This window comes from Protopterus annectens, chromosome 7.part1, assembly GCF_019279795.1.
Source record: "Protopterus annectens isolate FY-2018-M chromosome 7.part1, PAN1.0, whole genome shotgun sequence".
NCBI classification, from domain to species: Eukaryota; Metazoa; Chordata; order Ceratodontiformes; family Protopteridae; genus Protopterus; species Protopterus annectens.
The window spans coordinates 74771593-74843681 of record NC_056740.1 but is presented as its reverse complement, the minus strand read 5'-3'; positions in this window follow the sequence as shown (position 1 = coordinate 74843681).

Sequence of the window (72089 nt, the reverse complement as noted above, 5' to 3'; positions counted from 1 at the left end):
GACCTGAGCTGGTCCACTTACAGCATCAATAGCATCTGAGTGGCAAATGTCTGATATAAGGTAGAGGCATATTCACTGAAGCTGGTGTAACACAACAATGGATGCAGTGATCAAATATGTAGGGGGGTTGAACAGTCTCCAAAATACTTGTAATGGAATATAGGATATGCAAATTGGTGTTAGCTATGATTTAGGGCAATATTCATAATCATTATTTTTAAACTTAGTTGGGAGATTTGCTGGATGTACATAAGCACAGCTCAGGGGTGATTCAGACACCAGCTGCAGTTAGGTGCAGCTATCTAAACCAGTCTGATAAAGTTGTATGCTAATGAAGGTATAATGAGAATGCAAATGAGATATATTTGAAAAAATATGCGATTATCTTATGAAAGTTAGAAGCCCTTCCAGACTTTGTGGGTTTTATAGTCACATTTTTATGCATATTTACAATATGTGCATAAGGGATATAAAAAGCAAAATCATGCATTTACCATCTACTTTGCAATCCATAGAGATGCTTGCTTTTTCTGCCAGCTCAACTATTTCTCATTCTGAGGTGCTCGTCCCAGCTGGGCAAAAAATCTGGTGCTCCCAGTGTTGTTGACTGGCCAAGAAGAAGGAGATACAGGCAAAGACTAACCTATCTAAACTTTGTTAATTAAGAAATCCTAGATAGAATTAGAGTGGGCATGAATATAGTACAGGCTTTGGTGAATTTGTATGGCCCACAGGCAGGGACTGGGGGTGCCATGGCCTTTCTGTACATGTGGATACCAAGGAATGTATAGCTGTCACCTTACTTGCCACAGTGAGCTTCCAGAGACAAACTAGGAACATGTTGGGTATCTCACAGGCTTCTGCCTTGAAGGTACTTCAGCAGTTCCTCAACTTACTCTTAGCACATGTGGATCAGTATATCTATTTACCAGTGTCACCTCAGGACTGATCCAGTACCATGTGTGCCTTCTATGGAATGGCACAATTTCCTGAGGTGCTTGGTGCAATAGACTGCATCCATGTTGCCATTAGGGCCCCATCTGGATTACAGAGGGGCTGGTACTGGCACAGGAAGGATTACCATTCCATCAGCTGTCAGGTAATGTATGATGCATGGGAGTGCATCACTAATCTGTCAGCCCAGCTTTCTGGCATTGCCAGTGATTCTCACATCTGGCACACAACTTCACTCTACAACCTTTTTCTGCATTGATGCATATCCCATGGTCACCTTGTTGGTATGTACACTTTAATATAACTAATCACAGGTATTTCAATATCTGTAGAGTGTTATAGCCACTATAGAATAATCATCCCCCACTCTTTCATGTTCCTTCCCTGTTTTGTTTTCCAGGTGATGCAGACTACACACTCAAGCCACAGCTAATGATACCAGTCCATAACCCCCAAGGAGATACTGAGGAGCACTTCAACACCGGTCTGTCCCTGACATAGATAATCACTGAGGAAGCATTTGGCCTGCTGAAAGTTTATCTCTCACTCTGGAGGTGCCCTTCAGTATGACTCTGCTATTGACTGCAGGATATTTACTGCTAGATGAATCCTGTACAACATAATTATGCATTGGTTTGGAGTGCAACTGCCACAGCTTATCACAGATAGTGGTAGTGTAGCTTTCTTTATCATTCCACCCACCAGTGATGATAGTGATAGTGGCCAGCTGACAGCAGTAACATGACAAACCCTCCTGCAGGCTTCTGCATGCTATATGGCTGGACGAGCAAAGTGATGGTGTCTAGTCCACAGCTATGCACCATGACATTCACTAAGTTACAATGAGAGAAAAAACAATTACACAGGTAACACCTGATGCACACAGTGTTATCTCTGAACTATGTTGTGGGGTGCATGCTTAACTTACTCTGTACATCAGAAATTGCTTATTTTTTAACAAGAGAGATGTTTCTTTTCACAACTACACCACTGGTCATCATTAGTACAGTGCTGAGGTGTCAGTGGCATAAGTGATGGCTACTCACTGGCAGGGACTGAGTGGTGAAAAACATGTGTTTTGACATGTATATGACTGTTTTTCTCTCTCTTTCTTTTTCTTTCTTTGGTATAATCTGCTTTGTGTTTTCCAGATTTGTGTTTGAAGTGCTGCAGTAGCCCTACTGGCTGACTACTGTTTTCCTGTTACTGATTTAAAAACTGCAAATTACATTTAGAAGGTATCATACATAATGTCCCCTAAGGACAATGTGGGAGATGTAGCCATAGATTGAGACCAAGTGCTAGCATGTGAGCTTGATGTTGAGTTGCTCCAATGATCTGATCTACTGAATGCACGAGAAAATCTTGCTATTAACCAAACAGTGCTGCTGGACCTAGATATCCGGGTGGCCTAATGGTTAAGGTGTTTGCCTTGCAAACACAAAGTGCAGGGTTTGAGTCTCACAAGGGATAATTGGCTAGGCTTAAAATGGCTCGCAAGGGCAGTTAGCTTAGTACTAATCTATGAACCTATGAACATTCACTGAGAGGTTCTACGACATATTGTGGAAGTCTGATGAGGCCTGGATGCTTTCTTCTTTATGGAGTCCACTTGAATGCCTGTAGCACTTCCTTGAGATGCCTGTGGTGTCTGTTCTAATCATCCACCAATCATGCAGACAGTTCCCTAGCTTTATCCATCTGTGTTCCTAATGTGTGTCTGGTAAGTCTTTATAAGTTCACAAGGAGGCTGATAGCGTTGCTCTGTGTGCAACTATACTGTACATCAGAAACATAGCTGGCTCATACAGTGCCTTGTGCTGGTACCATGAACCAGCACTGTACTGCATTAAGCCAATCAATACATTGCAGCAATTGCCTTATTACAAATCCATGCCTTCTCTTCAGCTCTTTAATTGAAAAGCAAAAAAAAAAGGATGATCATTCTACTGGCCTACCAATCAGATGGCCAGATGCACAACCCCCCCTCTTCTCTGGCCATTCAGGTCCTGTTTCAGTGCCCTGCCCTCCTCCATTTTATTAAAATAACAATACTAATAATAACCATTCCTATGTACTGGTGAAATATGTTCATAGGTTCATAGGCATATACTAGGCTAAAGACCACCAGGGCCTTTGTAAGCCTAGCCACTCAACCCAGTTGTGTTCCTATGTAACATAGGTATCTAGTTGGTCGAGTATTTAGTTAAGAGGTTGATAAAGGTTTAGTGGGGAGGGGGGAATGTTAGTTAGGGGAATATTTACTGTTGGACTCTGTCTAGCGAAGACAAAGGGGGGCCAGATCAGGAGTGAATTTTCAATTTCCCATTCAATGGTCAGGATTACATTTGAATTGGGTTAGGGATGGATGAGTTTATGTTCACGCATCGAATAGTAATTTCAGTGAATGTTAAACAGTGAATATTCAAATTACCGAACATACTTATCTTTGAATAATAATTCATCAAATGGCTATAGTTGGCCAACAACCAGGAAGTACAGTGATGTATAAGATAAGCTAAAGAAACCCTTTTATAAATTTACCCTATTCCCCACTGTAGCAGGATCTTGGAGTTGGTATATATAGTTAGAGGGGGTACAGGAGACACAGTCCCCCTCACTGGGGGGTGTGGTGGGAGGAGCCCCCCACCTTGGTTGATAAGGTGCTTTTATTACCGTTTGTAATGTTGGTCAGCTATGGCCATTTGATGAATTACTTTTCGAAGATAAGCGTGTTTGGTGATTTCAACATTTGCTGTTTAACATTCACTGATAAGCTATGCACTGAAATAGTTATTTGATGCATGAACATAGACCCGGGATGGACTCTGCTTCATATTTATATGAAGTCTATTCCAGAACATGGGGTTCACTTGAGACACATTTGTCTTGCTAGCATGTTCTATTTATTTTGCAAGCAAAGATGAAATCATTGGATCAAGTGTTTTTGGTGGTATTCATTTTGTGGATGTGAAAAGGCCCATCAGGGCTGGATCTAAAGATGCCTTATATTGCCTCTCATTAGCATGTAGGAGACTGAGTATAGAAACATAGCTTTAAGGTGATCTGTATAGGACAGTATGTAGTATGTTAATACTCTGAATTATCTTGGTGAGGAGCCTCTGTGGGCATTCCACTCTGTTGCATATGCACAGTCAGGTACATGATGAAAGGGGCATTGTACTCAATGATGGGTATGATAAGGGATGAGTAAAGTATTAGTATAAATTCCTTGGACCTGGATGCCATACCATTACCTATAAGTTGGGCAACATAGAATGATTTTCTTACTATCTTTGCTACATGTTGGTCAAAGGCTAGCTTACAGTCTACATATGTTCCCAGATCCTTAATATATGGCAGCAAATGGGGGAAAATCAGAAGTCAAAGTCAAAGTAAACTTTATTGTCATACAGATCAACACAGAGGAAAAAGTGTGTGGCACTGCACGAAATTTCAATACTCGGCCTCGTACCATAAGAATTATAGTTTACAGAAGGAATATTAATAATAATTTTAAAATACTGAAATAGAAACCAAAAATAAGATACTAAAAATAAACACAATAAAGTATAAAGTGTAAAGTGAGCTATGTAGATAACAATGACATATTGCACATAAATAATGTTTGTTTACCCATTTAGCAGGTTAGGCTATGGGTTTGTTGTTCAGCAGTCTGATAGAACGTGGGAAGAAGCTGTTATGGAATCTGGATGTCCTGCATCTAATGCTTCTGTAGCACTGCCTTGTTGGAAGGAGTTTGAACAGTCCATAGGCCAGATGATGTATATCCCTCAGCAGTTTTCAGACACTGCCATAGCATCTGTTTGAATATAGGTCCTGTAGGTACTGAAGGTTGGAGCCAATGATTGTGGCTTATTTAATGATCTTAACCAGTGCCTTCTGATCAGCTTGAGAGCAATTTCCATACCAAACAATGATGTTGTTTGTCAGTACGGTCTCAATTGTGGCTCTGTAGAAGGTAAGTAGGTCCTGTGGGGGGAGGTCTCCTAAGGAAGTGGAGATGTTGTTGGGCTCTCTTTATAAGGTAGGAAGTGTTTGTGGCCCAACTGAGGTCTTGCAAGATATGTATCCCTAGGAATTTGGTGCTATTAACTCTTGCCACTGTGGCACCACTGAAGAAGAAGACGAGAACTGAGATACAAGGGAAAATAGTGGACAGGTTAACGCTTCACGTATCTGGGAGGGTTGGGTGAGAAGAAGCAAAGTCTGAATGAGGAGGTCAAAGCCAGAAACAGAGGAGCTGTAGCTAACTAGCACATAGTGTCAGGTATAATATATAACAGAAGAATGCCAAAGAAGCTGAAAAGTAAGGTGTACAAAACAGTGGTGTGACCAGTACTACTGTATGGTACAGAATCCTGGGTGGAAAAGGCAGAGTTGAGGAAGATGGAGGTGATGGAGATGAAGTTCCTGAGATGGGTGGCAGGATTGTTACTCTGGGACAGATGAAGAAATGAGGACATAAGAGCAGAAGCCAAAGTAGATCAAATTGCAGAATAGGTCAAAGAGAACAGATTACGGTGGTTTGGATACATGTGTAGAAAAGCAAAAGATAATCTAGTGAAGAAGATTTGGGACAGACAGGAAGAAGGCAAGAGGAAATGAGGACATCCATTAAAGAGGTGGATGGATTGTGTGAGAGAAGACCTGTGACAGTCAGGCATAAGTGCTGAAGGCAGATGTGTGGCACTGAATAGAGAGATGGTGACAGTTGACACGACAACCTGACCCCATGTAGAAATGGGAAAAAAAGGGTTGATGATGATGATACTAATGAAGATCCCTAACTACTGGATCAACTCTTAGGGGTATCTTGTCAATGGAGTAATTAACCTGGGTAGACTTTCCCCAAAGGGCACTATAATGCACTTCTTGGCATTGAGTTTTAATCCATGGCTTTGGCACCAGTCATTTTCTGTGTTAGACCCTCTTTTTCATTGAAGGGAATGTATGATAGCTATCAAATTGCATCTGTCTACAAACCTGGTGAGCCAGAGGCCCTTAACATTAGCATTGACCTCTGAAAAGTAGATGCCATACAGAAACAGGGGGTATTCTGCTGGTGACCAGTCTCTTTGTGGAGGTGGTCTCATCATTCCTAACTTCTTGGATCCTATCTGTGAGCCAGCTGACAATCCAGCAAGTTATGTAGGGATTTATGCTTAGTTTGTTGAGTTTATCAAGAATACCTGTGTGGGGTCTTGTAATGAATGCCTTAGCCAGGTCTAGGTAGGTGGTATGCACCATTTCCCCCTCATCCATTGCCTTGGTGACCCTCTAAAAGACGTCTACCAGGTTAAGCAGGCATGACATTCCTTTCGCAAAACTAGCATGGATGGGTCTAATGTCTGTGGGTTGCCACTGTCTTTGTTAATCAATTCCATGATTATTCATTCCATGGCTTTGCATATTAGACTAGTCAAATTAGTGGATCTGTAGTTTCTGGTCAGTTGATGGTTCACCCTTAGGTTCATAGGTTCATAGGTTCGTACTAGGCTATCTGCCCTAGGGCATTTATAAGCCTAGCCAGAGTGTATGTGGCTTACACCACCCCTTAGGATGACAATACTACGCCCTTTTAGGGTTTAGTTTACTATGCCTCTATCTAGTAGTGACACAGAGATGACCCTCGGGGTAAACTTACGATCTCCCATCCACTCGTCAAGATTTCTCTTGAATAGAGTCAGTGAGGAGCTCTGCCTAACATGGACTGGGATTCTGTTCCAGAGTGTAGGGAGCCTCTGGGTTATGAATCTGTCCCTCCAGCACGTTCTGTTTATTTCTGTGTTGAGGTTTAAGTCACTTGATCTCGTGGCTCTGATGGATTTGGATTTTCTGAGGTGGAGCATGTCCATTAATTCAGGATTGGACATGGCCTTGTACGTCAGGCACAGATCACCTCTGAGTAGGCGGTATGCGACTGAATAGAGCTGGAGTTTTTTCAGTCGGGCAGCATATGACATATGTTTAAGACCCTTTATCCTCTTGGTGAGGAACTTTTGGGGTCTTTCCAACTGCTGCAGGTGTCTGGTAAGATACATCCCAATTGGGGCATTGTACTCAATCACTGGCCTGATAAGAGAAGAGTACAGGGGCACAATGACCTCTCTTGATCTAGATGTGAAACCCTTCTTGATAAGGTGGGCAATATAGAAGGTCTTCCTAACCACTTTGGCAATGTGAGTGTCAAATGAGAGGTTACTGTCAACCTGGGTCCCTAGGTCCCTGATTACCTCTTCCGTACTTAATGGATTACCGCCTATGTGGTAATTTGTCGGTACCTTGTTTTTCCCAAAGGGTATGACTATACATTTCTTGGCGTTCAGCTTAAGGCCATGGCTCTGGCACCAATTATCCATTTCTATGAGGCCTCTGAAGGATGTTTGTGTCCGCTGGAGTATCAATTATGGCGCCCAGTTTGCAGTCATCTGCGAACTTTATCAGCCACAATCCTCCTATGTTTGCTTGTACCACGGAAAAATAAATGCCGAACAAGAGGGGTCCCAGGACTGAGCCCTGTGGGACACCACTTGTGACTGGCTTAGAGTCTGACATAACTCCAGCAACTCTGACCCTGTGGGTTCTGTCCTTGAGCCAGTTTGCAACCCATCTTGTGACATATGGGTTTACATTTAAGCTGGTGAGTTTGTCTATGATGCCCGAGTGGGGTATTGTGTCAAAGGCTTTTGCAAGGTCAGGGTAGGCTGTGTGAACTGCCTTGCCCTCATCAATGACCTTAGTGACTGTTTCAAAGAAGTCAACCAAGTTCAAAAGGCAGGATCTGCCCTTGACAAAGCCAAATTGGGTAGGATCCAATGTCTGTAGGTCCCCAATGTCTTTGTTTATGAGTTCCATAATGATCCTCTCCATAGCTTTGCAGACCAGGCTCATCAAGCTTATGGGGTGGTAATTTCCAGGGTCCGTAGAAGCACCGCCTTTGTGAAGTGGGACCACTGTTGCGACCTCCACTCTTTGGGGCACGATCCTGTAGTAAGGCTAAGATTAAACAGCAGCCTTATGTGTGGGTTTAGTTCCTCTTGGAGTTCATGTAGCACACAGCCAGGGACACCATCCGGTCCCATTGATGCTGTGTTTTTAGCTTTAGAGAGGGCGGCTCTCATCTGGGCATCTGAGATGTTAGGGAGGCTACACTCTGCTGGGATAGTTATTTCTCCTTTTGGAGGGAGGAGGAGAATTTGCACTGAACCTGTCTGCCAGAATGTTGGCAATGTCAGTGGGTTCAGTGTATTTTGTGTCATTTTGGACTACCTCTGAGCATATCTGGGAGTTTCCACCCAGGTTTCTAACATAGCTAAAGAAGGCCTTGGGATTGTCTTTTGTGTCTTTTGCAATTTTTCTCTCAAAGTTGGCCTTGGATGATTTTATGAGTGATCGTAGTTTTTTGCTAGTACTGATCAGAGATGCCTTCCCTTTTAGGGATTTTGCTCTGTCATGTAGTAGCTTCCTCCTCCTGTTGTAAAGTTTGTTTATGGCTGGGGTCCACCAGACCGGGCGCCTGCCTTTGGGGGAATGGGTCTTGGTTTTATTTGGGATTGCATGATCCATGCATTCTTGAAGGTGCCCATAGAAGGCATTTGCAAAAGATTCAGCAATGTCGGTTGTGGTTTCCACTGGCCCAGGGGCCTTGAAAGATACCACTTCGGTCTTAAGAAGTGTGAAGTTTGCTTTTGAGAAATTCTTCACTGTGGTCTTTTGTGCAGTGGGTGGGGGCGGGATGTGGATTTCCAGTGAGATTAATTTACGGTCTGATCTTACCAAAGAGGGATGTACTTCCAGTGTGGAGCCTTTAGCCCCCATGTTTGTGATGATCAGGTCTAGTATATTGTCTCCTCTTGTGGGAATGGTGACTAGTTGTTCCATTGCATTTGAGTTTATGAATTCTAGGAACCTTTGGGCTAGGGTGTTGGGGCTTGAGTAATGTTCCCAGTCTATGTTTGGGTAGTTGAAGTCTCCCAAAATGATGGTATTTGGAGAGACATTCATACTCTCCAGTGTCTTCAGGAAGGCTGTGTGGGGTTCCTGAGTTTGAGAGGGTGGTCTGTAGCATGCTACAAACTGTAAGGCAGTTTTGCCTATGGTTAGTTGCACCTGGATAGTCTCGATGCTTGATTGCCACTAACCTGGAGGTGTGGGTATCTTGATGAAAATGGATACCCTCCTTTTGTGGTTCGGTCCAAGTTTTGGGGCTGGAAAGCATGATATGAGGCAAAACCTGATAGTGCTGGGGTGCTCTCAGGAGCCTTGAACCAGATTTCAGTCACTGCACAGACATCGATGTTCTCCATACTGAGGAGGGCTTGAGGGTGCATTTTGAGGTTTAGACTTCTGGCATTGAGCAGCATTACCCTTAGTTTTTCCACTTGTGTTTTCTAGGAGGTAGGTTTGTCATTTGAGCCTTGCCTAAAAAGGCACTATGGGGGTGGCAAGAGCCTTGGCCAATATCCGAAGCCCAGGGTGACAGGTGCAAGCCATCCCTTGGGCAGCGTGGCTTGTCAAGCATGTCATCCCAAGCAGACAGACACTGGATCCCCTTAGAATGACACCAGTAATTAAGCCAATTGTTAAAACTGATCATTTTGTCTTTGTACTGTGGCATCATTCTTGGTGAGGGTAAGATGCTGCTCAGGGTCAGAGTCATACCGGCCTGGGCTACATAATCAGAGAGCTCCTCTATGTCTCTTTTTATGTAGTCCAGGGAGGTACGTCTCAGGTCGTTCACACCGGCATGTACAATGACTGCGTCATATTTGTACTTGCTGTGGAGTGACCTGAGTGCTTGTGTTATGTGGCGGATTCTAGCTCCCGACAGGCAGCTTACTCTGACCCTCTCCTTGTTCAGTCTTGTGAGCGGGACGTCAGTGTGCCTGACTATGGAGTCACCTATTACAAGTGTGTCTGGCATGTTGTTTGGCCTTAAGGGCTGTGACTGTTTAGCACACTGACTTTGTGAACTATGTGTTGCGTGTGCTATGTCTTGAGGTGGTGGTTGCTTGGGTGTCTGCTTTGGAGGCCTCTGTTGTTTTGGTAGATTTTTAATCAGCGCCTCCGAGTATGTTTTTGTGTGTTTATGTGTTTGGTTTGCAGTTGTGGTAGTTCTATGTGAGACTGGGTTTGTGGTGTGCGTGGTCACCTTCTCCTCCTGACTGGTCTTGCCAGTACTGAATTGAGAGAGCTCAGCCTCCAGTTTGGCTATAGTTGCATCTCTCGCATATTTGTATTTGTTGGGAGGAGGAGAGGGTTGTCTGTGTACATGAGGCAATTGTAACATTGCCTCAAGATTCCCAGATTCACCAGTTGAACAGGAGAGGACGCCAGCAACTGACCCTTCGACATGCTAGAAATAGTGAAAAAGATTGCTGTGTAACTGAGTCAGAAAGGACCTATAGGGAAATGGGTACTCAACAGAATTTAGGTGAATTAAGTACTTTCGTTTGTTTAAGAGTGCTGTACCTGTATACAAAATGCTTTAGGAGCAAGTGCTGAGCTTTTCAGATAGAGTATAGGCTGTTTAGATTGCAAGTAGAACAGTTCTAAGGGAAAATTGAAGAGCAGACTTGGCGAGCCAGAAAAGTTTAACCTTGTTTAACCGGGCGCTATTATCGCACGACAAGAAAAGCCGCGCAAACGCTGGATTTTAAGCAGTGAACTACAAAAGAGCTAGGAATGGTCCCAAACAACCAATTACTAACAGCTTCTTGTGCTGAGGTCACTTCCCCCAAGGACAGGTAGGCTGCTCAAGGCTCCCCACTCCCACTGGTGAGCAAAGAAACTTCCTTCTATCCAAGTAAGGTAATGGACAACACAGGAACTACACCACAGCCAAGAATACAGCAATGCCTGTATACTGGTCTAAACTAGTCGAGAAAGGCGGGAAAACAAGGATTATTTTTTTGTTTTTTTTGTTTTTTTTGCAGAAATACCCAGAAAATGTAGAGACAGTGATAAATTAGTTACACAGCCTAGCATACTTTAGTGGGCAGCCTCCACAGTTCAATTAAACAAACAAACAAGCAAACTTTTGACTAAATTCGACTAAATGTAACTTTAAGTGCAGATTTTAAAATAAATGCAGTAATCAGTAAAAAACAGTTCAGGCTAGTTCAAAGTAAGCAGCAGAAGCTATTTTCAGTGAAAAAAAAGCAAAGATACTTAAATCCAGAAGGTAGTCACTTTTTCGAGTTCCTTGCTGCTAGGACCACTCTGTAAACCCACGTGGAGCTTGTCTGAGCAGTATAGCCAGAAAAAAATGCCCAGAGGCGAATTTTAAGCAGTGAACTACAAAAGAGCTAGGAATGGTCCCAAACAACCAATTACTAACAGCTTCTTGTGCTGAGGTCACTTCCCCCAAGGACAGGTAGGCTGCTCAAGGCTCTCCACTCCCACAGGTGAGCAAAGAAACTTCCTTCTGTCCAAGTAAGGTAATGGACAACACAGGAACTACACCACAGCCCAGAATACAGCAATGCCTGTATACTGGTCTAAACTAGTCGAGAAAGGAGGGAAAACAAGGATTATTTTTTTGTTTTTTTGTTTTTTTTTGCAGAAATACACAGAAAATGCAGAGACAGTGATAAATTAGTTACACAGGCTAGCACACTTTAGTGGGCAGCCTCCACAGTTCAATTAAACAAACAAACAAGCAAACTTTCAACTAAATTCGACTAAATGTAACTTTAAGTGCAGATTTTAAAATAAATGCAATAATCAGTAAAACAACAGTCCAGGCTAGTTCAAAGTAAGCAGCAGAAGCTATTTTCAGTGAAAAAAAAGCAAAGATACTTAAATCCAGACAGTAGTTGCTTTTTCGAGTTCCTTGTTGCTAGGACCACTCTGTAAACCCACGTGGAGCTTGTCTGAGCAGTATAGCCAGAAAAAATGCCCAGAGGCGGATTTTAAACAGTGAACTACAAAAGAGCTAGTAATGGTCCCAAACAACCAATTACTAACAGCTTCTTGTGCTGAGGTCACTTCCCCCAAGGACAGGTAGGCTGCTCAAGGCTCCCCACTCCCACTGGTGAGCAAAGAAACTTCCTTCTATCCAAGTAAGGTAATGGACAACACAGGAACTACACCACAGCCCAGAATACAGCAATGCCTGTATACTGGTCTAAACTAGTCGAGAAAGGCGGGAAAAGAAGGATTTTTTTTTTGTTTTTTTGTTTTTTTTTGCAGAAATACCCAGAAAATGCAGAGACAGTGATAAATTAGTTACACAGGCTAGCACACTTTAGTGGGCAGCCTCCACAGTTCAATTAAACAAACAATCAACCAAACTTTTCACTAAATTCGACTAAATGTAACTTTAACTGCAGATTTTAAAATAAATGCAGTAATCAGTAAAAACAGTTCAGGCTAGTTGAACGTAAGCAGCAGTTGCTAGCTGCAGTGAAAAAAAAGCAAAGATACTTAAATCCAGAAGGTAGTCACTTTTTCGAGCTTCTTGCTGCTAGGACCACTCTGTAAACCCACGAGGAGCTTGTCTGAGCAGTATAGCCAGAAAAAATGCCCAGAGGCGGATTATAAGCAGTGAACTACAAAAGAGCTAGGAATGGTCCCAAACAACCAATTACTACAGCTTCTTGTGCTCAGGTCACTTCCCCCAAGGACAGGTAGGCTGCTCAAGGCTCCCCACTCCCACTGGTGAGCAAAGAAACTTCCTTCTATCCAAGGAAGGTAATGGACAACACAGGAACTACACCACAGCCCGGAATACAGCAATGCCTGTATACTGGTCTAAACTAGTCGAGTAAGGCGGGAAAACAAGGATTATTTTTTTGTTTTTTTTGTTCTTTTTTTTTGCAGAAATACACAGAAAATGCAGAGACAGTGATAAATTAGTTGCACAGGCTAGCACACTTTAGTGGGCAGCCTCCACAGTTCAATTAAACAAACAAACAAGCAAACTTTCGACTAAATTTGACTAAATGTAATTTAAGTGCAGATTTTAAAATAAATGCAGTAATCAGTAAAAAAACAGTTCAGGCTAGTTCAAAGTAAGCAGCAGAAGCTATTTTCAGTGAAAAAAGCAAAGATACTTAAATCCAGAAGGTAGTCACTTTTTCGAGTTCCTTGCTGCTAGGACCACTCTGTAAACCCACGTGGAGCTTGTCTGAGCAGTATAGCCAGAAAAAACGCCCAGAGGCGGATTTTAAGCAGTGAACTACAAAAGAGCTAGGAATGGTCCCAAACAATCAATTACTAACAGCTTCTTGTGCTGAGGTCACTTCCCCCAAGGACAGGTAGGCTGCTCAAGGCTCCCCACTCCCACTGGTGAGCAAAGAAACTTCCTATTATTGAAGTAAGGTAATGGACAACACAGGAACTACACCACAGCCCAGAATACAGCAATGCCTGTATACTGGTCTAAACTAGTCAAGAAAGGCGGGAAAACAAGGATTATTTTTTTTGTTTTTTTTTGCAGAAATACACAGAAAATGCAGAGACAGTGATAAATTAGTCACAGGCTAGCACACTTTAGTGGGCAGCCTCCCCAGTTCAATTAAACAAACAAACAAGCAACTTTCAATTAAATTCGGCTAAATGTAACTTTAAGTGCAGATTTTAAAATAAATGCAGTAATCAGTAAAAAACAGTTCAGGCTAGTTCAAAGTAAGCACAGAAGCTATTTTCAGTGAAAAAGCAAAGATACTTAAATCCAGAAGGTAGTCGCTTTTTTGAGTTCCTTGCTGCTAGGACCACTCTGTAAACCCACGTGGAGCTTGTCTGAGCAGTATAGCCAGAAAAAAATGCCCAGAGGCGGATTTTAAGCAGTGAACTACAAAAGAGCTAGGAATGGTCCCAAACAACCAATTACTAACAGCTTCTTGTGCTGAGGTCACTTCCCCCAAGGACAGGTAGGCTGCTCAAGGCTCTCCACTCCCACTGATGAGCAAAGAAACTTCCTTCTATCCAAGTAAGGTAATGGACAACACAGGAACTACACCACAGCCCAGAATACAGCAATGCCTGTATACTGGTCTAAACTAGTCGAGAAAGGAGGGAAAACAAGGATTATTTTTTTTGTTTTTTTTTTTGCAGAAATACACAGAAAATGCAGAGACAGTGATAAATTAGTTACACAGGCTAGCACACTTTAGTGGGCAGCCTCCACAGTTCAATTAAACAAACAAACAAGCAAACTTTCGACTAAATTCGACTAAATGTAACTTTAAGTGCAGATTTTAAAATAAATGCAGTAATCAGTAAAAAAAACAGTTCAGGCTAGTTCAAAGTAAGCAGCAGAAGCTATTTTCAGTGAAAAAAAAAGCAGATACTTAAATCCAGAAGCAGTTCCTTGCTGCTAGGACCACTCTGTAAACCCACGTGGAGCTTGTCTGAGCAGTATAGCCAGAAAGAAATGCCCAGAGGTGGATTTTAAGCAGTGAACTACAAAAGAGCTAGGAATGGTCCCAAACAACCAATGACTAACAGCTTCTTGTGCTGAGGTCACTTCCCCCAAGGACAGGTAGGCTGCTCAAGGCTCCCCACTCCCACTGGTGAGCAAAGAAACTTCCTTCTATCCAAGTAAGGTAATGGACAACACAGGAACTACACCACAGCCCAGAATACAGCAATGCCTGTATACTGGTCTAAACTAGTCGAGAAAGGAAAAACAAGGATTATTTTTGTGTTTTTTTTTTGCAGAAATACACAGAAAATGCAGAGGCAGTGATAAATTAGTTACACAGGCTAGCACACTTTAGTGGGCAGCCTCCCCAGTTCAATTAAACAAACAAACAAGCAAACTTTCGACTAAATTCGACTAAATGTAACTTTAAGTGCAGATTTTAAAATAAATGCAGTAATCAGTAAAAAAAAACAGTTCAGGCTAGTTCAAAGTAAGCAGCAGAAGCTATTTTCAGTGAAAAAAAAGCAAAGATACTTAAATCCAGAAGGTAGTCACTTTTTCGGGTTTCTTGCTGCTAGGACCACTCTGTAAACCCACGTGGAGCTTGTCTGAGCAGTATAGCCAGAAAAAAATGCCCAGAGGCGGATTTTAAGCAGTGAACTACAAAAGAGCTAGGAATGGTCCCAAACAACCAATTACTAACAGCTTCTTGTGCTGAGGTCACTTCCCCCAAGGACAGGTAGGCTGCTCAAGGCTCTCCACTCCCACTGGTGAGCAAAGAAACTTCCTTCTATCCAAATAAGGTAATGGACAACACAGGAACTACACCACAGCCCAGAATACAGCAATGCCTGTATACTGGTCTAAACTAGTAGAAAGGCGGAAAACAAGGATTTTTTTTGTTTTTTTTTTTTTTTGCAGAAATACACAGAAAATGCAGAGACAGTGATAAATTAGTTACACAGGCTAGCACACTTTAGTGGGCAGCCTCCACAGTTCAATTAAACAAACAAACAAGCAAACTTTCGACTAAATTCGACTAAATGTAACTTTAAGTGCAGATTTTAAAATAAATGCAGTAATCAGTAAAAAAACAGTTCAGGCTAGTTCAAAGTAAGCAGCAGAAGCTATTTTCAGTGAAAAAAGCAAAGATACTTAAATCCAGAAGGTAGTCACTTTTTCGAGTTCCTTGCTGCTAGGACCACTCTGTAAACCCACGTGGAGCTTGTCTGAGCAGTATAGCCAGAAAAAAATGCCCAGAGGTGGATTTTAAGCACTGAACTACAAAAGAGCTAGGAATGGTCCCAAACAACCAGTTACTAACAGCTTCTTGTGCTGAGGTCACTTCCCCCAAGGACAGGTAGGCTGCTCAAGGCCCCCCACTCCCACTGGTGAGCAAAGAAACTTCCTTCTATCCAAGTAAGGTAATGGACAACACAGGAACTACACCACAGCCCAGAATACAGCAATGCCTGTATACTGGTCTAAACTAGTCGAGAAAGGCGGAAAACAAGGATTATTTTTTTGTTTTTGTTTTTTGCAGAAATACACAGAAAATGCAGAAACAGTGATAAATTAGTTACACAGGCTAGCACACTTTAGTGGGCAGCCTCCACAGTTCAATTAAACAAACAAACAAGCAAACTTTCGACTAAATTCGACTAAATGTAACTTTAAGTGCAGATTTTAAAATAAATGCAGTAATCAGTTAAAAAAACAGTTCAGGCTAGTTCATAGTAACCACCAGAAGCTATTTTCAGTGAAAAAAAAGCAAAGATACTTAAATCCACAAGGTAGTCGCTTTTTCGAGTTCCTTGCTGCTAGGACCACTCTGTAAACCCACGTGGAGCTTGTCTGAGCAGTATAGCCAGAAAAAAATGCCCAGAGGCGGATTTAAAGCAGTGAACTACAAAAGAGCTAGGAATGGTCCCAAACAACCAATTACTAACAGCTTCTTGTGCTGAGGTCACTTCCCCCAAGGACAGGTAGGCTGCTCAAGGCTCCCCACTCCCACTGGTGAGCAAAGAAACTTCCTTCTATCCAAGTAAGGTAATGGACAACACAGGAACTACACCACAGCCCAGAATACAGCAATGCCTGTATACTGGTCTAAACTAGTCGAGAAAGGTGGGAAAACAAGGATTATTTTTTTGTTTTTTTTTGCAGAAATACACAGAAAATGCAGAGACAGTGATAAATTAGTTACACAGGCTAGCACACTTTAGTGGGCAGCCTCCACAGTTCAATTAAACAAACAAACAAGCAAACTTTCGACTAAATGTAACTTTAAGTGCAGATTTTAAAATAAATGCAGTAATCTGTAAAAAAACAGTTCAGGCTTGTGGAGAGGGATAACTATTACAGTCTTCCATTCATGCAGTATGCATACCGCCAGTCTTCCATTCATGCGGTATGCAGCCTGTTTTGAGGCTGTAGTTGAAAAGTGACTCAAGTTTCAGGCCATTAAGGAGCCGACCCAGGATACTGTCTAGACTTTTCCTTATTCCTCATCTATACTCTGCAGTACTCTAACCATGTTAACCTGACTCTCAGTGGCAGTAGTTTAAGCTTGAACTATGTTATGAGAAATCTACCGCTAGGCAGCTAAGCTGGGTTACCCCCCCCTTACCACTCCCATTATGACCGCTCCCTATAAAACGTGCTACGGGAATCAAATCCAGCTTATATGAATATGAACACCTTGAACACATGTGAAACACAACATTGATATCACATTCAAAGAATATTAGTATTTAAAAAAAAATAAGAAATTAAAAACTGCATCATCTCTCCTGATATTACATTCCATGAAAGTTCCTATTTATTTTCTCAAAGGAATGGAACAAGAAAAAAATATAACTGTATGGCACTACATGTCCAGTTAGTAAACTAATCCTTTCCACAACTAACAATTCAATAGGAAGCAGCTGTATATGGGCTGGGGAGATTATATCTCACCCCAAAGGGTGTGGTTCTAACCATGTTGTCCGTTGCATCAGAATTCAACATTGCATTCTTGTATTGGCACTTTTGTAGGATGATTTGTTAAAACCCAGGGTTTAGTCCAAGTTGGTGTAGTAAGGAGAGCAAAGTTTCCCTCTAACTAATGTAGGAGTCATACCTGTGGAAGTTGGGTAGGCTATCAATAGCTCAGAATGAAAAACAAAGTGCATATTGGAGTTGGGATATCATCTGTCATCCCTGACAGGGATCTCCTGCTCTGGAGAGCAGGTGCAACACAGATATGACAACTTGCAGAAACAGAGGAGGGACCAGCTTTCAGAATTCCAGGAAAGAAAGCCAATGTTCTACAGTAAGTACTGCATTTCACTTCTTATTATAATACATAATATATGATATAAAGATTGCTTATCTATTTAATATCTTTTATTTTTTTTAATAAAGAAGTATGGAGTTCTAAACACATTCTAAGTACTTGACTACTTTGAAGTCTCGGCTGAGACTGATTACAGTTTGTGGTTGTTTTTTCCTGATTTTAAGACGTCTCAGCTAACAACTTTGATATACTTTGCAGGAGGAAAAGAATCTGGTGTTCATAATTACCCCTAAAATGACTCATGATATACAATGTGAAAAGGCAGCAGTTAAGATAAGCAGAATGTTGGATAAATACAATAGGGAAAATTGTCCCGAGACATTAAAGTTAACTTTTAATTGCATAAAGCATCGATAAGACCACATGCTGAACAATGTATTCAGTTCTGGTAGCCATAACAGAAGAGACATTTGTCTAGTAGAGTGCATGCAATACAGTGTAACCAGAATAGTACAGAGATAAAAGGGTTAGTATAACAAAATTTAATTAGACAGCTAGGGATGTGTGCATTACATTGCTAGGAAAGAAGGGGAGAAAAAGTAACATGAGTGGGCAGATGAAATGGGACAGTTCAAGAAAGACTTGAGGCAATAATAATGCTTGTAATGCAGTAGTGGTATGATATACTGTATTAATGGAGGCAATAATACAGTATATGTCAGTATAAGGGTTTCAAGGAAAGGAAAAGTGGGGTGACCGAGGGGCAACTGCTTATGGCTGAGATACAAACATGGAAGATTTTTATACCATCTTCTTTCACTGGTGTACTCACAAATTTGTAAACTCTCTGAATTAATGCCATTAATGTTTGATTCAGTGAATACAATTTCCAGTTGAATTCTTTATGCACATTAAAAGGAAGCCAGAATAAATAATTCTGAAAATAGTCATAACTGGACATCAATGTAGACTCACTCGTAAGTACTTTTGTATAGACCTGTGCTAAAGGCCTTTGTTTTACCTTTATTGTCTAATAAGATCTTGTATTGGTGCCATGAAGTGCCATGAAGATATTCCTAACTCCATTAATTAATATGTGTTTACATACTTTATCAAAGAACTGTAGGGCACTCATTTAACCCTGTAGCAGGCAGACACCTTGATCCTTGTCCTGCTGAACTCTGCTCCTCTTCATTGCATTTTGCTTAGGTAATCCTCATCTTTTTTCTGATAGCATTAACATCAATACTCCTTACAGACATTTGATATTATACATGCACACAGTTGCCAGGGGTCCAAATATTTTAGTTCATAACAGAAACAGAGAAAGTATTTTTAGTGAATCTTGATGCTAACTTTGAAAGGTGGTAAGATTATTTGCCCTACTCTGTTTGCTATTATCCCCTACTGCATCCTGTTTTTTTCTGGATTACCATTTAAAATGTCAAGAGTCGCAATGCAGGGTTACAAAATGTTGGGACCAAATGACAGAAAATCCTAACTTAACTTTATTAAGTCAGTCATTGCCATTTCTTAGAACATTCCCTTTTCTCTGAGATATGGCAGTCTTGAAGTTGGTATATATATATATATATATATATATATATATATATATATATATATATATATATATATATATACATACATGTTCCAATGCATGGTGTGCTTGTCCCTGCAAAAAATAAGTTTAAAGGAGGAGAGAGATGTTCAATATTCATTCTTCTCCTGTATTTTTAGTCTTTTTTGCACTCTTCCAGGTCTCGGCATTGCATGTTCTGGCAATTAAATATGGGGCATTTTTTTTAGTCTTCCTGGAAATAGGTATACATTTTCCAGTTAAATGTGTCACCTTTATAATTCGGGTTAAATTTGCAAGTCAAATTCTGACTATCAGAACTGCAATTCTTGAAATAGTAAGATTGCATGTGTGTAAAGGTGAAACCTGCACTAACTACAAGGTTGTGGTACCTTGGAATATCCCTCCCTTCACTGAGGTATAGTGATCTCAGAATAAGAATGCGTATGTTCTTTTTGGAAGATAGTATCCACTTGGACTTGATGGTTCTCCATGAGATACTTAAATGTTTGTATTATATACATGCTCAGCCTTTTATGAAACACTGTAGCCATTAAGTTCTAGACTCTCTTATATGACTTCTGTACATACTATGCAGCTTTTGTTTCCCCTCCTCTGAACTGCCTGTACGCTGTGATCTAATGAAAATGACATCTCCAGAACTGCAAACAGTAAATCGGTAAAACGTCTTAAAAACTGTCCATAATCAGCACAATCATAATGAGCGTGAAGACTTATACATTCATTCTGCAGATACAAATGGTAACTTTTGTTCAACTGTAAGTTTTATTGTGACACAACGATAACATTGTTGTAGAAAAAATCATCAGCTCCACAATAACTATTTTACCAGCTTTTGAGATGTTTTCCTGACTGCAGGATTACATTATTGTAATAATGGTGTTGGGAGGGAAGCTAATAGCAGTTAAGCAGCATTTTGTGGAGTTGTTTACTTTGTCTTTTCTCAGTATACTGTCATGCTAAAATTAATGTTTGTTATCACAATTCTGAACTAAAAAGCAAGGATTGCAGAGGAGACTCCCAGAAAGATATTTAACTAGTAAAGCATCACACTTTCATTTACCAAGAATAGCATCAAATGAAGTGAAATAACATATCATCTATCTGTTACCACAGCATATGAACTGAATTAGTCAAGATGTGTTTCACAGACATTGCATCAGCTGTGGTAACTAAACTTAGAAAGGAGAAAACATTTAGCACTTATGAAATTTCTTATGGACTTTGTGTGCAATGATGAAAAGCTTCTGTGAACAGAAGCAAAGTGGACTTATGCATTGCACTATTTTTTAAAGCAACACTACATTTAATCTCAGTATACACGGTTAGCACAGGGAACAAAATATAAAACAGTACTTGCTCTCAAGCATAGATTCCCATACACCATACAATCTTCTTGGCCTTTTTTCAAAGTCATTTTTTCTTAAAGCACTGTGTGAATGAAAGCACCAAATATCTATACTTTCTTCTCAGCTGTGTATAATTAAATACGGTATACTTTCTATCATATTTTACCTTGCCATCATACAGGTGTCTCCATTAACATAAAGGGACTGCTGCACCGAGATTACATGGTAATGCATTTATTTATTTATTTCCATTTTTTAAACTGGGATACTGCAGCTGAGCTCAGAGATCCCCTTTTCAGTGAAGTCCTGGAGTCTCAGGGAGAAAAGCAGCTGGCATTTAAACATACAATATTAACGCTGAAAGTAAATACCAAATGGACCAAAGGAAATTCTTCCACTCGTTTATTACAAAAAATGAACCAAAGTCATTCCATTCACTGGTTAAATTTAAAACAGATTAAAACAAAAAAAACAAAAGAAGCCACAGTAACGTAAAGCGCTTTTCGTTCGGGTGTTACCCGAACTTCCTCAGACAACTTAGTTAAAACTCAGTTCAGTTTTAAATACTTTTACTTACAATGAACCAATCAGAGTAGCAATTTAATTCGTTTACTCAGTGTAGCCTAATTTAAAAGGAAATTACTCGTAATTCCAAAAGTGGATGGTAGCTAGTAAATAAGTAAATAGATGGTGTGCTCCTGAACAATAGTAACTAGTACGCACACACTCACCTTGTTTAGTTTTTTCAAACTACATCAGCCTTGTACCTAAAACTGTTAATAATTAACCTAACTCCACAAAAAGTACTCTAGTGTCTTAATTATTGTTATTTATTTTAATTTTTTAATTTTTATTTTTTACTGTCAAGCAAGTCTACTTCCTCATGCACAATAGCCCTGTGTTTCCTTTTTGAAAATATTTCATATTTAATATTGAATATTAAGTATTTAATGTTCAAAATCAACTCTTGTTCTTCTTGTTCCATCTCACCTAAGAAGCACCAGCTACGGCAGAGAGGGAGACAGTTGGTTTACAAATGTCGGTGTATCCCAAATAGAATTAAATGTGTCAGCTAGTTACCAGCAAGTCTAGTTCATACCATGACCAGTGTACATCACTAGCAAACTCTAATGTGGCCTTACGATGGTGTGTGGATCTCTCCATGTCCGTCCTGTCATTTTCAGAAATCAACATGCTGGTAACTAGAAGGTACAAAGAAATGTGAATACGTCTCGTGAGGTTCCACTATACGATTCCAATGTCACATATGCTCTGTTTAATGTTGTAAAAACCAGACCAACTCCAAACCCCCCCCAAAAATGTATATAAATAATAAACCCTTAAGAAAAAATAACGCATTAGTTGTACATAATAAAGGTTATAACAAGTTCTATACATTTATAAGTGGTTGGTGTAATTCTAATTTAGTTTTAATTCCTGTTCAACCAACCCCACCAGGGGATACAAGCAGTCAAACTAGCTTAATATAAAGGGGTGAAAGAGGGGGAGGGGGAGGAAAAGAGGGGGGGGAGAAAGGGAAAAGAAAGGGGGAGGGAGGGAAAGAATGGTGATGTGTTGGTAAACAATGATGATTAAAAAAGTTTTTAAAAAAATTAACTATACATTTCTAATAATTATTAATTAAAATTATCTACTTAAATTCCTCAATTTTAATATACAAGAAATGGAGCAGGCTTCATTTAGTCCTGGTTCCGTACGTGCATCCAGTCTAAGTTGCCAATTAAGTTCACTCCTTTCCGATGTCAATTTGAGCAAGCTGTCCGGTACTCGAAATCCTCCCTTCGTGACTGGGTCTGTTTGTGAAATAATCTTAAACTTAAAAGAATGGCCTGTGTGCAGTTCACAGTGGCGGGCTAACGCATTGTTTAGATTTTTCCTAATAATAGCGTAATTGTGCTCATAGATACGGTCTTTCAACTTACGATCGGTCTTCCCGACGTAAAAAGATTTACATCCCTGGCATTCAGCCAAGTAGACCACACTCTTGGTGTCACAATTGTAAGTCCCTTTGATGCAAAAAGTTTCATTCCTTATTCTAAATTTATTCTCACAGTCAATATAAGCACATTGTTTACAAGACCCGCATTTTCGGGTACCCCCCATTGTTTTCTCTGTACTCCTGTAACCCTTTTCTAAAATCTGTTTCAAGTTGGAACCCCATTTAAAACTAATAATAGGGTTCTCCCCTATTTTAGCAAAAATGTCCTTGTTCAAAGACAAATAAAACCAAAGTTTTCTAATCACTTTCTGTATGTCATACGCTGCCGGGGTGTAAGTAAAGGTAAAAGCCAGTGGATAGTTGTTGCTGTTTTTAGTTTGTTTCACCTCAATACTCCCTCTCGCTGGACCATGTGATGTAAACCCTTTTGGTTCCTGGACAGTAAACATTATTTCAGTAGAACTCGGGTTCTCAATTCTCACTATAGATTGGTTCAGTATTGGTTTGTAAAAACCTGTTAAACGCTTCCTTGTTACTTCCTTCAGGATACTGCCTAGGAAATTCTCTGGGTAACCCCTATGCAAAAACATGTTGTGCAAGAGTTTACATTCTATTTCAAACTCATCCTCAGTAGTGGTCATTCTTGCGGCTCGCACAAACTGGCCCTTGACCACGGACTTTTTCTGATGTAAAGGGTGGTCACTGGTAAAATGTAAAAATGAGTTTGAAAATGTGTTTTTCCTATAGATCCTAGCAGTGTATCTCCTGTTCGGGACATCCTTATATAAGTCAATATCCAAAAAATTGATCCTATATTCCTGAAAATTCTGAGTAAACCTAAGGAAGGTAGTTGATTGGTTTAAAAAGGTCACTAGTTCGTCTGCCATAAGTTTTCCACCTTCCAACATTATAAAAATGTCGTCCAAAAACCTCTTGTAGACTCTCACCGCCCCAAACAGCACGTTAGGGAACACAAAATTGGTTTCCTGATAGGCCATCACCATATTGGCAAAACTAGCCCCTACCGGGGAGCCCATAGCCACTCCGATTTTTTGAATAAAGAGCTTGTTGTTAAATTGTAAATAGTTGTTTTGCAAGGTGATGTCCAACAGTTGCTCAATTAAAAGGACTTCGTCCTCAGGGGCCCCTTTTAACCTCATAAACTCCACCACCCATTCTACCCCCCGTCTGGTGTGGTATACTTGAATACAAGTCACAGACGTCTACTGTGAAAAAGTTACTTTCCTCGTTAAATAGTACAAGATTAATTTCTTCCAAAAAGGACCACGAGTCTTTACAAATTTGCTTTTCACCTCCCAAGTACTTCTTCAAAATTGTGTCTGCTACCTTTGCACAAGGAAAGGTGATGGACTGTCTCCCATCCACCAATGCTCTAAACGGGGGGTCCAACAAGTTCTTATGAATCTTAGGTATTCTAAATAGTTGGGGAATTCTTGGGGCCAGCATGGTTAGATAATGATTTGTCTGACTATCTGTTAGCCCATTTATAAATAAATCACCTAAGAACATCTTAATCCTATTGTGTGCACTATTCATTTGGTTAATACTCACTTCCTCGTAGGTGTCCTTCTCCAACAATGATTGTATCCTATTTGTGTAGTCATCCCTATACCCACTAAGCCCCCTCCTTTGTCTGGCTTCATTGTTCTAATCGGAAGTTTGCAAAAGGCTCTCAAAAGTTGCCTCTCATGGTGTGTCATGTTACCCTCCTTCCTTAGTTGATTGTAATTTTGAATTACTGACCTAAGTTCATGTTCACATAAAAACTCAAATAACCCTATATAGTAGGGTGTACTGGTGGGTTGTAAGTACTAGCCACCCTCAATTCGTTGTTACTATAAGAGGAATCACCCATCAAAACAGTCAAATTGAGTTTACGAATAAAGAGCTTAAAGTCAATAAGCAGTTCGGAAAGGTCACATCTCCCCGTAGGTACAAAGGTAAACCCTTTTGCCAAAAATTCGACCAGTTCAGGTTCAATGTAAAAGTGAGTGTAGTTGAAAATCTTGAAGTCACCCTCTTTATTCAGAACCAGCTTATAAGGTGCAGAACCTAGTTCATCTTCTTTATTCAAAACCAGCTTATAAGGTGCAGAACCTAGTTCATGTTGCTGCGGGTGTTGTACCTCCTTATTGGTTGGTAGTAAGAGTTCACAGTCCAGTTGCTCCCCCCATTCCCCCTCCCCCTGTAGTTTTTTGTTGTTGTTGTTGCTTGTACCCAGTTTGTTCCCATTGGTTCCCCTGATTAGAATTACAGTCATAACCCAGTCGTGTCATTGGGTGGGGTCGTACTCACAGTTACCCCCTCATTGTCACCAAGGGCCATGGTCTGGTTAATGAAGTTAGAACTGTTAGGCTCATCACAGTCTACAGAAGGATCATCTCTCCCAGAAGCCCTCGCTTCCGGTCCTTCACCTTGATGGAAACCCTGGTTGTGTCCAGGTAACAGTTGCTGCCCCCCATCAAAGAACTGTTGTGAAATGGGTGGTTTACGATAAGCATAACCCCCCTTGTATGCTTTTAAGTCCCTCTGTAATTTGTTAAGCTTTCCAACCTTCAATTTCTCCAACTGCTGGGCAATGGTAATAAAAGTTCTGTTGTAGTCAAACTGGTACTAATAAAACAAACTGTTCGTTTTAATACCGTTTTCCAATGTCCGCATTTCCTCAGTTAGTTGGTTGATCGTACTTTGATAGTGCTTAATCATTAGGCCTAAAAGTTCCAAACCTTGTCTATTGAAGAGCTCGACTAGCTCCTTATGGAACTGCGAGCCCTCAATCAGGCCCATGGGATAAATACAATGTCTCAAACCTTTGGGCACAATCTTGTCCTTAATACATCTATTAAGGTAATTAATCTCCAACTGCAATTTTTTGATTTTAAAAAGTTTAAAGTCAAAACTTTTAAGTTTTTCCACAAGCCCCTCCTCACTTTGGTTATTCCTGAAATTATTTTCTTTAGACTGGTGTATATCTAAATTCAGTTCGTCATTTAGCCAACAAGAAATGTCATAATTAGCACAAACCTGGGTATCTGGAGTGGCCTTTGCGTGGTTGTTGTCGCCTGAATTAGAACTCCATTGTAGTCCACCTTCCACGTTGCCTGTTTCTTGTCTCACATTATCCTGTAGTTGTAAGTGCTGCAGAGAACCTTGACCCAGTCCCCTCTTATAATCAATTCCTTGGCCAGCCGTGCTTAGTCCAAACGTACGATCTGAAGTAGGAAGACTTCATTCGTCTGCAACCTGTGGGTATCGGATCCGACCTCGGATCCGAGCCGGCAATTCAAAAGCTTTAGGCTCCGAGCTCCTAGCTCCTCCCTCTTACCCATAACCCCTTGCCAAGCCCTGACTGACCTCAGATTTCGTTTGCCGCTTTTCAAGTAGCTTCGGAATTCCAGAGCTCCTGGCGTTGGTGAAGATAAGAAACTATTTTTGACAGAAAAAGTTTTAAAAATCTTTATTTTTGTTGTTGTTATAGTTAGTGTTGAGTGTGTTTAGGCTTTCCTCTCTCTTTTAGTTAATTATTCTCGGGTTTTTGCGTAGTTTGTTTGTGTGTGTTTTGTGTTAGGCCTTAGGGTTGTGATGTCTGAAGCCCATAAGGCTGTTTTCTCGAAATGTACCGAGTGTGGCCATAAGCTGTCCCCAGCGGATGGCCACACTCGGTGCGTTAAATGCTTGGGGGTTGAACACCTGTCATCTGGTTGTACCATTTGTGCAGGGTTCAACCCCCGGGCTTTGAGGGAGCGGAGGTCGAAGCTGGTGCTGGCGGGTCTTTTACCTCCAGATACCGCCGCCTCTGCCCTTCCACGCAGCAACCTGTTGCTGTGGGTTCTCCCTCCGGCTGGGACTCAACCTCCTCTAAGTTGCCGGAGGAAGGAATCCTCTAGGGAAAAAGAAGGAGGAGGCACAGGGAGGCACCACAAGCGGAGAGCGAAACTACCAGTTCGGCTCCTCCATCTAAGCCGGCCTCCCCTGTGCCTTCTAGCTTTCCTCCTCCTCGGCTCCACTCCCCTCGGTTCTCTCCTGGACCCGAGGAGGAGGAGGCTAGCCCTTCTAGGAGGTCTCCAAGGCGGCTCTCTAGGTCCGCTTCGGTGGCCTCCACCAGGTCAACATTTTCAATGAGTGAAGCTGATATGGACCGGATGATGAGGAAATTCATCCAGGCCCAAATGCAAATGGGAGTGCTCCTAGCCCCCATCCGGGAGGAGCTTCGACCTTTTTTCGCCCCTTGGCTCCTTCTCCGACCCATATCTCGGGTTCGGAGCTGTCGGCGCCGGGCAGATTTGGATCCGGGGTGGGTGGATCCGATGGGTCGGTGCACCTCGGATCCTTCCCATCCCTTGAGTGCTTGGTACCGGACCCGACCTCTCGGAGCCGAGGCGAGCCTCGGATCCGAGGGAGCTGGTGTGTCTTCGGCTCCGTCCAGGTCGGAGCACACGGTCTCTCGGATCCGACGGTTCGGCTCCGACTCCGATCCGTGCGTCGGATCCGAGTGGGGTCGGCTCGGGCTTAGAGAAGCTGGCTCCCCCTCGGCTTTCGACGTAGTGGAAAGGGCACTGTTGAGGACATCCGGACCCCCGGTCCCTGCCACGGCTCCATCCTGCACGCCCTTGCAGTTGGGCCAGGCCCCCACCAGCCGGTCCCAGGGACAGCCCGCCTCGATGTCCCAAGTGGTTCCCTTGGAACATCCTACTGCTGAAGAGTACTCCTCGGACAGCCCCCCCCCGATGAAGTACCTCGGAAGCGTAAGTGCAAGAGGAGGCACATGGACTCCCCCGAGTCCGTCACTGAAGACACAGACTTGGATGAAGGGGAAGGCTCCCCTAGGTCACCCCCTGAGGACGTCTCATTTGGAGACATCATGGAGATGTTAAGGATCGGGGGGGGGGTCTGCCCCCAAGGCTTCTTCGGACGAGTCTGTGTTCTTGGAGGCATTCGAGGCGGGCCCTTCTACCTCTTGGGTGTCCCCTCCTGCTGACCCCCTGGTGGATCTTATTTCCATCAGGGCGTGGAAGGATCCGGACACCATTGAGCCTATCCCTAAACGCCCGGACCGCATTCTTTCCCCTCCGTCGGATCGCACCCACTGGAGTAAGGGCCCCCCAGTAGATGCCATGATGATGGCTGCAGCCACTAAGAGGGAATTGGCCCAGGAGAGTCCCTCTATGCATCCTCCGGGCAAGGAGTCCCGCTCGATGGATCGCATTGGGAAGTGAGTTTTTAGTTCAGCAACCTTCTCCTTGAGAGCGCTGAACTACATGGCACATGTCATTAGGATGCAGCGGGATCTGATTAAAGAATACGCTGCATCTCCCCCGGAGTCCATGTCGAGTGAGGATAAACAGGTATACTCCACCCGAATGGCCACTCTCAGATCGGTTTCCAATACATCTATGCGGCTGCTTTCTCATGCTACTGAGGGAGCCGCTAGAGCCAGCGGAGCAGGCCTAGTCATGAGGCGACAGGCCTGGCTCCGCCATTGTGATTTTGCAGAGCCCTTCAAGGCGACCTTCGCGAATGCCCCTTTCGATGGTTCTGCCTTGTTTGGCAAGACTGTTCGTGAGACTTTAGTCCAGAGCGAAAAGGATGGGAAGACGCTGTCTGCCGTCGGAGTCCGCTTCTCAGCTCCCCAGAGGTCCTTCTCTAAGAACCAAAAGGGACAGAAGAAGATGTGGTTCCGGAAGTCGCAGCAGTCCCAACCTGCTCCGGATAACCAGTCCTTCCGTGGCAGAGGAGGACGGGAGGTCGCTGGGTGCTAGAGGCAGGGGGGGCTCCTGGCAACTTTGGGTCCAGAGAACCTTTCTCTGATAGACCCACGCAGCAGCCCTGAAGGGTTGCCTGGCTGTCCGTCTCTGGAGGCAGTTGGGGGGCGTTTTTCGAGGCACCTGACTTCTTGGGAGTCCATAACAACAGACAGTTGGGTGCTTCGTGTCATATCCAGAGGATATTCAATTCCCCTATTCAAGGTTCCCAAATCTCTCAGCCTCCCAGATGTTCCACCCGACCAAAGGGAGGCGGCAGCTGTCGAAATCGAACAGCTGCTAGAAAAAAGAGCTATCCAGCGTCCCCGAGATCAAACGGATTAGGGTTTTACTCCAGGTTCTTTTGGTGCCAAAGAAGACGGGGACTTAAGACCAATCTTAGATCTTTCCCAGCTGAACCTGTCAGTAACCAAGCAAAAGTTCCGGATGGTCACCCTGCAATCTATACTTCTCCTTTTGAGGGAGAACGACTGGATGTGCTCCTTCGACCTCAAGGACGCGTACTACCACATTCGGATGGACAGGCGATCCAGGAGGTTTCTTCGCCTCGGCTGGGAGCCAGTCATTATCAGTTCAGGGTCCTCCCTTTGGTCTCACCTCAGCCCCCAGGGTGTTTACCAAGGTGCTAGCGGTGGTAGCGGCCCACCTGAGGCTCCAGGGATTACAGGTCTTTCCGTACCTGGACGACTGGCTCCTGACAGCATCATCAAGGCATCTTCTGTGCTCAGCCAGGGATTACTTTCTTCAACTAGCACCAAGGCTGGGCATCACGATCAACTGGGAGAAATCTTTACTGAACCCCACACAAGTTATAGATTTCATAGGAGGAAGACTAAACACCAGATCTATGCGAGCCTTCCTCACCCCGGACTGTATTGCCAACCTGAAGTGTCATGTGACAGCGATCCTGCAACCATCTCCAATGGCAGCTTCGGTCCTGAGGGCCCTAGGTTCTATGGCGGCAGCTATTCCGCTTCTCATTCATGCTCGTTTATGCATGCGGGTTCTTCAATGGACCCTTCAGGTTCAGTGGTCCCCTCTTTGTTCCCCTCTAAACGCTCCGATTGCGGTCAGCAAGGCGTGCAGGGACTCCCTTCTTTGGTGGCTTCTTTCTCCGGAGCCCCTGGCAGGGAGACCTTTTTACGCTGCATTTCCCCGAGCCACAGTGACCACGGACGCTTCTTGCCCCGGGTGGGGGGGGCATTCTGCGGGAAAGATTGTCCAAGGCACGTGGAATCCCACAGAGACGTCATTGCATATAAATGTCCTGGAAATGAGGGCGGTGCTCCTAGCGTTGCAAGCACTTCACCACGTTCTTCCTTCAGGGACTATTGCGATACAGACAGACAATATGTCGGTGGTCTGGTATATCAACAAACAGGGAGGAACCAGGTCTTACCCCCTTTGTCGAGAGGCCATGAGAGTCTGGGAATGGGCAATTTCCACCAAACGCTTTCTGGTAGCAACGACATTCCGGAAAGTCCAACATCCTTGCGGACAAGCTCAGTCGCACCATCCTTTCTCCACACGAGTGGTCTCTCAATCCTCAGGTAGCGAAGAAGATTTTTGCCGTTTGGGGGCAACCCTGTTGCGATCTTTTTGCCTCTCCCTCAAACGCCAAATGCGACAATTTCTTCGCTCTGCTTCCCCCACCAGGGGAGTTCCCGAGAGATGCTCTGGTGCATGCTTGGCCTCCCGGTCTCCTTTATGCCTACCCTCCACTTCCTCTGATGCAGAGGCTTCTGCAGAAAGCCATCAGTTTGGGGAGCAGAATGATTCTCATTGCCCCGTTCTGGCCTCGGCAACCTTGGTTCCCCTTCGTATGGTCTCACAAAATCAATCCACCCTGGATTCTGGATCCAATTTCGGATCTCATCTCCCACCCTCTGGGAATGTCAGTTCCCAATCTGCAGACCCTGAAGTTGACAGCTTGGCTGCTCCAGTTCCATCTTTAATTAGGACTCCCGGTATCCCATCACCGGTCAAGGCCATTTTAGTGGCAGCTCATAAACTTTCCACCAGGCAGGTTTATCGGAGTAAATGGAAGAGATTCTCTATATGGGCAGTTCAGAGAACTTTGGATCCCTTCTCGGCACCTATGTCAGCGGTGCTGGATTTTCTAACAGACCTCTTTCATCAAGGGGCTAGTTCTTCCATGATTAAGGTACAATTGGCAGCTATCTCGCATTATCACATTGGTCATGACACAGCTCCCCTTATGACGTGTAAATTATGCAAAACATTTCTCAAAGGAGTTTTTTGTTGAGGCCTCCAGTCAAGGAGGTTGTACCACCTTGGGACTTGTCTTTAGTTCTGCAAGCCCTTACTGCTCCTCCCTTCGAGCCTGCAGCTTCTACTGATCTAAAGTACCTTTCCTGGAAGACTGCCTTCCTGGTAGCTATCACTTCAGCCAGAAGAGTCTCTGAACTTCAGGCTCTATGCGTCAAGCCGCCTTACCTTTCTTTCTTCCCTGATAGGGTGTGCCTCAGGACCAATCCTTCTTTTCTTCGAAGGTCTCTTCGAATCCAATATTAACCAGTCAATCAATTTACCTGTGTTTTTTCCCAAGTACTCAAACAAAGGAGAATACAAATTGCATTCCTTGGATGTTCATAGACAATTACATTTTTATATTAACAGAACAGCTGGTCACAGGAAATCAGATCAGCTGTTTGTCTCCTTTGCTAAATTTGCTCTGGGTAAAGCAGTATCTAAAGTCACACTATCTAAGTGGATTGCTAATTGTATTCTGCAGGCATATGACACTTCAGGTAGACCTGCTCCTCAGAGGGTTATGGCTCATTCTACTAGGGCAGTTTCCACATCAGCCGCTTTTAAGTCCCGTGTATCATTGGATGATATCTGCGCGGCAGCTACTTGGGCCTCGCCTCATACTTTTATTTCTCATTACAAGGTGGATGTTGTTTCTAAAGGAAGAGCATCCTTTGGCTCAGCGGTGCTCCGAAACATCCTTCCATGACGGCCGCCCAAGATTCAGGTAGCTAGGGACTCTGTCCCACAGGTTGCAGACGAATGAAGTCTTCCTACTTCAGATTTAGAAGTTATGTACTCACCATAACGTTCCATCTGAGTAGGTGACTTCATTCGGATGCAACCATCCCCCCCTCCATCCCCCTGACCTTTCTAGAGCGAGTATTTATGCTGTTTTAGTGTACTGTTGTCAGTATTTTGAGGCAAACTCAATCTGAGGTCAGTCAGGGCTTGGCAAGGGGTTATGGGTAAGAGGGAGGAGCTAGGAGCTCGGAGCCTAAAGCTTTTGAATTGCCGGCTCGGATCCGAGGTCGGATCCGATACCCACAGGTTGCATCCGAATGAAGTCACCTACTCAGATGGAACGTTATGGTGAGTACATAACTTCTAATTCTTGCTGTGTAGTGACCAAGTCCACCTTTGCGGTCAGTTTGTCCAATCGCTCACTCATCAATTCCAGTAACTGGGTTAGGTTACCCTTTTCAGTCACGTCGCTCGAAGTGGAATCATCCATCCCTTAGTAACCTTCGGTATCCAAGTCGAACCAAAACTTCATAAAAAACAGGAAATGTCAACAAACCAACGCTGAAAGTAAATACCAAATGGACCAAAGGAAATTCTTCCACTCGTTTATTACAAAAAACGAACCAAAGTCGTTCCATTCACTGGTTAAATTTAAAACAAAAGAAGCCACAGTAACGTAAAGTGCTTTTCGTTCGGGTGTTACCCGAACTTCCTCAGACAACTTAGTTAAAACTCAGTTCAGTTTTAAATACTTTTACTTACAATGAACCAATCAGAGTAGCAATTTAATTTGTTTACTCAGTGTAGCCTAATTTAAAAGGAAATTACTCGTAATTCCAAAAGTGGATGGTAGCTAGTAAATAAGTAAATAGATGGTGTGCTCCTGAACAATAGTAACTAGTACGCACACACTCACCTTGTTTAGTTTTTTCAAACTACATCAACCTTGTACCTAAAACTGTTAATAATTAACCTAACTCCACAACAAGTACTCTAGTGTCCTAATTAAATTAAATATGGAATATTCTCAAAAAGGAAAGACAGGGCTATTGTGCATGAGGAAGTAGACTTGCCTGACAGTAAAAAATAAAAAATAAAAAAAATTAAAATAAATAACAACAATTAGGACACTAGAGTACTTGTTGTGGAGTTAGGTTAATTATTAACAGTTTTAGGTACAAGGTTGATGTAGTTTGAAAAAACTAAACACGGTGAGTGTGTGTGTACTAGTTACTATTGTTCAGGAGCACACCATCTATTTACTTATTTACTAGCTACCATCCACTTTTGGAATTATGAGTAATTTCCTTTTAAATTAGGCTACACTGAGTAAACGAATTAAATTGCTACTCTGGTTCATTGTAAGTAAAAGTATTTAAAACTGAACTGAGTTTTAACTAAGTTGTCTGAGGAAGTTCGGGGAACACCCGAACGAAAAGCACTTTACGTTACTGTGGCTTCTTTTGCTTTTTTGTTTTAATCTGTTTTAAATTTAACCAGTGAATGGAATGACTTTGGTTCATTTTTTGTAATAAACGAGTGGAAGAATTTCCTTTGGTCTGTTTGGTATTTACTTTCAGCGTTGGTTTGTTGACATTTCCTGGTTTTTTGAAACATACAATATTACCTATACAAAAATTGATGTTCAAGTAATAATATACAATTTACAAACACACTGATGTTATAAATATATGCATTTTTACAAAGTCTACAACAGCAATAAATGAAGCATCATAATGATATATAGGAATTAGTACTAATAATTGCAGTGACTCTTCGTTAAATGCCGGCGCAGCACCCATCACATGGGCAGATCAAGGAAGTACTTCTTTTTATAGTAGTGTTATAAACAAGTTAGTGATAGATGCAGTTCTAATATTAGATGGAACAGAGTTCCACAGTGATATCAGGGTAATCGGGGTGAGAGATATGAAACAGTAAGAGTATTTATTAAGGTCTCCTATTTTCTCATTCCACAACAATAATAACATCATGGAATTTTGTGAGTAGCTGGTATAATAAAAGATGGATGGCTTCTCAGACAAGGCAGTGACTGCTCTGTGGTACATGCATTCTCCTGTCCTGCTAAATCACCAACGATCATTGTACTCTTCTGAAAAAGTGTGCTACTGCTGTACTATCAGGTTACCACTATGCAATCATACTGCAGAGAAAAATAAATGTTTAGACATGGTAAAACTAATGTCGCTGGAAGCTTTAAGTGCTTATACAGCATTGGTTTTGTTTCAGGATCAAAGATAAATGTGGTTATTAGATTAACTAATGGGGCTGCATCATTTTTCATTTCATATTTCCCTGAAAACACAAAGAAAGAAATCAGGCAAGAAGTCAGTTCTACTGTTAACTTAATCAGCTATGCACTCTCACCTCCTCTGACTTTTCTTTTCTTTTCACCATTGCTAAGTTTTGTGTGTGAGTGGGGTAGGGAAAAGAAAGAGAGAAAAGAGGGGTGTGTGTGTGTGTGTGTGTGTGTGTGTGTGTGTGTGTAGCACCTTGGGCTGGTGGTGAGCTGTGGCAGGCTGCCGGCTATAGATGCTACCTAATGTATAACAACATGACAAGCAGCTTTTGACTCAGTGGTGCTATCCAATGGCCAAAATGGGTTAGCCATATCTCTCTCTCTCTCTCTTTAGTATTCTGTCATACCAGATGTTTTAAAGTGTTTTGCAACAACATTTTGCACTTTGCGCCTTTATCAAGTTTAAATTCTGCATTATGTTAGTAATTTCTCAACATTTCTTTCTAACCTGCATTCTCTTCTCAATTTCTGCAATGAATTTCAGGACTTTACAGTATCAAAGCTTTTTACTTTGGCTTCACTTTTTGGAACATTCAGAATATGAAATGTTTGTAATCCCAGAAGAAGTGAATGAATAGTTATGTGATCACAAAATGCTGGCATGACTTAGTGGCAGGTCACGGTACAACTATGATAGGGGATTTGCACTTTTCCCACTGTTGTAGGATACTGGAGTTGATATACATGAGTAGCGGGGGGGGGTGGAGGTATAAGAAGTCTTGTCCCCCCTTGCATAAATACGTTTTTGTTTTTTCAGTATTTTGACTTTTGATCTTTTTAGATTGATCAATTTAGGTTCAATTTTGTTAGTTTTCAGCAATCGCTAATACACTTATAAACAGTTGATTCTCATACAACAGCATACAAATTCTTTGACCACATTTGTTTTTGCTTTTACACATTCTAGATAAATGAAGAAATGTTATCTTCTAGCACAGAGTCTGTATTTTTGAGTTACTGTAAGACAATTCTTGCTGTCAATTTTCTAGCCATACCTACAGTAAGACTTAATTAAAACTATACAAGCAGCATATCCTTATTTTGGATTCTTATTTTCACGATGACTCTTCTATCACATCCAATACTTTTACAGCTCATTCTTCTTTTATTTATGATTTTTGACTATTTGACTCACATTGTATTTTATAAACATTCTATTAATCAGTTGATTATTTTATCAACGCAACAGTTATTTTGCTTGGCCTGCACATATCCAGAACTTGTGATAAGTTTCATCTGTTTCCCTTAATGGCCTGTTCTTTGTTCCATTTCATATATTGAAATTAGTCTGTCTGTCTGTTACCACAGAATTATGCAGAGCATCAAATTTAGGTGGGTGCTACTCTTTGGCTTAATAAAGTAATCATCTGTGTTTCTGTAGAACCTTGTACTCTTATAAAGAACAAATGTCTTACAATGTCAGTTTCCTTTTACACTGGGAATAATCAGTGAATGTATTTGTAAATGCTGTTACTTGATTTTCTACTCCTCAAAAAAGTAACAGAGTAAAATAACTTTCTGGCTTCATCCTCGGCAAAATGCAGGAATGCAACACATTAAACATTTTCAGACTTTTCAGCTAATCCACTTGTAGTGAGGGAAAATGAGTTTCTGGATTAAAATCTTATTGTTTTAAGCTAAATTATTTGTAACAAAAGTATTCCTAATAGTTGTTATTGCACCATATTTCCACTGAAAATTTATACTTCCTTAGTTCTAAACATAACATTGCTGGAAAGCAAATATATTTCTTCACTTCAACAAATGCAGTTTGGCAGTTCTACCAAATATTTTACCACTCTCCAACATACTGTTCAATCTTGGAAATATAGTCTAAACTCCATAAGATTTATAGGCCACCTGAATTTTGTAGAACTTCTTAGTGTGACATGATGTGCTAAGTAACTACCTCATTAAAGCTGTATGCCTACATCTATGATATGGGTCTATATCATACGAGCAAATCACACAAATTGCGAACGCTCATAATATTGAAAGTACTGGACCTCGAACGTCCTATTGTGGGGAGCTGTGCCCCCCACACCCCCTGCTAAATATATATTTCAACTCTGAGATCGCACTACAGTGAGGAAAGGGCAAATATCCCATTCTTCACTGTACCACGATCTCAGAAAAAGCACTATGTTCACTATTATGAGCATTTGCAATTTGTGCGATTCGCTCATATGGTATAGACCCCTATGATATTGCCATAAATTTACTTATGTCTTCCCAAATCAGTCTTCTTTGTCCATTTATATTATAAAAATAAAAGTTATAGTGAATCTGGACGGAGCAGTGGTGCAGCAGTTAGCACTGTCACCTCACAGCAAGAGGTTCTCTGGTTCCATTTTCATCTGGGGTATCTTCTGTGTGGAGTCTGCATGCCCTGTCTGTGTTCATGTGGGTTTCCTCTGGGTGCTCTGGTTTCCTCCCTCTTTACAAAGAGATGTGTCTGGAGGGTTTCTCGCTGGGCCTCCCCTGAGAAAGGTCTCTGCCCCAGTCAGACAAATGTTAAATAAAATATACATTTAAAACTGTCCAGTCTTTATTCTAAATTAACCACACAAAAAAACATATTTTAACTTGTTGTTTTCATGGATCTTTGCCAGTCTTTTCTAAATCAATTTAATAAATTCTTTGCCCAACTAACTCCATTCCCGTTCTTAAAACCTTATTGCTGTTCATCTTCTTATTCTTCCATTTCTCCCACACTTCCCCATACTTCACACTAACAGATTTATTCATCCCTTTTCTTTAATTCTTCAGACACTTAAATACCAGTTCTCCCCATCAGATATAGAACGCTAATGGCTAAAGCAGGTTTAGTCCTTAATGTTGTGGGCAAGCCCTTAGTTAATATTGTTACCACATTGACTCTTCCTTGAAAATAGATCAAACCTAGTAGGATTAATGAGGCTAGCAAAAGTGAACAAATGAATGAATAAAACTCGAGTGGAGTTGAAGGGCCCCTTCATCACCATCATCCGTACCCCACAACATTTTTTTTCATAGCCTTTGCAGTGACTCTACATGTTTAGACTTCAGTGACAGTTTCTTGGGCTTCTTAACAAATGAATAGCCTGTGAATAAAGACTCTGCTTACTTATTGTCTTGAGCAGATTGGTCAACAACGGAAGAATGGGGAGGATGAACCACCACTTGGGTACTGTGAATCACAAAAAGAAGGAGTGGAGCTAGGTGGGGCAGAGAGGTAGGAGGTTAAAAGGAGGGGCTACCTGCTACCTTTGAAGAAAATATAGTCAGCTATATAGCAGGGCCTGGATAAGACACCTGAGCACCTATATGAAATTGACAGAGACAGGATACTCCCTACATATTATAATAGGATTGCTAAAATATCATAAGTGTCAGTAAACAACACACCTGTAGCGCAGGTGCCTACCTAACCAATGCTAGGTAGACAGTTATCATATAAACTGATGTCAGGCAGGCTGAAATTAGGGAAGCAGATTCAAGTGAAGACGGCTAATGTCTGCTACACTTCTACCACTTAGAACTGCGTCTGTCTGATTTGCACCATATGAACAGACTCCTGTGTGGAGACATAAGGTACGATTGAAGGATTTTAATGCTTGGACAAAGATTGATCCTTTAACCTTTCACCGGATGCTGGCAACTTATAATCAATTTCTGATAATATGTTAGTCCTCTGGATTGGAGGAGGATGATAGACTAAGATAAAGAATGGGGTGGACTAAGGTGGTTAGTGTAGATACAAACCTTATAAAGAAAATAGCTCTATTGCAATGGTAAGAGCTTCAGTGACTTGGACAGGAGGCTAATTTATAGTAATTATTAACAGCTTGGCCTGGGCTTGTGCTAGTCATTCCATATATTTATGCAGTTTCAGCTGAGGACAGTTATTGGTCTGTGTTGCTTCTTGTTGTCAATATTAATTTTCTTCTGTTCTTTGTGAGAAGGTTTATGAAACTTGTTCATTATGGAGACCTACAGAATGAGGCAGGGGGATCCTGCTCCAACTTATGGGGTATCTATAACATCCAAAACTCTGTATATCCTCTTAGTGTGTCTTTATGTGACATTGTCCAACTCTTTGCACACAAAACATATGAGTGTGGTGTGGGAAGTATTCAGTCAAATGAATCATTTAAGTATTTGCTGCAGGGGGACTTGTTTTCCACAGGGACACTTACTGTGAGATGCTATGACCCCCAAAGTAGGCAAAGACCGGTGCAGGACAGTGACTAAATAAAATATATAAATAAAAAGAAAACCATTAATGCTGTTTACCTTGGAGTAATAACCTTTGCTCAGGTAACAGCATATTGCCTTTTATAACCATTCTCTGATGATGGAAATGGAATTTACTTAACTCTGTTTCTGACCTTAATGAAAATAAAATGGCTAGAATTCAACAAAACCTTTAGAAAATCTAAACTTAAGTAATCATCCAATAGTGATCCTTTTCTGTCCTTATTCTCCTGATTTCTGAGTCAGCACCTCTAGGCGTATATGGACACATGTAAACTCATTATATAAACCTACTTGATCCAATGTTGTCCATTTTCATCTGATTCAACCTTTGGGACTTGGATCTGACTCGGATTCAGGTCTGTTCCTTCAAACCTTTGGATCCTGGGATGTGGCTCCTCCCCTATCCATAATTCCCTCACCACTGTCAAATTACCCCCAGTCTTGTTTGCTACATCAACCAAATGGTTTAAGAGGTTCTGAGCTCATTTATGGATAAGTGTTTTTCAAATTTCACATCCTTAAAATTACTTAGAAACTATTTTATTCCTTTTTCTATCATAGTCCTTTTCTCCCCTATTAATATCTTATTAAAAATTCTCTTTTATGCTGTATTGTTTAAAATAACTTAGTTTAATTTACTATTACTCTAATATTTTCTTTATTCATAAAATATTTTTCCTTGGTAGTATAACTGTAGAACTGACTTGTGTTCAAGTTAGAGTAGGTTGATTATTTGTAAGCTAGAGTAGTGTTTGTTGTTCAACTTTTTGGAGTGTCTTGACATTTTCTTAGGTTATCATACAAAAGTTTTAAGAAGTGTGGTAAAAGTGACTAAAAATTCCCCTTCAGGATCCCCACTCCCTTTGTATGTACTGTTTGGGGGCAGTGCACCATTAAAAAGAATGCAAAGCCCTATGCTTCATTTGATCACAAAGCACTTCACAGCAGAAGAGAAAAGCTGATTTTAAAGGGCCTCCTTTCAACTACTTCAACATCCTCAGTACTTTCTCCATCATCTTTGACTCTGAGGGAGAAAGAGAAGGAAAAAGAAAAAGGTAAGGAAGCTTCTAAGTTGAAGGATCCTATTCCAGGCAGCAAAACTTCCGAGAAGGTCATTGTAAAACCCTCAAAAAACTGGTCTCTTGACCCCACAGCCTCTGCGTTCCAGCATCAAAAATTGCAAAGTCTTTGGATCTGAATTCTTGGATCTATTCCCCATGTCAAACCAGGATTTTTTCCTCCAGATGCAATCAGTCCTCAACTTTACTCCCTCAATCTGCAACAGCACTCCAGGTATTCTTTAATTACTTCTTTCTGGTCTGTCTGTTCTAGTAGAGTCACACCAAAGCTGATGCTGACAGAATGATGAGGAGATTTCTCTGGATGCAGATACAGATGGGGGTCCTCTTGACTCCATCCTTTCTGATAGAGTCAGGACCATTACCATTGACCCCTCTCTGTTTGACTCCATTGCAGGTCTGTCCCTCAAACTGAAGCCCTCATATCCAAATATTTCTAGAGCTGCTACATTGATGTTGATGGTGTCTTCCACTTCAGCTCCAACTACAATCAGTCTCTTTCAACTCCAAGCCTGTCAGATCAAGATGAGAGTTAGAGCTGAAGCTTTGGAGCCAACATCCAACATTGTCAGAGCCTTCCCTTCTTCTCTAGGCATCAGCTGTTAATGGCTTGGCTCCAGTGTTGGCCTTGGAGCCAGGAAGAGTTGGATCTTCTGAGTCTCTCTCTGTCCCACCTATTAGAGAGACTTCCTTGGCTCCTACCACTTCAACTGCCTTTGAGGCCTTTCAGTGGATCATCTCATTATCTTGAAAAGATGGGCTACAGTCCTATTCAGATCCTACCCAATCTCAGATGTATTCTTCTCATCAATAGGGACAGCCAGCTTTCAAAAGTCTTGGAGAAATGTTCTCTTTGAGTTCTCACTCTGATTCAGACCCTTCGCCAAATTTTCCCCAACAACAGACACATAGAAAGCAGACATGCAAATGGAAGCACTCAGATTCATCCCTGGAATCTGTCACAGAAGACACAGATTTGGAGAAATAAGAGGGCTCCCCTAGATCCCCCTTTGGAGATGTCTCCTTTGGAGAAATCCTAGACATGGTTAAACAGAAAGGAGGATGATCCACAGATACACATTCCCCAGAAGAATCTGTGTGTTCTATAGTCTTTTTTAGCTGTCTTTTATACTACCTGGGTGATCCCTCCCCTTGTCCCCCTTATTGACCTAGTGGCTCAGTGTTCTGGAAAGAGCCTGATACAGAAATGCCTATACCTAAAAATCCAATAGAATTCTGTCTGCACCAAAAGACAGAGCTTATTGGAGTCCCCCCAGTGATACCATGGTCATACTGGCAGCCACAAAGAAGGGACTGTCATGGGAGAGCTTATCTGTTGCTCCCCCTAACAGGGAGTTCAGGGCTTCAGACAGATTTGGAAAACAGTTGTACACTTCAGTGATTTTTTTTCCTGACAGCTCTGAACTATATGGCTCACATCATTCAATTCCAAAGAGACTTGACCAAAGAGATTACCAATTCTGTTTCAGGTAACTTGCCAAAGTATGTCCAGGAGACCATGGAATCCCCTTTTCTACCTTATCCTCTATTTCAAATGTCTCCATGCACCTGCTTTCCAATGCAGCTGATTGAACAACCAGAGCAGCAGGTATCGGCATACCCATATGCTGCTATGCTTGGAGGTGGTTGTATGATTTTGTGAAGGGCTTTAAGAGCTCCTTCATCAATGCTCCCTTTGACAGTACCACATTGTTTGGTCCAAAAGTTAAAGACACACTGACTAGAAGTGAACAAGACAATAAGACCCTTTCTGCCATTGAAATCTGTTTCTCTACTCCTCAGAGAATCTTCTCCAGGAATCACTGAAAAAATGTAGTTCTGTAAATCACAGAGTCCTACTAAGGATGCTTCTTTGGAAAGACCCCCCCATGGCAGGGGGGTAATTTCAGTGGACATCGTCCAAGGGACAGAGGTTCATAGGTTCATAGGTGTTTACTAGGCTAATGACCACAAGGGCCTTTTTAAGCCTAGCCATGCATCCCAAATCTCTGACAAGTTCTGATACCCTTGATAAGTGTAAGCATGGACCACAAAACCAAGGATTTCACTGACCCTTCCAGTACTCCTGAAGGTACCAGGTCTTGTGGAGATAAAGGAGACTTTGCTGCTACATACTGGCTGTTTGGTGTGTTTTTTACTCCTGAAGGGTTGCCTGACTGCTGTACACTTCTGGGGGTGCTTATCTCTACTCCCTAAAACCTGTTGGACCATTACTTCTGATTGTTGGGTGTTAAGGATAATAACCAGATTTGAGACCTATAATAGCTGCTTCTGGGTCTAAAACCTACCCCATAGCAAAGTTTTTGGATTTAAAATTAAAGAGGGTACGGATAAATAAGGCAGGCATCCTTAAGGACTCTTGGGATTTTTTGAGGAGTATCGATCAGGGTTTATATCAGGAAAATCTTATTTTTGTCACTTTAGACATCCAGGACCTGTTTAATGTTATACCTTATCAAACAGGACTGGATTGGTTTGAAGAAGCATTGAGAACAAAAGGTAGTTTAGATAATGACACTATTATTTTATTGACAGAATTGATGGAAATGGTACTTATTAACAATTTTCTCTATTTTGAGGGCGAATTTTTCAAGCAGACAAGTGGGGTGGCTATGGGGGCATTGTTATTTTTTGGAATGGGTCTGAGCTTATACTTAATGAGTTTATAGATTATTTGAATAGTACCACGTCCTTTCTTATATTTACGCACAACATTACCTATGATCAATTACAGTACTTGGACGTGCTTATTGAAAAAGTACCAGGAGAGAAGATATTTAAATCCAGTGTGTTTAGGAAAAAGACATTCTCAAATTCCTATTTATTTTTCACCAGTGGGCATCCTTTCATTCAAAAGAAAGGGATAGTTAAAGGACAGTTCATTAGGAGTTGCAGAATGACCTTGAATGACCAAGACTATGTCATTGAGAGTGGTAAATTGAAGGCTATGTTCATGGAAAGGAAGTACCCAATGGAGTTGTTAGAGCAAGTGGAGGGTGAAATTTTGAAGAAAAGAAAAGGTAGGTTTGGTCCTATCTTGGGTGAGCCTGAGCGGATCAACCACCGAGAAGTGAATAATGACATAGAACAAACTAGTTGGAATGGTAATTTTATTTTGAATTTCAGTAGTAATGTCTGCTGTATTAAGGACATAATTTTAAAAAATTGGGAGAGATTTGGGAGATATTCCGACTTGGATTTATTATTTAAAAATCCGCTTAGGTTTACCTATAGAAAGGGCAGAAATATAAAAGAGATGTTGGAGAATTATAAGGTGAAAAACTCCAGATCCAAGAACGGCACATATAAATGTGGTTCCTGTGCACAATGTTCACATGTCCTGCAGGGGGAATCCATGGATTTGATAGGTAGAAAAACAAAACTGGCAAGTAATGTTTACTGCAACTGTGATACTTTTGGAATTATATACATCGCTATATGTAAATTTTGTGGTTCTTTCTACATTGGAAAGACCAATAGGAAATTAAAGCGACGTATATATGAACACATGAATGACATCAAAAAATTTGATATTATTAATGCTTTGTATAAGCATAGTAAAGAATGTACAGAAGCAGTTTTTGGGTTCTTTGTGATAGAAAAAGTTGAAACTGATCCACGGGGAGGACCTTGGGAGACCACCATTGAGTTCAAAGAGCTTCTTTGGCAGTTGAGGTTAGAAGCCAACAAGCCCCCAGGACTCAACGAACATGTTTCATTGGTGCCAGTTCTTAAACTAAGATCTGCCAAACTTTGACATGAAATATGTTCAGGGGTATTCTTATATAATCAATTTTATATACACAAAAAATAAACAAAAAACAAGTTTGCATGGACTGTTTAATTTCAACTGGGTTATTTTTTAGGGCATCCATATTTTAGTATAAATACTTATTATTAGGTTTTTAATGTAAATATGTTTAAAAAAATGGGGGGGCGTTTGTTTCATAGTTATGCACAGGTACTAGAATTATCACAAGTTTATATGCAATGCTTTGAAACATTAGTTATATGTAATTATATCTTTATATTAGTGTTGAAGGATGTTTTAAGTGTTTGTATTGTATTTATTGTGCAAATGTACAAAGTAACTTTCAGTATTAGTATTTTAATTTCATTTTATACTAATTAAAATTAAATGGTTTATAATTTTATTTAATTGGGATCTATTGACCCTGAGGCAATTAGGAGATTGATATATAAGGAGGGAACACAATGCACTCATTATTTCTGATGAAGTCCTGGATATACTAGGACAAAAACGTAGTGTTTTGTGAACATTAAAATAAATAGTTTTTCTGCTCAATCTATGCTGTGTTATTGGCTTTGTTATGCTGGTTTCCTAAGTGCTTTGTCGTAGTCGGTCTTTAGTAATTTTAAAGCACTTTTTCTCTTTCGTTACTTTGATAATAACCAGATGATATTCAATTCCATTTCTAACATTGTCTCAGGCAAAATCCAGGATACCCTTAGTGCCACCCAATCAGTTGAAGCCATAACAGCAGAAGTTGGGAAGCTGGGAAAAGAAGTCATCCAGCAGGTTCCAACAGATCAGATAGGCTCCATTGTCTACTCCAGGTTTTTTTTTCATTCTAAAAAAGACAGGGGACCGAAGGCTGATATTGGACCTAAGTTATTAAACTAATACTTGAAGCAGGCAAAAGTCTGGATAGTCACAGTTCAGCCCAGTTTGCATTTACTCAAAAAGGATGACTGGGTGCTCTTGGATGATCTCTAGGATGTCTGCTACCGCATAAATATACACAGGCATTCCAGGAGATTTCTCCATTTCTGGCTGGGAGCTAATCATTTCCAATTCAGAGCTCTGCCCTTTGGACTCATCACAGCCCCCCAAATGTTTACCAAATGAATGGCAACAGTGACAGCCGGGGTTCCAGGTGTTCATGTACTTAGACAATTGGGCCATCACCTCTCTGACCAAGAATCTGTTAATTATCCAGTGGGACCTCTTACTCCAATTACTTTGCCACATGAGGATTGCAGTGGACAAACAGAAAAGCAAAAATTGTCTCCAACTCAGAACTTAGAGTTCTGAACCCCACTTGGGCAATACAGACAAGCTCATTAAATTATGTATAAACCCTTTTATCACACACTGGATAGCCAACTTGCTCACTGATAAGACCCAGGAGGTCAAAAGAGGTGAGGCCACCACAACCAAGAGGCCATTCACTAGTGGAGTCCCCCAGGGCTCTATACTGGGTCTGCTCATTTTTGGCATCTATTTCTCTGAAGTGGAAGCAAACACTGAATGTTTATGGCTGACTAAGTTTGCAGATGATTGCAAGCTGGGGGTTATCATTGATTCCCCTGCAGACACTAGCATTCTTCATGAAGGCCTACCTCTGCCTAACAAATGGTGCAAAAGCTATAGTCTTAAACTCAGTGCTAAGAAATGCATAATTGTACCCTTTGGGAAGTCAACCATCCCAACCAATTACCATGTTGATATTGTGCCCCTAAGAGTCCACCCAATGGTCAGGAATCTGGGTACACATGTAGACAGTAGCCTTAGCTTTGACCGCTACGTGGTCACAGTGGTGAGGAAATCCTTTTATGTTGTGCAACTTATAAGTAAGAGCATGGCATCTAGGTCCAAGGAGGTCATTATCTCACTGTACTCTGCTCTTATCAGGCCAATCATAGAGTCACAGGTTCTTTACAAAAAGAATACAAGGCATAACAATCCTGCCTTAAGCAGAGCACCATAAAGTCATTTTCCTCTACTCAGATTCCTATATATTGTTGAGGGGGGATCTATGCCTAGCTTACAAGGCATCCACAAACTCCACACTTATGAATCTCCTGCATATTTGTAAGTCAAACAGTACCAGAAATACAAGGTTTAGGGATTTGAAATTTGTCTGTGACTTAAACAGAACATGCTGGAGATAGACAGATATGTATCTTAGAGACTGTCCCTCCTATGGAACTGGCTTCCTATCCATATGAAACTGGGTTTATCTATTACCCAATTTAAGGTCAACCTAGACCAGTGGACAGGGAATAGTAAATTTACAGCAGGCCTGGCACCAATCTCCATTATGGACAGAGGTAGTTTATAAATGCCTGTCCCTTGGTGTTGTATTTGGATACCTGGCATCATTATTTTTCAGGAAAAATTGACTATGCTTAGATAGCCCCCCCACCCCACTGAGTCATTAGCCTAGTAACAATGTATGAATCTGTGAATCTCAAATTTATCAGATGCCACCTGGATACCACAACATCTAGCTATTTGCCTCTGCACAGGGTTCATTCAAGCTGCCAAGCAGCATTACAGGTACTAGTCAATCCATCCCCTCCAGCACATTTAACTCTAAAACTGCTTGGGCTGACGGCATCAACCATCATTTTCATTCCTATGTCCAGATTTTATATGAGGATTCTGCAATGGTCTGTTTCAGTCCAATGGTCCCAACATTATCACCCCCTCAATACCCTAACCAGGATAACCTCAGTTTGCAGAACCCATGTAGAATGGTGGATCATGTCAACAGCATTGACAACAAGTTATCCATTTTCTCCATTTTCCCCTACAGCAGTAGTTAGTATGGACAGTCTCTTTTCAGGGTGGTGTGGGCATTATGAAGCAAGATGGTTCAAGGTACATGGACATCCTTAGAGACCAAGCTCCACATCAAAGTTTTGGAAATGAGAGCAGTCATTTTGATATTGCAGGTATTTCAAGACTCTCTTCCAGTGGATGTGATTTCAGTTCAGACAGACAATATGTCAGTGATCTGGTACATCACCAAACAGGGGGGCTCCAGGCCTTACCCGTGGTGTGGAGAGGCCATGAGGATTTAACAATGAGCAATGTCTTCCCATTGCTTCTTGCTAGCAATGCATATCCAGGGGACTTCCAGTGTGTTAGCCGACCAATTGAGCAGGTGCATTCTCTTGCCTCACAAGCGGTCCCTCAATCCATCGAGTGGTCCATCAATCCAACAGTAGTGAATAAAAGCTTCCATTGCTAGGGCCAACCTTTTTGCAATCTGTCTCATAATTGAACAGCAAATACAGTGCTTACATTGCCATAATCCCTCCACAGGGACAGTCACTGAGGAATACCCTGATCTGCAATTGGCCCCTGTTATCCTTTATGCATTCCCTCTGTTTCATCTAATTACAAAATTCATTCAGAAAGCCAGAAGGCTCAGGCCTAAGGTGATCCTCATTGCCCCATACTGACCTTGACGGGTTTGGTTCCCACATCTTTGGTCTTATGTGCTCAGTCCACCCTGGATGATGGCTTACAGACCGGATCTAATCTCCCATCCTTTCAGGTATCCTCTCTTGGATTTAGAGAACCTAAACTTAACAAAACTTGGTAATGATGGCCAGGGATACCAAGTTTTCAGAAAATGTCATTCATATCCAGCAGGGCTAGTCACTTGATGGTGTAATCCATGAGTCTAGATGCTTCACTGTTGAAGTGACACCCCAGCCACATGTGCAAAAAATGGGATGAAGGGGCTGTAGATGGATAGATGGATGGATGGATCCTCTTTGCATCACAAATAATCTAGTAACAGAAGAGTGTACCAAAGTAAATGGAAAAAGATTTTCCTTCTGGGCTATGGAGACAAGTTTGGACCGTTTCTTGGCTCCCCTTCCCTCTATTTTGGAATGCCTCTCTGAATTATTCCAAAAAGGTTCTAGTTTCTCAACAGTAACAGTTCAAATGGCAGCCATTTCCAATTTTTACATAGGCCATAACAAGACTCCCATATCTTCATTAAAGGTATCTAAGACCTTTTTTTAAGGAAGCCTTTCTTCACCTCCCAGTTTGAGAACCTGTCCCTCCATGAGACATCAGAATGATGCTCCAATCTCTTACACAGTCTCCCTTTGAACCAACAGCTTCAGTGGATCTTAAGTTCTTGACATGGAAACTGATCTTTCTGGTGGTAGTCACATCTGCTAAGAGGATTTCAGAACTACATGCACTTTTGTATAAACCACTTTATTTGTTTTTTCACAAAAACAGGGTTTTCCTAAAACTGAATCAGTCATTCATTTCTAAGGTGGCATCTGAGTCCAACATAAATCAGACCATCAGTTTTCCTGGATTTTTTCCAAAATTTTGTAATAAAAGAAAATATGCATTACATTTACTTGATGTTCATAGACAACTCAGATTTTATTTGCATACAAGTAAGAACGTCAGGAAATCAGACCAACTATTCATTGCATTTTCTAAATCTAAGTTAGGAGAGGGTGTTTCCAAAATCACCCTTTCGACATGGCTGTCAAGCTGGGTTTTTTTTTGTTTGTTTATGAAAAGTTGGATCTAAACCTTTATAAAAACCTGACAGCTCATTCTACAAGAGCAGTGGAAAGTTCTACTGATTTTCAGCATCAATTCCAGTTGATGAGATTTGTGCAGCTGCTACCTGGTCTGCAGTGCATACCTTTGTGCCTCACTATAAACTGAATGTACAATCCAGAACTCGTTCCTCATTTGACTGTGTTTTTCTCAGGAACATCCTTCCTTAATTCCACCTGGGAAATAATGTAGGTAGGAATTCTGTCCCAAATGTTGAATCAGATAAAAATGGACAACATCAGGTACAAAAGTTATGTACTCACGCGATAGCAACAGATCTGTGTTGTCCTATTTTTGTCTGGTTCAACATCCTCCCACCATCCCCCTTCCAAATCGTCACCTAGCATTCCTTGGAGAATGGGTAGACTTAACAGGAGTCCACTCATCTCTAACCTCACCAGGTTAGTTTCCTTGCTATCCAGCTGACATCCTCTTCATTTCAGCTTCCTGTTGAAAAATGTTTGCTTATCTAGCCATAAGTTTGTTGGTAGTTATTTATATTATTTCATGGGCAAACTTGATCTGAGGTAATTTGACAGTGGTGAGGGAATTATGGGTAATGGAGGAGCCAAAGCCTTGGGTCCAAAGGTTTGAAGATGCTGAGCCTGGATCCAAGTCAGATCAGAATCCTGAAGGTTGTACCAGACTAAAATAGAACAACACAAATCTATCATTATAGTAAATACATAACCTTAATTTTTCCATTGTCTGCTGGACTATATACCTTGGGCTGTCCCTGCAAATGATCTTATATGATCATTACATAAACTAAGTAAAAAATAAATAAATAAATATGTACTGGACACTCTGAAAATGGCATAAACTTATGTACCTGATACTACCCTGATCACTAGTATTTGTGAACTACATTTTCTATGGATTCATGTCTTGAGATGTCAAGTGCAATGACACTGACAGACAGAATGTCAAATTCGAAAATAAAAAAATAATAAAACTTTTATGGGGGGAGGGTCATGGCCCCCACACCCCCTGCTAAATGCATATACTAACTCTGAAATTGCACTATAACAGGAAAGGACCAATCACCCCCCCCCACACCCCCTGCTAAATACATATACTAACTGAAATTGCACTATAACAGGAAAGGACCAATTCCCCTATCCCACTGAGCTGTGATCATATAATGCAGATTTCCCATTTCCAGTATCTATGTTTAGGATTTGATGGTATGTCTCTTGACTTTTACATCTGTTGTGATATTAATTTATTCCTTTTTTCTATAATACCATTTAGAGAGGGCCTGTTGTCCTCATAGCCAGCCTTAGGTATAGGCCAACTAGGAGGCTGCCTAGGGCTCCACTCTAGCAGGGGCGCTTTTCCAGTAATCTAGATGGTGTAGGTATACCAGGATGGGGGCACCAAGTGGTACTGGGGGGCATTATGGAGACCATTGGCCTAGGGCACCAGTTGACCAAAGGCCATCCCTGGCTGTCCCCTAACCTTTGTCTAGTTTTCAAGTACCAGTCTTCCTTACATATAGTATTACTCCAAATATAATTTACATTTGTTATTAACTTCCAAGTAAATAAATAGTAAATGCTATTCATTTTAAATCACGTTACTCTAAGACAACATAAATTTCATAAATTCCACTTTACTGTTCCTTGGCTCACTGCCAAGTGATGATGTGCATTTAGGAAGTTCACATTGTCTAGTTTATATAGCCTGTTTAACATTCTTAACCACCTGCTTTTCTAACCCTTAATCACGTTTTCCTATGCCTTTATCTCTACACTTAAGATACAGTTTATGAGAAATGTAATATCAGTGTAGCTCTTTCTCCTGTGTACTTCACCCTCACTACCAAGTCCTCTAATTTCACTTCTTTTTAATCAGGATCCATTTCTTTCTTCCATTAGCCAGTTTGTACAATATATATATTTGCTTCACACAGCTTTTACATTCGTTCTGTTTACGTGCTTGCTACTAATGCAGCATTTTTGCAAAAATGTTCCATGTTTTCCATTTGAGACTTATTTTATAAATGAACATACAGACATTTTCTGTATTATGCAGTTTTAACATTAACTGTATCTGTTTCCTAACAGTCTATGGCTTTTTTGCTGTAATGGGTGGAAGAGGAAACAAAACACACATTACAGCATAACCAGCTTATAAATATTTACTAGACTCTTTTTATGCTTATTTTAACAAATAACAGGCAAAGATAAATGTAAAGTAATCTTTGTTAATGTGACATTTAAAACAGGAAGCATATCATTCCCCCCCTGAACATTTATAATAGCATTTTATAACAGTAAACCTTGGGTCAGGTACCTTGTCCATTGCAGTGGAAACATCAGACCTATCAGAGAGACTTATCTGAGTAAAGTATATTATTTGTGGTGTGCTTGAGTTCTGTGCAGGATGTAGCCCTGGGCAGAAATTTACATTCCAAAGAGAAAACAAGCCTATATCTGGAATGCATAACGAAATCCATAGGCTATAGGTACATAATCTTCAAATATCTATTTATTATATTATTTATTATAAATTGAATTCTGTATCTAGAGTTTGACAACTGCACCTTTTAAAACTTAATGAATGTACAATTCCATATATATGTCACTATTCATTGAAATTAAAGCTGTGGTGATGCTCGTATATTGAGCAAAATCTACCTAGACTTCTTTCTTTCCTCTCTCCTTCCAGTTGTTTTTCAGTGAACTTTGAAATGCTATGTGCTAAGCATTCCTTACTGAAATACAGACTACACCACAGCTTCAAAAGCAGATACATACAGCGTGATCTCATTCACAACAATCTTCTTTCATTATTTACTGCATCCATCTATCCGTCCTCAATCCCTTTTCCCATTTTTGCACATGGGGTCAGGGTCTCTTACTGTATATACATTTTGGGTCTACCTGTAAAGACTGAAATCCCACATTACCGAAACGACAAGACATAGACAATATTGCCAAAACCTTACATGAACATCGGAACGTTGGAATTTTACTGTGGGAAAAGAACCACTTAGCCACCATGGTGGCCTTTGGCTTTTCTCCACTGTAGTTCAATCTCGGAGTTGGTATATTTAGTTCAATAGGAATCCCCCCACATTGGTGGGTTTCATCTGCTTCAATCTGTGTTTTTTGTGGTGTTGGACAAGTGGTGACTTTCCCAGAGTTCCTTCTCGGTGGTCTGAGTGTTTGTTCTTGTGTGAGGTTTTGGCAATATCATCTTGGTCTTGTCAAATTCCATAATGTGAGATTTCGGTCTTTTCAAGTAGACCCATATATACATTTTATATTTACAAGGAGTGTTGACTGTATTTGCACTTCTCATTAGTTTTTCAAATATGTGTAATATAAACACATCAGAATGTAATGTGGAAACCCTGGTAGAAACAAAATGTTGACAGCTGGCAAAACATAGCTAAAACTAGTAATTCAATTTACATACACAGTATGAAATCACCTTATATGTTAAAGTTTCATTAGAGCCATGAGTCTTGGTTAAACTCTGTCGTGTCACAATTGTTCTAGAGAAAATGGAAGCTTTTTAATGTAACTTATGATGCCACATGGATTCTGGATATGGAAGGGCTAGGGCACTTTTACATTTTAATTTTAATAACACTCAAAGTGAACATTTCACTGTAGTTTCATTTTAGTTTTAACAATTCCCTTCAGTTTGCAAATTTGATGGACAGGGTTCCAAAGCGTAACCAAATTTTGGATGCTGTGTTGTTTGGACATGTGAGGGTTGCATCTCTATTGTTTACAAGTGGTGTATATTTATTTATTTTGCCACTTTTTATTTATTTAAAATGTGTTAACTACCTAGGTGTACTGGTCCAGTGACCCTTTTTTTAGCTATGACCTGATCCAAAGGCAAAAAAAGTCTGACAGAGTTATAATAAATTACAGATCTTTTACTATCATATAAAATGGATTGACATCATTAAATCAAGATCAACATGCAGCAAGACATTTGTGTGTTTACAAATTGTATGGACATAGTTGATAAAAAAAAACATTATTTACAGAATCAACAGTTTATATGCCTACACAGGAAGAAACTAAGTGTTTTTACAATAAATGGTCTTGATAACATTAAGAACATTGTCACATGTTGGACATTGTTGAAAGTAATATGTAACAACATAATATATGAGAGATCATCATTATAACCTTGGTTATGTATAGGAATACATCCCTCAAAGTAATCTTATCAGGGGTTTATTGAAAGAAAATATATATGTCATGTTGAACCCCTAGATGCTGTTAGTACTAGAATGTTAGACAAGAACATTAATAGTAAGGTCCTAGAATGATACTGGGATTGAAATGAATTTGCATTACCTTAGTTTGGAGGTCAGTATTAGTGTCAGTAAGGTAATTGCAATAGTATTTAGTCTTTATTTATGTTATACAATATGGAAATGCAAGCTTGTACAACCAGACTTCTGTGAGGCCTATCTTGACTGTTGTGACTACTGTTTTGTGTCTTGGAAGTGCCTGCATTCACTACAGTCATGAAGATATTTTTAAGTTTGCATCTGAAGATAGTGTAGACTGTTTCCCTTCTATGACTGTATCTATAATGTCCTCTTCTTCTACAAGTAAGGTGAGATCAGGTACATCTGGTACCTCATAGGAGGAGTTTAAGTATGTTGAGAATCTTGTTCACGAGAGAAATGTGGATACTGAACATCAGATAAGGTGCTGTGGCAGTACTGCTGCAGGTGTTAAATCAGGCTCTGGGACTGAAGTCAGAACTGAGTCATTGGACAAAGTTATCAATTTATTGGTCAATACTCATCTCTATCCTGACCTATAATCCTGAGCTTTGGATAGTGACTGAAAGACTGAGATGACATATACAAATGACAGAGATGAGCTTCCTTCACAAAGTAGTTGGGTGCCATTTTGGGAGTGCAACCACTGCACCTTTCTGTTAAGAAGATTCAGATCAGGTGATTGGGCACCCTGTGAGGATGACCCTTGGCAGACCATGAATAAACTGGACAGATTATATCTCTCGGTTTGTCTGGGAATATCTGATGAAATGAGATGAAGTTTCTTGCATGGGCTAAGGAAGTGTGGTTCATCCTGCTTGGTTTACTACCACTGTGATCTTAAAGGGGACAAGCAGTTTCAAAAATGGATGAATCAAACTTAATATTATATTCTTCTGGCTTTTCCTGGTTAGGGGTCACCACAGAGGATCACCTTGTCCGCTCATGATTGGCAGTGGAGTTTTACAGTGTTGAGTTGCCAGCCCAGTGCCCAACCTTCCAGAGAAGGCACACGCATGCACACATTCACACCAATTTAGAGTGTCCAATCCACCTACAGCATGTCTTTGGGATGAAACTGGAGCACCCGGAGAAAACCCACATGACCACAGGGAGGACATGCAGACTCCGTACAGAAGGCACCCCAGCCGAGGATCAAACCGGAGAACCTCTTGCTGTGAGGCGGCAATGCTAACCACTGTACCACCGTGGCCACCCAAACTTAATATTATATTCATTTGTTGAATTCAGACTGACATTGTCCCAGCCAGCAGCAGCAGAGCATTCCCTTGCTTTATCAAAACTAATTGCATCATATCCTTCTCTGACAGTCTTACTGCAGAGCTATAAACATGAACCATTCACTCTTGCTTCCTGAGCACAATCTTAACCATTCATAGCTCTGCACATAAGTAATCCCACTCAGGTTATGGCATGTTGTCACAGCTCTGCACATAGGTAATACCACTGTGGTTATGGCAGGTTGTCACAGTTCTGGACATAAATAATGCCACTCTGATTATGGCAGGTTGTCACAGATCTGCACATAAATAATCTCACTCATACTATGGCATGTTGTCACAGCTCTGCACATAAGTAATCCCACTCAGGTTATGGCATGTTATCATAGCTCTGCACATAAGTAATCCCACTGTGGTTATGGCAGGTTGTCACAGTTCTGGACATAAATAATCCCACTGTTATGGCAGGTTGTCACAGCTCTGCACATAAATAATCCCACTCATGGCAGGTTGTCACAGTTCTGGACATAAATAATCACACTCTGGTTATGGCATGTTGTCACAGCTCTGCACATAAGTAATCCCACTCATATTATGGCAGGTTGTCACAGTTCTGGACATAAATAATCCCACTCTGGTTATGACAGGTTGTCACAGCTCTGCACATAAATAATCCCATTTATATTATGCAGGTTGTCACAGCTCTGCACATAAATAATCCCATTCTGGTAATGGCAGGTTGTCATAGCTCTGCACATAAATAATCCCACTCAGGTTAAGGCAGGTTGTCTAATGCCAGCAAATCAGTCTGAAATTAATATTGTTTTTTTTGCCATAAGTAGCTTGATGAAACATATGAACATTGTGAAAATAGCAAGGGCATAAGGCTCATAGATATCTACTTATCTATCATGTGAGTCTTTGACACGAGAAAACATATTGCAGCTTTTAAAAGAGGTGCCTGTTTTATTATACATTGTAATGGTGCCCTACATAGATGCCTATTTCCTATCTTTTAGGATGGCCCTGCATACAGAATCAAAATATTATCTCTCATGTAAGAGATAGGATTTTACAATGTAAATTGTAAGGAGTTGGGAGGGTGGCTTAATGGTTAAGGTGTTTGCCTTACAAATACAAGGTGCAGGGTTTGAGTCTCACAAGGGATAATTGGCTAGGCTTAAAATGGCTCACAAGGGCAGTTAGCTTAGTACTAAACTATGAACCTATAAGTTGCTAAAGTTAGGTACTTCACTTTCTCAAGATTTGACATTGGAGGTAGCATAAAGTGTGTTGCTGCAGGGATGGACTCTATTGCTTTGGGGGTATGTGGCCTTTGCCTTTCACAAGAAAAAAATGGTTTTGGTCATTTTTGTGTTTGTTACCCTGATTATTGATCTAGTGGATATCAGTGAGCTGAGTATTGGAAAAGTTCCTGTTGAGGGATAGTAATATATTTACTATAAAAGCGTTGTCATAGTTTAAAAATACCATTGGTTTAATCATATGTCTGCTGCAAGCAATGTAGAATATGAAAATGAGAAGGATATCTTAGAGGCTTCATAAGCATCATCCAGCAAATGAAAGGAGTTAACATTTCAGAACTGAGAAGATTATTTTATTTTACATGACAAAAGTAACGGTAGCTAAATTATTTTGCTTTAACAGGATGCACAAGAATTAAAAAAAAAGGATGCATTTTAATTACATGGTACACACAGGGCAATCCTGAAAGAAAGGAAATTGCTTAAATTTGCTTGAATAGGTAGAGTGCTCTATTCACTTTTTTTTTTTTTTTGAGAACCATGACACTGGACTGAAAAATTTTAATGGAATGAAAAAAAAATTCAGTTACTTTGCAATATACACACACACACACACACACACACACACACACACACACACACACACACACACACACACACACACACACACACACACACACACACACACTCCCATGTGGGGGCTGTCTTTTCCCTTGTACTTTGTCACACCACTACTAAACGTTCCTATCTGATTTACCACAGCGCCACATCTCTTCACCTTATTAAGCCTAGAGTTTTCTGTTTGACAAGAAAATAATTACTGCCTCTCTTATTAGTGCTTGTTTGGTCAGGACCTGCACAGAGCAAAATATTTAACCATGTTACAACAAAATCGGTCAGCATTACTTATGTTGGAAATATGAACAGTGTGAGAACATAAGTAGTCTTATGTTGATGAAAATAATAGAACACAAGTAACAGGTGGAGGATTGTTAGCATGCAAGCCCCGAAGCGAGGAAACTGAAAAATTCATGCAGACCAGGGGAACTGAAATTGAAAACATTGTTTGATAGTATTATTAACAGAGCCTTTCTTAATTTTCTGATAGGAAAATAAATGCTGACATTTAGAACTATTTACAGATCACCCCAAATTAGGAAAATGAACTGTGGCTGTTTCTTAGAGAAGTACATTAGTAATAAAAAGCATAGAAAGATTATTACACTGCATGACCTGAATATGTCCAGAAAACAATAGGCTTGGAAAGAGCAAAAGCATAAAACTATCTTGATATAACTAACAATTGATGGCTTGAGGCAGTGTGTTAAGGTATCTACTAGAGAACCAAATGCAATTGATGAAATCTTCCCCCGGATTCAGCAAACATCTGTGCTGGAATAAGTTATTCCTGTACAGAAGGGACCATTCCTGTGCAGCATGACAGCGTGCCATGCATATGTATGAAGGCACGCTGCCATGCTGTAATACATACACAGGGATGTGTACAAGTACAGGGGGGCATGTTTGAGAGCAGTGCTGTCACGATACACATGCCCCCTGCACACCAGAATTGCCATACAGCAATTTAAGAAGAGCGAGATTGCTTGTTACACCTCTCAACCCATTAGAGTAAGAAATCTGGACAAAGCCATAAGGGACAACTTTGAAATATTGCCATTACAAACTTAGAAAGTTGATAGAATAACTGGTTTTGCATTAGCATGAAATTTGTAAAGGGTTTGAAGTGTAAAACGCACACCTCACACCCAGTTACAGTAAGAAATCTGGACAAAGTCATAAGGGACAACTCTGAAATATTGCCATTACAAACTTGGAAAGTTGATAGAATAACAGGTTTAGCATCAGCATGAATTTTCTGAAGGGTATGAAGTATAAAACGCTAATTCTGTCATTACTGCCAAACTTCAATCTTTAATGATGTGCCAGAAAGCCACAAGTTTACGAAAAGTGGACCAAGAATATAATGCAAATATCTGGATATACTGTAAAAAGTTATATGTCATCAATGTTTGCAAAGCACAGCCTCCAACAAGCAAATCTATTTTTTTTCACAACTGCAATAAAGTTTAAGCGTAGATGCACAGCTGTGCCTGTTGCTTAGCTATGCCCAGCCCAAGTGAAATAGCGCAAGAAGTTAAATAGCAACAGACATCCAACATAAGCAGTAGTACAATAGTGTAGCGGTTAGAGCATACTCCTTTCATAAAGTCATTCACGATTCAAGCTTCGCCAAAGCCATTTCCATTTTATATGTGAAATCATTACAACTTTAATTTATTTGTATATTAATGTAGGAAGTAACATATTTCTCAATCAGAGTTGTGTATTAGGTCCAGATGTGAGGTGTCAGTGTAATAAAGTTGTGAAACCCCCATATAAACACAAGTGCCCCATACAGTACAGTCACATAAGAATAAATGTAATGAAAGCACATTGGGGGATGTCAGGGAAGGTTAACAAATTTATATTATAAAATGACCCCCATTAATATTCCAAAATGTGCACACTGATTGCTCAGCGTGCCCGTTGTAAATCCAGCTTATACTAATGGAAAAGGTCCGGTCGCCAGGACTTTTTCCATTAGTATAAGTCTTGATTTTTTTGTGTTTTTGGTAGCAATGGAGAATGGAAGAGCTCCATTGCTGTAATCTCGCTACGTTAAATGAGTTTAACATAGTGAGATATCTAAAAAAAAAAAGCAACGAAGATCTTCTTTTCTCCGTTGCTTTTTTTTAAAGCTATTTTGCTATGTTAAACTCTTTTAACATAGTGAAACACCTTTAAAAAAGCAACGGAGATCTTCCTTTCTCCGTTGCTTCCACACACAGCCCTGATGTACTGCGTAAGCATAAGCATGGGCAGTACATCAGAACTGCCGCAGAATACCGGTCAGCTGTGGAAGAGCAGCACGGAGGCATTATACAATGCCATTATTTAAGAAAAGTAAGTTTTTCTTTTCTTAAATAATGTCATTGTATAATAGCAATAACCCACGTTTGGGTGTGGGTAATGCTGGATTTACCCACGGTTGTCTTTGTTTGGCCACTCGGGCTACGCCCTCATGACCAAACCTCACCAACCGTGGGTAAATCCAGCATTACCCACACCCAGACATGGGTTATTGTTTAAATATGTCATGAATGATGAATCAATCCCATACAGATGGTAGTCCATAAAATAAAACATAAGCAATGCTAAGCATTGCACAGCTATGGTGACCGGGTGTAAGCATTGTGTAAATATGAATGCTAAGCAATGAGTAGCCCAGATAATTGGATTTGCCCATTGGTAAGCAGTGTTGAACATACCCCTTTAAGCACTGCCAACCTTAGCTAAGCAGGTTTGCCCGTAGCTTAGCTTAGCATAGCATATTCAAAGCTGTCCAATCACAGCAAAGGGAGGGAAATCAGCAGTATTTAAACCTCACATGCAGGAATACAGCTCATAACTGGTTGTAGCTCCCCACTGTAGGCAGTATGGCAGGTATGGCATGTGCTTTCAGGCACAGCACTGAGGCATACAGAAGTCCAAGGTCATGGTAGGACTCCTTGTAAAACACCATGACATGTGACTGCTGCAGGACCAGTACCAGAGCTCCCAATACAAAGCAGAAGCCTGGGAAAGTCTCGCCCGTGATCTCACCAGTGCCACTGGTATCCCTCAGACTGGTGAGCAGGTCCAGCACCACTATGCTGACTTGAAGTGGAGGAAGAGGGAGCAAGACAGAGGGGTGATGTCTCAGCAGTGTGTAAGTATCCATAGCAATAACTGTTTACCAAAGTCCAGCCTGTATATGTGATGGATAGGTATGCATAAATGTTTCTCTATCTTCATTACAGCTCCAGCTAAGCGGGTTGTGAACCAGGAAGCCCATGCCATCAGGTTGCAAAGGCTGCATTGTGAGGCTGGTGAGTAACAATCTAGCTTGTAGTATTCATATCAAATAAATATAAAGGAGTAGAATGTCACCTGGCATTATTAAAAATGGGTATGGTTTGTACTGTATAAAGCAGACAATATTACAGTAATAGTCTCATATAGGTCATACACTAATAAAAATGTAAGTGCTTGCCAATAAAATTCAAAACCCTGGATTGGTTGTGTTTACTCTGGTATGGTATGATTTGATGTGTACAGGTTATGCATAGCAACGATAGCTCTGAAAGCATTAAACAATCAAGTCTCACTTGACAAAGTTAGTGCCTCTGTAACACACGAGATTTACTGATATTACAAATGTCATGCACCAAGCTTTGATATCTGAATAGTAATGTATTAACCACTGTTTTCCACACAGTGTTATGTGAAAAGATATGTATAGGAATGTATGTATAAGAATATTATAATTACAAGGTCAGATCGTACAACAAAGAGAGAATGAGAAAGAAATCATTCAAGGAGAACACAGCAGTTTCTCAATAGCTCCCTCTGATGAAACCCACACTTGTTATATTTTTAGCAGAAACAACTTTGGTTCGAATCTCAGGAGCGGTAGTAAGCTGTATGCATTCTTTCAATTAGGATTTTGTGAAAATGTGTAGAAACACTCAGGTAGTATTAACAAACATTTCCTCCACAGGTCTTTCAGGTAAGATAAGGTGTAAAGTAGCTATAAGAAGGCTGTAGTTATACTGTGCCCAACACCCATGGTCCAACGCCAAGGCTGCAAATGACAGCAAAATAAGTACATACACTAAGTGGTCTCCCCCAATAAATATTCAAAAGTGTCATGCTGTCACAGCTACAGGTCCCTGCTAACAAAAACCAGGGTGACTGATAGAAATTAAGGCAGAGTGTGTCAGTAGCGCACACACACACACACACACACACACACACACACACACACACACACACACACACACACACACACACACACACACACAGTATGAGTGCACATATGTAACCCTGACTATGGGACTATGGGTAGAAACAGTCATGTAGTACTAACAAACATTCCCTCCACAGGTCTTTCAGGTAAGATAAGGTATAAAGTAGCTATAAGAAGGATGTAGTTATACTGTGCCCAACACCCATGATCCAACCCCAAGGCTGCAAATGACAGCAAGATAAGTACATACACTAAGTGGTCTCCCCCAAGAAATATTCAGAAGTGTCATGCTGTCACAGCTACAGGTCCCTGTTAATAACAACCATGGTGACTGATAGAAATCAAGGCAGAGTGTGTCAGTAGCACACACACACACACACACACACACACACACACACACACACACACACACACACACACACACACACACACACACACACACACACACACACATACACACATATACACACACACACAGTATGAGTGCACATATGTAACCCTGACTATGGGACTATGGGTAGAAACAGTCATGTAGTACTAACAAACATTCCCTCCACAGGTCTTTCAGGTAAGATAAGGTATAAAGTAGCTATAAGAAGGATGTAGTTATACTGTGCCCAACACCCATGATCCAACCCCAAGGCTGCAAATGACAGCAAGATAAGTACATACACTAAGTGGTCTCCCCCAAGAAATATTCAGAAGTGTCATGCTGTCACAGCTACAGGTCCCTGCTAATAACAACCATGGTGACTGATAGAAATCAAGGCAGAGTGTGTCAGTAGCACACACACACACACACACACACACACACACACACACACACACACACACACACACACACACACACACACAGTATGAGTGCACATATGTAACCCTGACTATGGGACTATGGGTAGAAACAGTCATGTAGTATTAACAAGCATTCCCTACACAGGTCTACCAGGTAAGAGAAAGTTCAAAGTAGCTATAAGAAAGCTGTAATCATACTGTGTACAAACATACTACTGCCCAACCCAAGACCATAGTTGTTGTAATAATACCTGTAGAGTAATGAGTAGAGCAATGATCATTAAAGCTGTGACCACTGCAAGAATCTACATTTGTTAACTGACATCTCTCTCTCCCCCACCTTATCTTCACCAATAATCTAAACACATAAATTAATGGGTATGTTTTCCACCAAACCTACTGTTGGGACATATGTCCTGTTGTTCTACAAATGTTGAAATTTATTCTAATTAATGTTCCCTGTTCAAATACTATCATCGGTGGTCTGTTGCTATCAATGTAACCTGCATGCCGGTGTAATGCCCGCTGTGGTTCCATATATGCATGTGTTCTGTTGGCTATGCAAATGTTCCAAATCTGTTAATATGAGTTAATGGGAATCCTCATGCATGCTGTTATAATTAATCCTGGATTGTGTTTACTATTACTAACCAACATATGTTCTAAAACTGCAACAGCATAGCACGTCAGGGAAAGCCAATCCCAGTGGCTCCACCTCTCCCGCCTCATCTGGCCGTGGCACCAAGCCCCAGCACATCTGGGACCCACCCCAGGACCTGTTCTTTCACTGGTCCTGCACCACCTTTGGGTGCAACCACCTCAGGGGATGTGGCTCGCTCCACCGCTGGGTGCAGGCACGGACAGGATCCTGTCACCTGAAGCCAGGTTCGGGGTCTGGTGCATAGCGAGCTCCACAATGAATTCTGAGATCTACTACACCAGCTTGAGGGCCGAGTGGCACAATTAGCAGGTCAGCCTGCCCCTCCTGCTCAGCCTCCAGCACAGCCAACTTCGGGGCTGTGAAGGTGCAATGGTGACTACCCATGGGTGGGGCCTCAGTCCCACTGTATCCATTTTGGGGCTGGTGGGCTTCTGATTACCAAACTCCCCTCCCCATCCAAGGTGTTTACCTCCCACATGAGTCATATACCACCCCTGTATGGAGTCTTGTCTGTCTTCCTACTCAACCTACCTCCCCAAATATACCTACTATCCTCCCCAACATCCCACTCTCACCTTAAAAAAAAGCAAGCTGTTCCCCAAAAAAAATTTCGCCCCATACATAGCTGTCCATTTTGCACATGTGTCCTCTGGATGCATGTAATCTTGTCTAATTGGCTTCACAACACATTATTGTTGTCCTCACCCCTCTCTCTCAGGGGTTTGAGTGTCCAAATGTACTTTCAAATTCAGTATATATGCACAGCTGTTGCTGTAGAAGAAATGGACATCTATGGACTTTCCCTACATCCATCCTGCACATCCCTAGCTATCTTTCATATTGTTTTACCCTCTTTGTGCCCTCTTTTTCACCACTTTCCTGTCACTCCTTTTTTCTTTTCTTTTAAAGAAATTAGCATGGGGTAAGCGGGAGTAAGCAGTAGTAAGTGGGTGTAAGCCTGTTTATGCGGTGCTAAGCGATGCCTACACAGATTAAGCACTGTTAAGGCTATCTGTAAGCATATTTAACCAGAAGTTATCATTGCTTACCGCCATGCAAACCTGTGCAAACCCACTTACAACTGCTTAAAAGTGCCTTAATCACTCCGTATCCAACAGCCATTGTTCTGCCCAGCAAAAAAAAAAAATAATCAGCTCTAGCAAGTCTTGAACCCAAGACCCTGCACACTATAGCCATAGCAAGTTACCACTAAGCCACCTGAGGTGTAAGATGTTGAGTGATATATCTAACATATCATGCATAACAGTCAGTCTACCATAGGGAATATACAATGTGGAAGCAGTAAACATTCTAATGATATGTATATATATATATATATATATATATATATATATATATATATATATATATATATATATATATACATACATACACACACATAGACATATATATATATATATATATATATATATATATATATATAGAGAGAGAGAGAATATATAGATAGTGCACAGAATATCAAACTGCCATTATTCCTACAGTTGCCACCCTTTCAAATGGCCAGAGTCTGATTCTTTCCTAAAAATGAGAATTATTGCATTAAAACATATACCGACAGTCAATGCAAAGGACAAAACACCACACCTTTTGCTTAAATATAAATGTTTATTTGTGTACCATTTAAGTCGTTTATGCCATTTCTTATAGCATTTAGGTGCTTGAAATACAAAATAACAGATTAATGCAACTATCAAAGAAAACGTATGATAGAGCAATCCGCAAAAAATAAGATACTCTGCTGTCTTGGCCAAAGCTTTCAAATAGTACAACAGTAAAAAACACACTTGCCTTGAAGACAAGAATCAATCAACACTTAATTACAGATTCAGGTTAACAGCCTCCAATTACACTCTGTAGTTAACCCCCTAGAGGAAAAGTATCAATTGTTACAATGTAAATGGATCCTTTACATAACAATGCTTAACATCAAACTGTACTATCAAACTGACAAACAGAACTGTGTGCAAAACAGTAAGCTGCCACTGTCCCCATGGTGAAATGTATGAAAATGTATAGCCATATACCTTTATGTTTCTTATTAGTAATATTCCTCACATGTTCTAACAGCCTAGGTTAAAAACATTTAATACCCCTCCCCCATAAAATGTCTTACAAGGACATATAACAGCATTCTTTATACACTGACCTCTTGACTGTACAGGGTCACACATGTTGCCCAGCTGTATCCCTCACATATATGGCCCCTACCCCACAACATGTGTGGGAGTCCACATCACTGGAAGGATAGCAGGAATGTCATCTCTAAATAATGATAGACCATATCTATCAACCTCTTACTGCATGACATCTGGTCAAAGCCTGGTATATAACTGGGGGACAGAGGCCAAAACACAGGGCCATATTTGAAATGTTGCTGTTATACACTGTGAAAGCTGTTGGTGTTACAGGATTTGTTGCAACATACCCTTTCTGAGGAATATGACGTCAGAAACACAAATGGATGTTGGCATGTACTGATAGCAATCAACAGAGAGAATGCCACTGATTTGTCAAGGACAACACCTGTGTGGGGAACAGACAAAATATAACAGCCAAACCTCTGGCCATCATGTGGATAGCCCCACAGTTAAGAGCTATGCAGACAGACTGCATTCCATGCAAAACTAGCATGTACACACTAACCCTGTAAAACTAGCAGTATGCAAAGCATATAAAAGCAATACTCACACTCTGTCCCTAGGTCTGGAACCTTATACAAACATGTAGTTGGCCTGTGTCCACAAGTCTTGTATTCCTACCTGCTGTCTGTAACACTGCTCTCCCCACACAGGAAGGATGTCTTCCGTACAGGCAAGGTAAAGGGACAATGCCCACATGATGTAGTCATTTATAGTAGTGGGTTGCTATGACATTGGCTATTGGAAGAACTACACAGCTTCCTGCATGCAACTAGCAAGTGGGGAACACCAATTGGTGCAGAGGCCATCACCTGGTCATGAGCATCACCTACAAAAGCCGTGCTGCAACCTATTCAAACCAGCTTGATCAATGTAGTGGAGAGAGAGATAGAGAGAGAGAGCGAGAGAAAAAAAAAAAAAAACAAAAATAATACTAAAAAACAAAAATAATACTAAAAAATAACCAAACCAAACAAGGAAGACATCAACTGGAACACAGATGAGATCATAATAATAAAACAGGTATGTGAAACATGTAAGCATGTAAATGAATGTAGTACTTGGTCTGTAATAATGGGATAGATGATTTTGAAAGATTTATATGTGCTATCAAGGCTTGCTGTAATGATGTCCTGCTGAATAACTGCTATGGACATAGCATCTGGCTCTGTCTGCAGTGGGCCATACCTGTTACTTGTGTAGGTCTTCACAGAATGTCAAGATTTACCCATCATAGTGTTTGTTCTGTTCCTCCTAACATCTATATTAGTTTGTCAAATACTTGGGGAAAAGTATCAAGTGTTACAATGTGAATGGATTTTTTACATAACAATGCTTAACATCAAACTGTACTATCAAACTGACAAATAGAACTGTGTGCAAAGCAGTAAGCTGCCACTGTCACCATGGTGAAATGTATGAAAATGTATAGCAATATACCTTTATGTTCCTTATTAGTAATATTCCTCACATGTTCTAACAGCCTAGGTTAAAAACATTTAATACCCATCCCCCATAAAATGTTTTACAAGGGCATATAACAGCGTTCTCTATACACTGACCTCTTGACTGTACAGGGTCACACATGTTGCCCAGCTGTAGCCCTCACATATATGGCCCCTACCCCACAACATGTGTGGGAGTCCACAACATCACTGGAAGGATAGCAGGAATGTCAGCTTTAAATAATGATAGAGCATACCTATCAACCTCTTACTGCATGACAGCTGGACAAAGCCTGGTATATAACGGGAGGACAGAGGCCAAAACACATGGCCATATTTGAAATATTGCTGTTATACACTGTGAAAGCTGCTGGTGTTATATGATTGGTTGAAACATACCCTTTCTGAGGAATATGACATCAGAAACACAAATGGATGTTGCCATTTACTGATAGCAATCAACAGAGAGAATGCCACTGATTTGTCAAGGACAACACCTGTGTGGGGAACAGACAAAATATAACAGTCAATCCAAACAAGGAAAATGGACCAACTCTGACAGCAGGAACCACAAACTTCAGTATACGCTTGAGCACTTTATTGATGGCAGTTTACCTAGGTTTCATCTCTATTTCACAGACTTCTTCAGAACAACTATCCCATATAACACACTTCATTAAATACCCACCCACTCTCAATCTACACATTCAATTGATTAATTAATTGTTCACATTGCAATCAAGTATTGAAGTGGTTTTATAATTATAAAAAATATATACATATTAATACAGATTATCTAATTGCATTAAATATATCTAAACAGATACACTGACTTAATACATAATATTGTTACATAATAATGTTAATATAAATATGTAAAAAGCTTTTATTTAAAAATCATTTCATAAACATTAAATTTACTGTGAACACATAAAATTGTCAATTTAAACCATATATAAGCATCATGATAAATTTCAACAATAAATGTTCCAAAGTGTATAAAACCAAAACTTCCATTTTTTCGTCTAAAAATACATGAAATAAACACTAACCAATAATTAACCTAAAATATGTTTTAATTTTAAAATGGGAGCTATACTTATATTTTCATTAATACCCAGGAAAGTGGTGGCATCCAGCCTCAATTGCCATTTCATTTCACAAATATCTAAATGTACATCAAGGATGCCACCTTGATTGTTCTTTTTAATTTGTTGTATAACACAAAACTTAAATTCATGCCCCGGATATTTCCCAATATGTCTCGCTAATGCATTGGTATTTTTCATATGCTTAATATCTAAGACATGTTCACTTATTCTCTCTCATATACGTCTACATGTTTTTCCTAGATAAAATGCAGTACATTGACCACATTTTGCTAAATAAACTACATTCTTACTGTAACAGTCAAAGTGCCCTTGAATACTAATGGGCACTTCTGTTACAGTAATTTTATTACCAGTGGTTAAAATACGTCTACATACACTACACCTTCCACATTTAAAATTACATTTTTGTCGACTTGTATCACTACTATTATTGTACTGGGTGCCCATTTCCAATAAATTTCTAAAGGACTTGTCCTTTCTAAACACATTTTTTGGGGGCCTCCCTATTTTCCCACATACATTACTATCTAATCTTAATAATCTCCAACTTTTCTGTATGATGTTCACTATATATTCTGTGTCATAATTGTATGTGGTTATGAAATATAACTGCTCTTTTGTTTCTTTTTACCCTTTCGTATACTACTCATTGGCATAATTGTTCCTATAGTTTCTTTGATGTTTGTTTTTAATATAGCCTCATAATTACCATTATTTCTTTTATATATAACTTCCTCCTTAATAGACTCACATAATAAAATGGGATAACCCCTTCTAACAAACATGTTTATTATAAATTCTAACTCGTCAATAAATTCTTGATACTCCTTTACCATCCTGGCCACTCTAACCATTTGACCCTTTACTATTGCTTTTTTCTGGTGTCTAGGGTGCCAGCTCTGGTAATTTAAATACAAAATTGAAAAGGTGGCTTTTCTGTAAATCCCTGATGTTAGACACCTTTTATCTTGATCAACTTTTAAGTTAATATCCAAATAAGACAATTCCACTTTGCTAAATTCATAAGTGAATTTAAGAAAATCAACGGTGTGATTAATGTATTGTATGAATGCTTCCAAATTTTCAAGACCTCCTTCCCAAATTATGAAAATATCACCCAAAAAGCGGGTATATTGTTGAATATAACTGTTATATTTACTGGTGAAAACATATTCCTGCTCCCAGTAAGACATCACATAATTGGCGTATATGGGGGCACAAGCAGCCCCCATTGCTACCCCAGTAACTTGCTTGTAAAAATGACCTTCAAAAAACATAAAATTGTTCTCTAAAACTGTTTCCATAAGTGTCACAAATACATTTATACAACCTTGCTCATAAATGCCAGTTTTTACTAACTAACTTTCCAGCCATTCCAATCCCATTTTGTTTGGAATGACCGAAAATAAATTGCGTACATCAATGGTAAGAAGAATAGTGCGCTCTTTGATGTTAACTGCATTTAACTTTTCCAAAAAGTGCCAGGAGTCTTTGGTTACATATTCAAATTTTTTCAGCCCCCTTTGCAAATGATGATCAAGATACTTACTAATGAAACATGTTTTGCTTCTTTTGCCATCAACTATGGGTCTAAACTTAATATTATTTAATCCTTTATGTAATTTGGGTATGCCAAATATATTACTGACCATAGGATGATGATTTTTCAAATAGTTGTGATCCAGTTCATTTATCTGCCCTTGAAATAATAAATCATCTATCATTAAATCTATTTTTGAATAAGCTACATGAATTTCATTTAAGTTACTTTCTTCATAGGTATCCTTTGCTAACATATTGAACATGTGGTCTATATAATCATTTTGTCCATGATTACCATGCCATTACCTTTATCCGGCTTCATAAACCGAAGACCCCTGTCACTTGTAAGGTTCTGTAACAATTTAACTTCATCTTCACTTAAGTTACTAATGCCATCATTGTCAATGAAACTTTTTTTCTTTTTCATGTGCTCCCTTATATCTAACTCACATGCCTTCTCAAAGAGAGCTACCATTGTATTGGCAGGGGGATTAAATTTACTTGGTTTTCTCAAGGTATTCACATTCTGTCCATCATCTTGTGTAAACCACATTTTAATGTTCATTTTATGAGTTAACATTTATAAATCAACTAACGTTTCCGTTAGCTTACCTCTCCTACCCGGAATAAATGTAAAACCCTTTGACAGTAATTCGGCATACTCTACCCCAAACTCTTTACTAGAATAGTTATATACTTTATAATCTCCATATATATTGGAGATTATGACAGGGTCACTAAACGCTGTAAAACATTGTGCTCCTGTTATGACATCTATAAGCTCCGAAATGCTAACAAATTCAGCGTTGTCAGTGATATTAAAAAAATTGGCAATGGTATTATCCACATTTTTCTCTTCACATATCTGATACATGTCATTAGACAACCCTACTTCAATGTCCTTTGAACTTACAATATTAACATCACCCATGTCAAAGTGAAAAATCATGATAGCAGTCAGTTTTGTTCACTATAACACTTTCCATCTTGCTCGCTTTTGCAGTTAATTCCAAAGGACATAACGAACCAAAAATATTGGCATTACTACAGTCCAAATTGGAAGGCGAGTCAGACGTTGCATATACACTTACTTGTAGCAATGGGTCCACCAATTCTTCTATTTCCATCATGGTTGATGGTTGTTGTGGAATTTTTGTTGATAATTCCACTTTTTCGGCCTCGCTCCTTGTTGCAAAAATGCCTTGTTGTCCTCCCCTCTCGCTGGCTGCCCATTCTGCCCTTGATTGTGCAACCTCTCGGATCATCTGGGCCCTCCTTCTAAAGGGTGCTCCTCCTGTTGAAAGCCGTAATTCTAATCACCACGTTGTGTCATCATTTCCTGCTCCACTTCCTCATTCTCATTGGTGGCTGCTCTTCGGTGACTATGGTTTTCCTTAGACAACGGATATACCCTTTTACTACGGTATTCATCAGTGTCCCTTGCAATTTTATGCATTTTCCTTTGAAAAATAACTTTACAACTGCTGTTAATACTTCTTAACATATTCTTATAATTTGTTTGGTAATGATCAAAATTGAAGTCATCCAAAATAATGTCATTTTCTTGCTCCAATTCATTTATTAGCCAGGCTATTACCTGATCTTTGTATTTAATCATGATTTACATCAACTCCAAACCTGTCCGGTCAAATAACTGGTGTACCTCTTCTATCATTTCTCCATTTCCTTCTATACCATTTGGATATCTCCATGACCGCAAACCTCGTGGCACTAGTCCCAATTCTATGTTTCTGAGTAAATCCCAATTTTCCATCTGTAATTTTTTCATACCATATAACTTCTTTTCAAAATCTTTTAAACCCTTAGTTTAAGTCATATTAACTCTCATAGCCATACCCACTTTATTGTTGGAGTCTTGTTGGAAATTAAAATTATTGGTCTTCCATTGTATCTTATCAAATTCCCACTTCCTTATTGTGAAAGTTGTCAGTCCCAGACCTGCCCCCATTCTGCACTCGTATTTCAGCATTCACTTCATTAGAGCCAAATCCAGGGGTATTGATTCTCGGTGTGGGCTGAGTTAATGGGATATCCAAGCTGCCAAAAACATTGTTCATACCTGCAGACTGCTGTTGGTCTGCCAGCGATTTAATATGTGCTGTATGTTCAGCCAGCTGCTGATTAATTTGAACAAGTAATTCCATAATGTCCGAGTTAGAGCCAGAATTTTCCATATCTCCCAAATGCACAAATGAACTTGTAGAAAACAAATACACAAACTGCCACTCCAAACAAGGAAAATGGACCAACTCCGACAGCAGGAACCACAAACTTCAGTATACGCTTGAGCACTTTATTGACGACAGTTTACCTACGTTTCATCTCTATTTCACAGCCTTCTTCAGAACAACTATCCCATATAACACACTTCTTTAAATACCCACCCACTCTCAATCAACACATTTAATTGATTAATTAATTGTTCACATTGCAATCAAATATTGAAGCGGTTTTATAATTATAAAAAATATATAAATATTAATACAGATTCTCTAATCGCATTAAATATATCTAAATACATACACTGACTTAATACATAATATTGTTACATAATAATATTAATATAAATATGTAAAAAGCTGGTGTTACAGGATTTGTTGCAACATACCCTTTCTGAGGAATATGACGTCAGAAACACAAATGGATATTGGCATGTACTGATAGCAATCAACAGAGAGAATACCACTGATTTGTCAAGGACAACACCTGTGTGGGGAACAGACAAAATATAACAGCCAAACCTCTGGCCATCATGTGGATAGCCCCAAAGTTAAGAGCTATGCAAACAGACTGCATTCCATGCAAAACTGGCATGTACACACTAACCCTGTAAAATGAGCAGTATTCAAAGCATATAACAGCAATACTCACACTCTGTCCCTATGTCTGGAACCTTATACAAACATGTAGTTGGCCTGTGTCCACAAGCCATGTTGTAAGAGGTATTCCTACCTGATGTCTGTAACACTGCTACCCCTACACATGAAGGATGTCTTCCATATAGGCAAGGTAAAGGGATAACACCCACATGATGTAGTCATTTATAGTAGTGGGTTGCTGTGACATTGGCTATTGGAAGAACTACACAGCTTCTTGCATGCAGTTAGCAAGTGGGGAACACCAATTGGTGCAGAGGCCATCATCTGGTCATAATCATCACCTACAAAAGCCATGCTGCAACCTATTCAAACCAGCTTGATCCATGTAGTGGAGAGAGATAGAGAGAGAGAGAAAAAAAAGAAAAAAAAAAACAAAAATAATACTAAAAAACAAAAATAATACTAAAAAAAATAACCAAACCAAACAAGGAAGACATCAACTGGAACACAGAAGAGATTATAATAATAAAACAGGTATGTGAAACATGTAAACATGTAATTGAATGTAGTACTTGGTCTGTAATAACGGAATAGATGATTTTGAAAGATTTATATGTACCATCAAGACGTGCTGTAATGATTTCCTGCTGAATAACTGCTATGGACATAGCATCTGGCTCTGTCTGCAGTGGGCCATACCTGTCAACTTTGCAGATCTTCACAGAACGTCAAGATTTACCCATCATAGTGTTTGGTCTTTTCCTCCTAACATCTATATTAGGCTGTCAAATAGTTGGAGATTGAAGTCATGAGGTAATGACAAACACTTAAGTTTCAGCCCCACGACCTTTGGAACAGTCATGGTAATGCAATATGTATTATGCTACAAACTTCATAGGTTTGTAATAGGCATATTTAAGATCTGCCCCATATATCCCCCCTAATGTTAGGCTTTGTCCACATGTGATGCTCTAAGAGGTGGATAGGTTGGGTCACAGCTGAGGAGCCTGATTCACCCCGGGAAAGGACAGCTCACATATGGCAACCACTAGAGTGTCTTTCAAACAGTTGTGACTGTGTCACTGTTAGGTCAGTTAATGGGATGTTGCCCATATCCATATGTTACCTGTGAATATGAGTATTATACATGTTTGTATTGTAAATATAAGATATCTATATAGGGCATGTGCATAGTAAAGTACTGTTGCAGATGTGTGTGTTAAACTGCATGTGATATATTGAATTAATAACATTCAACTGTACAGTGTTCTGCTGGACACTAGTCACAGTTGTAACTGATATCTGTAGTCACATACACATATACTTGTGTTATGTCAGCTATATTAATACGTTATTAATATTGATTTCCCTGTTGTCACCCATTGCTATGGACCATTCATTGCCCAGAAGTCCTGGTATAACACATTGAGACGTATGATTGAGCTGCAAGACTATAAATACAGTGTGCCATACTGACATAGAACACAAATGTATACTAGGTATCCCCTGAGCATGTGTATGATACATATGTTCAGCTGAAAGGCAAAAAAGTAATAATGTGGGTCACAAGCAGCCTGGAAAATAGGTTGTGCATTTTGGACATATGTGTAATATCAGTGTCACTGCATACAACAAAATAAAATCTGTACAGCTACTGATTGTTGCATTGCCATGACACTGATATGGGTACTACAGTAGGCATGATTATCAGGTAGTAATCAGAGAAGTGTACAACTATGTTAAGACCCATTGTCCATGCCTGCCACTAACAGCTATATCAACACCCATATACACTAGCTATCCAAAGTGTACACAGCCTGTTGGAATGCCAGGTTTGTGTGCTGTATGCCAATGAGACCACAGAAAGTCATTTTGAAATGTTTCTCACCTCAAATGTGATCCATAATCTGTACAATTATACTGAAAAAGAAACAAAGCTGTGTCATGGAAGGTGAGCAATCATTGCCAAGTGAAGATGTGACATGAAGTTAGAGTACAAACCAAGACAAATGGATGCTGTAACCATCTCAGCAGGTGTTTACACAACATATCAGTTTAATGATGTGCACACACATTCAGCTGGCTGACTCTACTATTATTTCCCATATGTTTTCACAGGACAGATTGTTGTTTTCTATTGAATTGAGCAAACTATAGGTCACATTACAGGTGGGGACTGTATTGACATGAGCTTTTGCGGGGTCATGTTTCAATTGCACAACTACCAGGCATTGTAACAGGGGTGTGTACACTTTATATCTACTGTAGCTATATGGAATCAACAGTACCTGACCTGCGCAACCAGCCTCCACCAATGATAGATTAATCCCCCTTGGTGGACAGCAGCAATACACAAAGCACATAATAGGTTGCTATAGTGGCTGTACAGGGACAAATAGGTGCAGACCACAACTTAGAAGCAAGTCCACCTCTATCTCAGCAAGCATGTAGGTTCACAGGTGACTTCCTGTAAGGCTGACTATGACTATAAATGTGACATATCCACACCACCAAGGCCAATTGCAACAATGTCTCCACATATGTAGTCAGTTTCAGAGGCAGTAACACAATTCAACCTG